Source organism: Podarcis liolepis (genome assembly GCF_965112155.1).
Source record: "Podarcis liolepis genome assembly, chromosome: 2".
Taxonomy (NCBI): domain Eukaryota; kingdom Metazoa; phylum Chordata; class Lepidosauria; order Squamata; family Lacertidae; genus Podarcis; species Podarcis liolepis.
Window position 1 is genome coordinate 94,874,010 of NC_139555.1, and position 70,263 is coordinate 94,944,272.

Below are 70,263 nucleotides of genomic sequence, written 5' to 3' on the forward strand. Positions count from 1 at the left end.
TCCCGCCAGAGCGGTAACTCTTTATCTACTTGCACTGCATGCTTTCGAACTGCTAGGTTGGCAGGAGCAGGGACCAAGCAATGGGAGGATTTGAACCCCCGACCTTCTGATCGGCAAGCCCTAGGCTCTGTGGTTTAGACCACAGCGCCACCCGTGTCCCTGTTAATACATGCACCCAATTCAATGTGGTGGGAAGAATCATGAGAATCAGACATTTGTGCATATTATTCATTAGATTTCTAGTCTTTCTGTCATCAAGTAACAATCCCAGGGTGGGTTACAGCATAAAAAGTTAAAACAATACAACCCCCAGTCAAATAAACAGCAAAAGCAGATAAAATGCCATATTTAAAAACCACTGTGCATGTATGCACATTCCAATCACCTGTTGATCATGTTGTTGTTGTTGTTTAGTCATTTAGTCGTGTCCGACTCTGCGTGACCCCATGGACCAGAGCATACCAGGCACTTCTGTCTTCCACTGCCTCCAGCAGTTTAGTCAAATTCATGCTGGTAGCTTCGAGAACACTGTCCAACCATCTCGTCCTCTGTCATCCCCTTCTCCTTGTGCCCTCCATCTTTCCCAACACCAGGGTCTTTTCTTTCCCAACATCAGGAGTCTTCTCTTCTCATGAGGTGGCCAAAGTATTGGAGCCTCAGCTTCACGACCTGTCCTTCCAGTGAGCACTCAGGGCTGATTTCCTTCAGAATGGATAGCACTCAGGGCTGATTGATCATATCACCTGTTGATCATATGCAGGTGCTATTTAGAAACATGGCCTACTAAAATTCCAGATGCATTTCCTGGAATGTTATATACTTGCTTTCAGACATGTAAGAAAAGAAAAGAAAAAAACAGCACCATCTTGACCAGCATAGCATTTGGGGGAAAAGGAAGCAACTTTTTTTATATACTTTATTTTTAAAAGTATCTCTCACATGCATTTGCTCTCCCCTCCAAGATAAGGAGCACTATGGAGAGAGAAAGGGGGCGGGGAGAGAGAACACACAAAGCTTTTTGCTTTAAATGCCTCCCTGTCTACCTTTCCTTTCCCCTTCAGCACTTCAAGAAGGTGTCCATGAACTAGGCCAGTGATAAATGGAATTTTCAACCCTTCCAAAATCCAATTCATAACTGTAGGAAGATTTAGTATCTTAGCAGTAAAAAAATTATTTCCAGTTGAGGAAGTGATTTGTTGGAAGTATTTTTAGAAATGCTTACAAGTGCCTTTGGAGTAGCTGACTTCCTAGCCACCCTTGCATTGTCTTCTGCAGCCCCATTTACAGTGGTACCTTGGTTTAAGAACAGCTTAGTTTATGAACAACTTGGATTAAGAAGACTGCAAACCCGGAAGTAGGTGTTTTGGTTTGTGAACTTTGCCTTGGAAGCAGAACATGTTCCACTTCCTGTTGTGTGTTCCATTTGTACATTGAGTCCCCCGCTGCTATGGGAAAGCACGCCTTGGTTTAAGAACGCTTTGGTTTAAGAATGGACTTCCGGAACGGATTAAGTTTGTAAACCCAGGTATCACTGTATATATATAAGCTGTTATGCTTGGAACTATGTTTGTGTGCGGTGTTCATTTTAGCTGTTTCCTGTCTTGATCAAATAAAACTTTCAAAGACCAATAACTGTTATGTATTCAGTCATCTGTGTTCACCTGAGCTTCAGTCTGGATTAAGGATTCTGAGCCCGTGTTCTGATTTGATACATGATATCCAATCACGTGGTATTATCAGGATTTGGGCTACTGGCATTGGCTCTTAAACTCTGAGTTACAATTCGCAGCCTGGGGGTTTAGACAGCCAATCATGCTGAGGGTAGGAGTGGCCCACGCCTTCAGAAACGTATATAAGCAGTTGCTTTGCCCTTGTTGTTCTGTTAGCTCAGTAAAGTCTCTTGCTGTTATCACCATATCTTGCCTCATAGAGACCCACATCGAGAGACTTCAATAACCAGTATGCATAAAGAATGTCCCAATAGAGGTGTACCCATTTTAGTAAATTCATATTTATTTATTTTTTGGTCATACTGCTAGTCCAGAACTGAAATGGATGCATGAGTTGGTGACATCTACGGATGTGTGGGTTGGCACAGTCTAGGGCAGGCATAGGCAAACTCGGCCCTCCAGACGTTTTGGGACTACAACTCCCATCATCCCTAGCTAACAGGACCAGTGGTCAGGGATGATGGGAGTTATAGTTCCAAAACATCTGGAGGGCCAAGTTTGCCTATGCCTAGTCTAGGGAGTGAGGGGAGCTTGACAGGGGTGGATTGTAAGTAAAGTTGTAGGCTGAGATGGTGTGCATTGCAAGCAGGGATGTGGCCCCTAGTACACGCATACAAACATACACATTGATTTGAAAGTGTGAGCGCATACTGCAGCCTGGTTATTATACACAGCAGGTGATGCTGTAAACTTCTGTTTGGGACGTACTGCTTCAGATTGCAGGAAAGGGCTCTGCTACCTCAAATACTCTTCCATACCAAAACATATTGAAATCCTGCACTTTCATACTGCAATGTCTGCTAAGTCTAGAACCATTCAATGTGGCATCTATTTGTCGTTGTTTGGGGATCTGTTTGTTTTTTGCATGGGGGAACATGTGTGTCCTTACCCTGAAGTGGCGCAGTTTTGACTTCCGGGTTGACGCGATCTGGAAATGGCGGATTCCCTCCGAGCTCCGGAGGGAATCGGCTCTACCGAGGATGGGTCTTAGCCGCGCCGGCGACGCGGGGACCCTTAAAAACCGCAGGCGCGGATGCCTGCGGACTGAAGACTCGGCGGGTGCCTTAAGCGCCCCCCCCTGATTCGCGAAGAGCCTTTTTAAAGGCTGCGGAGGGGATACGGGGGTGGCGTGGCACTGAGAGTCGATCGCTACCTCGGTGGAGCGAAGCCGCGAGCCATAACCAGAGAGCGCCAACTTCCTTCCTTGAAAATCTGGACTGAAAGAACTACCCGTGAGTAAGACGGATTGGGACTTTAAAAATTTCTACCCTGAATTAGAGACGACCGGGGGGTGTGCTAAAAGGAAGTCCGCACCCCCCCCCTTGCAGAAGATCTAAGCAACGACATAAGAGCTAAGCTGGAGAGCCTGCCCTTGGTGGGGTGAGTTAAAAAGGACATTAACTTTCAAGATTTCGCTAAGGGAAATTTTATGTTGGAGAGTGGAGTTTCAGAAGCCTTCTTTTTATTTTAAACTACCCCCCCTCCCGGGCTCGGGAACGTCCTGCCTTAGTGCTTGTGTTAGAGCCGCGGAGTTTGACAGCTGTCAAAGCTGACAAACGGGCAATTTAAAGCGGAAAAATTGTTGTTTAAGATCCCCCTGGACTAAGACACAATTGAATCAAAATTGTTGGAAACAAAGTAACAATAAGAAGTTAAAGGGTTGTTGAGTAAAAGATAAATAAGTAACCAGATTCCCCCTAGGGGGAATTCTGTGAAACTACAATGGATACAATGGCTGTGGATGGAAAGTTACTAGCTGAAATCGAAAGGATGTTTCAGTTGGTGGGAACCTTACAAGAGCAGAGTTTGGCTATGAATAAACAACTTGTGACTATGACCTTGGGAACAGGCAACTCTGCTGTTTGTGTTGAGGACTTGAATGAGAAAGAATCCACAGCTGAAGAGGAAACAATACTTTCAGAGGTGGAAGAGACTAAACAAGAAAAAGAGAAAGTAACTTTGGGAAGCAACATCCAAAAGCTGACATCTGTGGAATACAAGCAAGGAGATCTTGGGAACACATCTACCACAAGTCTGCGAAAGATGCAGAAGAAGAAGGAAGAGGCCCTGGGACAATATGGAATACAGGAATTTAAAATAAAGAGGCATGATTGGGGCCTTTGTTTGGACTTTGGTTCTGAGGATACAGGCTTGGTGGAAATTTTCCAGCAATTGATTACAAATCTCCTTGTGGGAAGAGAATATATTTGGATGCCTTTTCCAGACTCGACGACTGATATAAAGGGCTACCAACAAGAACGGCGGAGAGGGACTGAAAGGGACTTGAAAGCCTCGGACGTGAGGAACCCAGGCTGAGAATCTCGACTTTGGACTTTCATCGGGAAGGGACAAAAACCGGGGATGGGAGGGAGGGAAGAGGAGACTTTTAGAAACTCTTAAGATTTTTAGGTTTGGTTAATATGATTTTTAATTAAGACAAAATGAAAAATCGATGGAAGAGAACTTAAGTCCAACTTAGGAATATCAATTTTAATTACAAAAGAGGTAATAAGAAGAACAAGATGGTTAAGAGGAGAAATACCAATTTGCTGATATAATCTTGGGAATTGGGATGCACGAGGGGGGGTGGGGGGAAGTCAGGGAACAAGGTCATGAAACGAGGATTGGCTGAATTTATACATGTTTTGTTATGTGTCATTTTTTTTGTGTGTGTGTTTTGTTGTTATAAAAGTGGAAAACCCAATAAAAATTTTAAAAAAAAAATATGAAGTGGCGCAGTTTGGGCAAAGTTTTACCACCTGTGAAAGTGAGGTCTAGGATAGCAAATGATTAATATCATATATCAGCACATTTTTATTGAGCAGAACCAGCCTCTGGGTAGTGGGTGCTATAAGGAGACTACTCTTCATCTAACCAGCATGGACAGAGTTATGTGGAAAGCTGGATGAAAAAGTATGAGAGCTGGAATACGGGCTACAAAATTGGGGTATGTAACCTAACAGAGTGAGCAGGGGAGGGGGAAAGAGAGGAGACTTTTCAAAATTGCAGTGGAGTCACTGTTTCCTGTAATAGGTCATAACTCTGACAGTCTGTGATATCTTAAAATAGAAGCTAATCTTTCTAGAAATTAGTTCCCAAAGCTAATTTGTCCATCAAAGCTATGTCTCTGTAACAGCTGCAGAAAAGGGAGGTCATTGTCCCTTTGGTAATTGAAAGTATGTTTTGAGATTGAGCAATCTGCCCTATTGTTTTCCCCCTAGGAAATAGTAAAATGTCACTAATTAAGATTTTTATCTCCGGCATACCTCACAAAGAAATTGGCAGTTATGTCACTGGCCCAAACTTTAGACCTGGGAAGAATCCACCTGGGTACCAATTTATCTTGGTGCTGCTGGAATAAGCCAATGCAGACAGGTACGGATCATGGAGGGGGTGGGAGAAAATCATGGAGCTCACCTCCTCCTCTCCACTTTGCTTCACAACACTCCATAGACTTAAACAATTTTCTCCCTCCCTCATTTGCTTGCCTGGTATCAGATCCAGGCAGAGAAAACTGCAGAGAGCCTTGGGCTAAAGCACTTAATAGGTGAATGGGGCAAACATATATATGGTATGTTGGTGGTCACCCCAACCTGTCCTGCTTAGTCTGTAGCACCATGGCTATGTTCTGCCTCCACTCTCTCCCTCCAGTTGCTGGGAGAATTTTGTTGTGCACAGATTCTGCTTGTGGGCTTCCCATGGGCAACTGGTTGGCCCCTGTGTGAATAGGACCCTGGACTAGATTGGCTTTGGCCTGACCTATCAGGCTCTTCTTAACTCTGCATTGGATTATATCCAAAATGTGCTATGACAGAGAATCATACCCTATGCCATGAACCTTACGCTAGTCAGCCATCAGCCCAGGAGACAGCTCTGCAGAGGTGTACAGCAGCTAGGGATGGAAGAATTTCAGGGCAACGTTGTAAGCATCTGCTCATAATTCAATCCCATTTACGGTAGTTCACTGGGACTTAACTCCCGGTAAAGGGACCCCTGACCATTAGGTCAAGTCATCACCGACTCTGGGGTTGCGGCGCTCCTCTCACTTTACTGGCTGAGGGAGCTTCCGGGTCACGTGGCCAGCATGACTAAGCTGCTTCTGGCAGTGGCGTAGCGTGGGTTGTCAGCACCCGGGGCAAGGCAAGTAATTTGCGCCCCCTAACCCTGAGTGAGCCAGGTAGGGGCAGAGAGCTGCGAGTGCGAGCGCGAGCGCCCCCCCCAGATGTTGCGCCCGGTGCGGCCGGCCCCCCTGCACCCCCCACGCTATGCCATTTACCTTCCCGCCGGAGTGGTACCTATATATCTACTTGCACTTTGACGTGGTTTCGAACTGCTAAGTTGGAAGGAACTCTGAATATTTTACCAAAACATGCATTTTTGGAAATATGCATTGGGGGACAGCTTTTGCAAGGGTGGAGGGCTTGAGAAGGCTGCTCTAGAAGGCTGCTCTAGGAGGTTGAAGGTTTTTTTCCTCAGAAGAGCTTCTGGAAGGGGCTGAGGCAAATGTGAGAGAGCTCTGGGAAAACCAGATGGAGAGATTCAGAGGCAAATTCCACACAGGAAAGGCCATTTCCATTCAGGGTGGAGGAAGAGTTCAAGTTCCCCTCAGTGTTGCCGCACATAGACACCTACATGCTAATGAGCAAAAACCGAAAGTATAACAACATGCTTCTGAATAAGCGCAAAGCAGATTTTGCTCCTTGGGGAGGAGAGATGAAAGAGGCTGAGGGAGTAAAAAGGAGAACTGCAGCAGCTTTCTCTTTCCCCTCACACAGTGTTCATCCAGCAGCAGCTCCACAGTCAGACTGAAGCCCACCGTGGCAGCAGCAGCCCATCCCAAGACAGTGTTGCTGAAGAGACTGGACTGAAAGACGGCCACCTCCTCTTTTTTCCTCTGCCTGCTGAATAAATCCTAGCTCCCTTTTTAATGTTCTGATATATTACCCACTGGTTTTTTCCTCTGTCTGCCTTCAGGAAATATAGGGCCTCGCTGGCATACAGTTTAGGGCCCTGGCATTCCCTGCCCTCATTTTAGCCCAGGTACCATACTATAGGAACAGATTGCTGGAAGTGGTAGGGGTTACATGCCTGCCTTTCTTATCCTAGGAAAATGGAGAAGGTGCTTTATTATATGCATTCAAAACATGCATAAATGCTGCATAACTTCTTCTTTTTACCTTACTGGGGTATGGGGTTGCGGGGGGGCGGGTAACCAGCATAAAAACAGAACCCCACAACCAAGCATCATTCCAAAATTTACTGAAAAGTTTCTGGCGTTTGCCAACTCAACTCTGAACTTAACTCCACCTAAGAGACCAGACACAGGAGTTGGTGCAAAGGGAATGTTAATGCTCCATTTTGCCTTCTGTGACTTATCCTAAGAACCTAAGAGCAGCCCGTGCTGGATCAGACCAAAGGATATACCGTATTGTCTTCTCATCGTGTTTCCTATAGTGGCTGACCTGGGAAGTCCATGGGCAGGGCCTGCGATCAGAGGGGTGCCAACTTCCCCTCAGGATTGTGAGTTTATTTCCATTAAATTCACAGCTTGGACACTCTGGGTGAGTGTTTTCCTCAAGCTACCCCAAACAAAACCCCAAAATCCAATTTCCTGGTCAGTTGCTGACCAGCTCAACCCCTTTCTGTGCTTATGTTAAAGTTGGGTTATATTTTGCCCCAGTAAGTAAGAGATCTGAGTGTGCGGAGTGATTTGTCATTCTGATCTCATTTAACCCCAGTCAGCTCAGGCTAAGTGCGAAAGAACTGATTTTTACCAAAGCCAGTAATTGGATGTGGGCGTCACATGATTAAACTCAGCATTCTACACCCTCGGGCCCCCTTGCCCCCCTACCCAGACATGGTAACTGAATGACTTGCTAATTAAGCATTAAAAGTTTGTCTCAGCACAGCAGGCGCTCAGCAGCCCGCCCGCCCATCCAGAATAAAGATGCTAATTTCCTTTAAAGTAGGGTATATTCCATTCATATGATTTTAATATGCACCTGCACATACGTGCGTGCATGCATGCACATGATACCACTATTTTCTTTCAATAGAACAGTTGAAATGTTGAGTAAATATAACTATCCCCTTGTTATCTTGTTGAACAGTATATAGATTAATATGAACTCTAGCTGGAACTATTGATTCAGCGAATAATCCTGAAATGTGCTTTTCAATTACACTCAGAAATTGGTCTTTTGAATTTCCAAATTATGCAAGGCAAGGCAGATTCAATTTAATCTGCAAAGGGAGGAGATATTTGCAGTAGCTTGGCATGAGCAGTTCGTTTTATAGGAGTGTGGAGGGAGGGTGGTTTTTTTTAAAGGGGGGGGGTGTTGAAATGTTGCTCTTCTTGTATTGGCTGTTGCTGCCCTCCAGTGGCCAAGCAGTGCTTAGTTTTTCAATCAAATTAAGGTAGCCTTTTGCCTGCTGTGACTAGAATTGTGCCACTAGAAATTTCAGGTATTCCTCAATCTAAAAACTGGTGAATGTTTCCCTGGCATTTCACTTGAGCAGGAGGCACCCAAAGATCTGCCACAACCACCTCTTAGGTGCATGCAATTCTTATTGGTGGACCCATTCTAGTTCATGCCTTGTGTTCTAAAGTATGTATGTATGTATGTATGTATGTGCAAGACTTGTGCAAGGCCTGCTCTGAATCTATGCCCAGAGGAGGGGACCAGCGAGGAAGAATACCAGTGGCAGGAGGGGACTTATCAGAGAAAATTAGCAAATGCTTCTAATTCTAAATAAAATATAAATATTTTTTAAATCCCATACATGGGAACAGAAGACTCGTACATGATTGCCAGTGCTTTTCTGAGTTAAAAGCAGTTTACAGAATAAAAGTGCCAAAACAGTTCCTTAATTAAAACCAGTGATATTAAATAAGCACAGTTAAATTAGCTGGGAACATAATATAAACTAAATAAGATATAATTTTAAAAGTACAGTGGTACCTCGGTTTTCGAATGTAATCCGTTCCGGAAGACCGTTCGAGTTCTGAAATGTTCAAAAACCGAAAACTCAATACGGAATACATGTGGCATGTTCTACTTCTGAGGCCTATTTGAAAACCAAAGCATTTACTTCTGGGTTTATGGCGTTCAAAAACTGGAATGTTCATCAACAGTGACGTTTGAAACTGAGGTACCACTGTACCTCATTAAACTTAAAAGGTTTCTAAACCGAACTGTGGTGCACATGGCAATCTTTGTTTTCATTCATCCCTAGCTGCAGTGAAATATTTATTTTCCTGGAGTAAGCCTCACTGAAGTCAACAGGACTTTCATCTGAACATACCTGTGTAGGATTACACGGTTAATAACTATTACGCAGTCTAGTCCTTCTTGGAAGGAAGTGTCATAGTGTTCAGTTATCCGATCCTCGCATCTGCACAGACATGAAAAGACTCAGTAAATATTTTTGAGGAAAATTAAGTTTCTGCCATTTGTTTTAATATTTAGAAAGCAATTTTATTGCTAGTGTCATGGCTATGAAGGTTGGACTCCTAATTGTCCCAGTCTTGGTTGGTATCGCAGTGTTCATCAAAAGTCATTCAACCTTGTGTTTCCTGTTGCCCTATTATCATTTATTACACTCAAACTGTAACCCCAAGGAATTTGTGACCATATATGTGGCTCTCCTCCCCCACTTTATTCTTACAACAGCTCTGTGAGGTAAGTTAGGTTCTGAGACTAGCCCAAGGTAAGGCAGCAAACTTCCTGGCTCAGTGGGGATTTAAAAGTGGGTCTGCCCAGTTACCACCCACCACACCAGGTCCTCTGATATGATCCTAAGATCAAAGTTTCATAATTAATTAAATTTTAATTAAAAACTGCAACAATAAACCTGATAAGATAAAAATTAATGTATAATTAATCCCCATTACACAATCTTACACTGTCTTTGACACTTTCGTCTGCCTTTTTCCTCTTTATATTTCAAGAAAAATATAGAGTCGTTTACCTGAAGGTGGCGTGTTTTCCCCAGTCTACAATGTGTTGCAGGCGCCTATTCGAATGCATCACAAAAGAGCAAGACAGAAAAGTGTCTCCACATTACACTTTTACTGCGTAGTAGAGCAGGACAGAAAGAACCAGAAGATGTGGGTGCCAGGATTGATTTGACTCTTATTGGGATTCAGTAAGAGCTGTTCAACCATTGAACCAACCCCTTCAGAAGGTGGTAGACTCTCCCTTCCTTGGAAGTTTTCAAGCAGAGGTTGGGTGGCCATCTGTCATGTATGATCCAGCTGAGCCCCTCTGGGGTTTTGCTTGCGGGTACGCTTCACATTCAAACACTTTTCCTGCAAGTGGGCAAAGCAGAGCTTGCCGTGAGCTCCTTTGAATTTGCGCTGTCAATGGAGCGCACCTTCAAAGGGGCTCACTGACTGTAACGATTGACGCTGACAGCAAGCCCCTTCAGCCGCACTAGGAAGTTCCCAATGGGAAACTCTCTTGTGCAGCCCATCTCAGTGGAGCACCAGTTTGCAGATCAGCACCATCAGTAGGCACTGCTTGTAGAAGAACAACTGGGAGTTCACTTTTAGCAGCACATTTACTGGCCCAGCAACCAACATCACATACGACATCAGTAGCAAGGGAGGAGGGCATGGTTTGGGGAAATGACTGTGGGCCAAAGTGGAACACGCGCTGGGGTCAAATAGTTCTTGTGGATTGGAGGTTCACCACTGTGTTTTAAGAGGTATTCCTGTAACCATGAGAGGGCTTGACCTTGAACTTCCCAGTGCTTGTTTTAATTAGGAAAGGACACGCTCACCGCAGGGACGCCATTGCTCTCGATGGCCAAAACAGAGGTGTCACCTGCATTAGATATGGCACTTGATTCCAGGGAATAAGTAAAAAAATCAGGGAACCGAGGAATGCTTCATTGAGCACCTTGGAGGAAAGGCAGGATTTAAACAAATTAAGTATTGAATGGCATGCAGTACTACGGCTTAGCCCCAGAAATAAGAAATTATAATAGCTCACATGCATATTTTCCATGCCACTGAGTAATCCCGATCAGCTTGCACACATCTGGAATTAAGGTTAAGGGCTTTTAGATCAGGGGCATGATTAGGAAATGCTTAATTTGAGTTATACATGCCTTCTCAACAATGTAATAGTAGCTGTTACTGATTATATTGGTGTATAAGCTTATACAGCAGAATGTTTTCACTTGGTAACAGCAGTTTGAAACCATTATATGCATGTGCGAATAAGCTATCGAAGATCAAACATTGCAGACGGCGCTTTCATATCATCTGAGGTCACCTCAACCACAATACCTTAATTCTGTGCCACAGTCCCAGTCTGGATTGGAACACATATGCGTGCATGCACAAGAAAGAACGGGCCTTTTCTGTAGTAATCCTGCATCCATGGAATGCATTCCTCAGAGAGGTCTGCCCAATGCCCTGCTGCCAATATTGCAATTGTTTTGGGTGCTTTTAATCTATGTTTTTAATGTTTTAATGCATTTTTATGCAGGGGAGCTGACAGTGTGCATGACATGACATCATGACGTCACATCATGACGTCCGAAAGCATCTCTGAGGTCTCGCAAGGCCTTGGACATGACTTCCAGTGCTTTGCAAGGCAACAGAAGTGCTTTTAGGGGCCCTGTGGTGTGGGTGCTGAGCACCCACAACATTTTTTGTGGGTGCTCAGGCACCCAGAACTCTCTAAAGTTGGTGCCCCTGTTTTTATGTCTGCATTTTATTCATGTTTCAAATTGCTTCAGTTCTTTGTGTTGTGGGAAGCGAGTCATAACTTCAGTAAACCTAAACTGACTTGGAAAATGAAAAGACATCTCCACACCATCACATCTAGTTTGGCCCCGATACAGGCAACTCAGATGAGCAATCCTTCATTTTGTAAACAATTTTAATAATTACATTGTGCAGTCTCATGTCCTGTGGCAGTGAGTTTCATCAGTCAGTTGGATCGGTCTCAAGAAATACCCAATACTTAAAAACTGAAGACCTGCAATCTTACAGCTGTTCAGAATGTTGATCCAAATCAGGAAACATATGGTGAGCTGACCTAGATACAGCAAACTCAGCAGCTTACTTTAATACTTAATGGGGAAGAATGTTTGAGGCCTGACCACCTATATTCATGTTCCTAATTGTCATCTGAGTAACTATTAATCAAGTAGTTCTTTGCCTCAAATCTTTTCCCAGATTACATTTTATCAGGATGAATAAGCCAAAGGGTTTCTTTTACAAAGAAACTCTTCGAAGGGGGCTAATTGGTTAATCAAATTCATGCACTGTATCTCTACTTTTGGTCTTTGACTTTCAACTCACTAACTAATTTAGCTTTCTATTATGTCTGATGTAAAAATCTAAATATATTGCTTTAAGCTTCTCAGAGTTTGTGGCCACACCTCACTGGCAAGGGAGTCTCTGGCAAGGGATGGCTTGCGAAGTAAATCAGACGATGGCTGAAAAGAATGAATCAGTTTCTCCACTGGTTCTAAATTTAACTACCCAGCGTCTGTTAAAGATAATATTACATCAAATGAGTTGTGTCCTGCTGTACCACAAGACTCTTTCTGATGCATCCTCCGTAGACTTTCAGACTCATTAGCTGGCACAGGATTGGTTGACAGAGTTCCTCAGTAGCCATTATGGTCTATGGCAGAGCTAATGTTCCCCATGATTTTAAAACTAATACATATTCTACTGGAATACGGCCATGATGTATCTGACTTTCTGATGTTGCAGCAGATTATGGGAGTTAACTCTTCTCCTCTTGTCTGTGCTTTAACTAGGATGGGAGGGGGGCAGTAAACATTAATGGAAAAGGCAAATGGTGCCATGCCACATATCGTTTCAACATGTAAGCACTGGCAGTGGCGGAGCTGGGTGTTCTGGCACCCCAAGCCTACAGCAAACCGGGGAAAGAGGGAGAGCCGTAGCAGCTGCTTTGCTGCTTGCCGCTTTGCCACTCACTAGGCTTGGGGATTTCGTGGGAGGGGCAAATGTCACACCCCTTCAGGATAACACCCGGGGCGGCCCACACCCCCACACCCCTCTTCCTAAGCCCCTGAACACTGGGCTTAATATACTATTGAAGTCAATTTAATAGAACCAGTGGAGGTTATTTCATAATATTCAACACAGGTTATATAAGGCTTTCAGAAAACCTCATATCATGAAGATTTGCTGCAAAATAAATCTGGGTCAACATATATATTTCCCCCTTTAAAAATAGTGTGGATTGCCAGAAATCTGATGTCAGACATACTTTGAAACAAATGGAATGTGCACCAAAAATTAAGTCGACACACCCATTCTTTGTTTCTGCTGGCATTTATCTGGTCCAGAATCTGCTTTTTCTGCAGGAGGAAAGCAACTTTACCAACTACTCCTTCTGTGTCAGAAAACCCCCACATGTGAGCTAGAATAGGAACCTTTAGCTCTTTATGTAGCTGCAATGAATCATCACAACTGCAGTTTGGAGTATCTTCCAGGGCAATGAAGGATTTTCATGCTCTGAACTTGCCCTGCCCATTCAGGCTGGTGACAGGGCCCTGCTAGACAGAACAGACTATAAAAGGATTCCCCTGAGACTTTGTTTGAACAAGCAGAATCTTCTGAGCCTTGGTGTGTTTTTGGTGTCTTCAGCTCTGATTCTTGGCTTCATTCATCAGGTTTTGACCTCACTGGCACCACTTTCGCCTTGCAGTTCCTGGCTCTCAGAAAACCAAGGAGCTGAGCTAGCTCTACAATTGGAGAGATTGTGCTTATGAACAGTCATGTCTACAAAGTGAACACAAAAATATCAGTGTTATAACAATAACTGAACAACAAACCAACAACACCAGAACTGGCTTATGAATATAGAGAACAATTTTACCGGAATACGTAAATATATACCTTCATAAACCAACTAGACAATGAGCAAACTAAAGTGCCTGGAGATACTCATGAACATAGAATGTACCAGTTGTCAGGAGCTCATCCTACACTCGAGTAGGACCCTGGTAGAGACACATGCCCGGCTGGCATGTTCTCTCCCTCCTGGTCATTCGTTCGGGAGCTTCAAAAGCTTTCTTCAGCCCGAACATCACAGCAACCGATGCCAACAGACACCGGCACACTTAGGGATCCACAGATTGTTCGCAGTTTGCGTAACAGACCTCAGCAACTCAGCATTTTGGCTAATCTACTTTCTTTACATATAAACACACACGGAGCACTGCAACATGGCTCCCTCTCTCTCTAGCATCAGACAGCACAGAGAAAAAGAACAAAGGGCAATAGTCCCACTTCACAGAACACAGAAACACAAACATCCTGTCTCCGTCACTTCCCACTCTGTGGAGTCAAAACATACACCGTCATGTGATAGACAACAATCCTATGACTGCAATCACAGAGCAGGAATTCTAACACCAGTGTCTCTCTCGTTGCTGTACTGGTTATGTATGTGATAAATATGTCATAACACAGCTGGAACAAATAGTTGTCCACTGGAAGCACAAAGCAATAAATGTAGGAGTGGTTACCAAAAAGCATTCTTCAAGTGGTCGTTAGCTGGAAGCGCAAAGCCAAATGATCAATTGAAGCCAAATAGATGAGACCTGTTCTTCAGATATTATCCAGGTTTCACAGCAATCTTCATCAGTCCATGATGCTAATCACTCAATGAACCATGATTAGGGACATCCTAAGGAAAAATGGGACATTCCAGGATCAAATCAGAAACCAGGACGGCTTCTCTAAATCAGGGACGTCCCTGGAAAATAGGGACACTTGGAGGGTCTGTCTTCCTCTTGTTCCAGCCTCCTTAATTACTATTTTTAGAAGCATACTTGGGAGGGGTATAATTTAGCTAAAATTGGAAGGAGTCAGTGGGTGGGGCTTGTGGATGTCATTCAGGGACCCCCATAATTTCTGGTTCCCTATCCAAGCACCTTCTCATGCCAAGCAAATATATCATGATAGTTGAATCTTAAGAATATATTTTCAGGGACTGATGCCTGAAAAGTAACTGATTAGATTTCAAGTTCTTACTGTTTGGAGGGGTTTTTTAACTGCTTTGAAATTAAACAACATTAAATTGGATATTTTTTGCTTTTCTTTTGCTCATCATAATGATGGAAGTTATTTAATTAAAGCAATTTCAAGTTGGCACACTATACTTCTCAGGCCCAGAAAGATAGCTGCTTGCACATATATGGCAAAAGAATGGAATACTAGTTGCATTGTCAAGGAAGCAATTTCCCCAGAACACCTCTGCCCCTCTGACAATCTGGAAAAAGTATCATTGCTCAGGAGTGAAATGATGGCATTCTGTCTCTAATGCGTAATGCAGCCAAACCAGTTGTTAACTAATCTTCTAGCCATGTGTATGTGGTCCTTCTTTAGCAGGCCAATGACCATTTCTCCTCTGTTCTAATTTAATTTCAATACCTTAGTGACAAAAAAAAAATGTCCTACCACTTCTGGAATAAGCATTTTCGTGTATATCACTCTCTAAATGGGGAAAACAGCAGCAGTAAGTACAGAGGTTCAGGAAACTTTAGCAAACAGTAAAGCCTGTCAGTGGTGTATAATGTTACATGGAACTTTTAGCTTTCTACCATAGACTGATCTAATACTAGTCTACGAGAATCTGAAAGGAATCCTATCATTTTTAGCACGTGAAAAAGCATGCCAGTGATCTTCGGTAATCTCCAAAATCTTGTGCCGATTTTCCATGCCCGAGCCATACATTCTTGAGGTGGCTAGTGTTGGCAAAGAGACTCTGCCCCCCAAAAAAGTCTCCATGACAGCATTGGAACATGATGTTTCTGGCATGGAGAGACTACACACAATTAGAAAGATAAACATGAAAAGTGTCTATTGCCCTCCCATCTGAACCACTTGGTGTCATTTTCCAGCAGCTAGCATTTTACTGGGTAATGTGTAAACCTGCCCTAAAAGTAATGGCATCAGGAGTTTGAGAAAACAGGCCTCTCTTAATGATGTGGGATTGCTATGATCAATACCTGGGATTTGATCCCTCCACCATGTTATAATATTTATTTCAAAGTAGCCTTTGGAGGGGGCGCTTTCTGAACAGCATTGGAACAGAGGTGCTGAGGAAGCATACTTAACTCACTTTTTCTTCTCTAAATCAGCTTTCCACTAGCCTTTCCTTCTCCTGCAGATATCCCACAAAGCAGTGGAGGTTTAGGATCATGTTTTCCTTCTCCTAGAACATGGGTAGGCAAACTAAGGCCCATAGCTGGATCCGGCCCAATCGCCTTCTAAATCTGGCCTGCTAAACCGCCGCTGCTTTTTGGGATATCTGCAGGAGAAGGAAAGGCTAAGGCATGGGTAGGCAAACTAAGGCCCGGGGTCCGGATCCAATCGCCTTCTAAATCTAGCCTGCGGACGCTCCGGGAATCAGCATGTTTTTACATGAGTAGAATGTGTCCTTTTATTTAAAATGCATCTCTGGGTTATTTGTGGGACCTGCCTGGTGTTTTTACATGAGTAGAATATGTGCTTTTATTTAAAATGCATCTTTGTGGGGCATAGGAATTCATTCATTCCCCCCCCCCCAAAAAAAAATAGTCTGGCCTCCCACCAGGTCTGAGGGACAGTGGACTGGCCCCCTGCTGAAAAAGTTTGCTGACCCCTGTCCTAGAAGGACTACCTTCCCAGGCTGATAAGCCCCTTCACTTCCCTCTTCCCTCTGCCCTTCACTTCCCTCTACAGCAAGTGCAGAAACCACCTTCTTAACCAATGGACCCACTATTTCTCTCATCTGCTCAATCTGCTGGAGCCTGTCTTTGCCTGCAGGGGAACTCCCTAACTCACTGAGGGTTTGAGACCCATTGGCTATCCTCATCTGATTTAGTTGGGGCGTGGCCACTGCCGCATGCTGACAGCTTCTAGGAGTCACAGGTGAGAGCTGGGTGCCAGGTGGGGGCAAAAGAGGTACTACCCCTCCCCTAACATCCCATACACCACTGCATAGTTCTGTGAGCATACGCTACACACAATAATTCTGGGGTTTTATTTTCCTGTTTTGTATCCTGCAGTTTTCTACCTTTATTTATTTTTCCTTCTTCTTAACAAAAAAAAAGGAAAAAGGAAATGAAGGATAGCACAGAGAGAGGGGGACATCAAATACAAATCTTCTAAAATTAGCCACGTCTTTGTTACTGCTGATTAGCGAGAATGAAAGTGTATAAAGATAAGAAAGTCTTTTTGCTAAGCACTTCTGCTGGCCTTGCGTTTTAAAAGAAATGCTTAGTTGTAAGAAATCTTCTCATACATTAGAATAAATGTTTCCAGTTACTTAAAAACTCTTTTCTCTCGTGATTAATTGAAATGGACAGTGCCAAAGGTTTCTTCTTTGAAGTTGGAGATACGGGCGGCTTTATCTACATCAGATAATAAAGCACAGAGGGCCAGTCCCTAATTTGGAAAGAGATACTAGACGGAATCTATAGACAAGCCATGCTTTTTTTATGGAAGGAGAACAATTAACAGCAGTCAGGATTTGCCATTTTCCCTCTCTGCTTTGCAGGTTTCCCTTTGAAGATACCAGGACCAAAACTATCTAGATACACCTGTTATTTTTACAAAGGTGCCCGTCTCCCAAGGCAACCCTCAGGGAATATTCCAGGCTGCGTCTGAGGTAATCTTACTGCCCCCATGAGTTAGAAAAACAAAGGAGATTTGAGAGAAAAGGGAGAACAGTTCACGGAAGCCACCCACACATATATTTGCTAATGGGCCACTGTATTGCTTTCAACAAGGGAACACTGTTGCGTTTCTCCATCCATCTGGAAATCTATGGGAATTGAACTCACTTTCAGCAACAAGTGATGTGCCTAGGAATTGTTTGATCTGCTGACTGAACCCATCCATGTATGATGGATCAACTTCCTAACTCTCCCAAGTCACGATCAAAATCATGCTCCAGCTTTCAACAGTTGCTAACGCAAAGCAGGTGGAAATCAACGAAATAAAACACACCGGGCATCATGCCATTCAAAAAAAAAAGGAAAAGCAATCAAAGGGCAAACTGAAACTATTTGAAAAGATTTTCCACATCTCACGACAGAGACGATGGAAAAATTGCTTCGTCCATTTTCTTTTGGAATATGTATCCATAAATACTTCCACGTTTGCTTTTGAAGAGAGTTGAAGTTTGAAAAGGGGTGAGAAATGGTTGTTATGAGTAAAATGTGGATGGGAATCCTAATCTCATAAAAATTTATGGAAGCTTCAGCACATATTTCTGTGGCTGTGAACTATAACCTTCATTTGGACTGTGGTAGAACTTCACTCAATGAATGTAAAAAATGAAACTGCACAATTCAATCAAGAATGACTCTTTTAAAAAAAAAAAAAGCTTGGCACATTTTTATGACATGTCGATTGGTTCCAATGAAGTTTTCAAAGTTTTGGGAGATTTTTTTAGATTTTTAGAAATAGTGTGGTGTGTGTGTGTATAGCAAAAATAATGGAAGTTAATCTGCATAAAAGTAAACAAAAACTTTGGACTGCTCACTAGATTATTATTCTGGACACTATTAAAGCAACAGTTTATATAATGCAGTGTATTTTTTTAAGGAAATGTTTTAATGGCTGCAAGATTGCTAATAATAGCTGCCCCTGGAAAATAGTGGTCCTCTATTTCTTACATCGTGACTTTGAAGACTTTGAAATCTCATGGGAATTAAGATGCTTGGTTTAGTTGTCTGCCTCTACATATTACAGCCAGACCCTCTGGAAGATTTCAATATCACGTTTTTGAATGAACATAAAACAGCATGTAATGTGGAACTTCATATCTTGTTCTTTGCATGAATTCTCAAGACTAGAATCTTAATTATGAAAAATACATTATCTAGTCTGGGAAGGGAACTCATTTCCAATTTACAAATCCAAACACTTTAAGAAGAAATAGAAAGCAATGAGTGGGGCCAGGGGGACTTGTCTGTAATTTTTTTAAGCATAAATTAATACGTCATGTAACTCTGGATTCTTCTCCAGAGTGGATTTAAAATGCAGTATTTCTATCCTTTAATTTCTCTTCCACTGCCAACAAACTCTCCCCCTACAGCCCTAGATTTTGCAAACTGATTAGTCTTTTCAGTGCTGGACATTTTCATGGGAGAGGGACTTTTAAGCTGTTGCCCTTGTGTCTATGGAATGCTCTACCCAGTGAGACCTGTTTGACACGGATAATGGGTTAAAACTTGCCTCTGCACTCAGGCATTTGATGGCATGTGATGGTCTGTTTTTACAGATCATTAGTTTTTTATTTACTTTTAGGTAATTGCATATCCTGCTGGTTTTGATTTTGCTCATTGCAGGGTGTTTTTAGTATGACATGGATTCATTGTGGTGTACGTTTTGGTTTTAACTTCTGTACATTTATCAGGTTTACATTTCTTTCATATCTTTTACATTTCTGTAAGTTGCCGTGGGTTGTTTTGAGAAATGTGACTAAGACATTTAACAACAACAACTTAATTTCATGACCTGACTTAAAATTTTGGCATTTTGAGGTGGGGAAACAGGTAGCTGTTACATTCATGATGTTCCAGGCTTCGTTTTAAACCGTCACAGAATTAAGGGTGGTAGGGAGCAACCCAATAGCAAGATCCACCAGGATGAGCAGGTTAGGAACCAGTGGATCTTCAGCTGAGCCAAAAGGATCTTGGCGCAACTGGGCTACACTGCCTTCATTCCCTCAACCCATGCTCAGCTGGAGATATGCCTCCATCTGGTTCAGCTCGGGCCCAGAGCTGACCCTGGTGGCTCTTAAGCCAGTGTAATCCCTGGAGGAAAGAGCATTCCAGGGGTGTGGCAAAGAAGCAAGAGTCAGTCTGGACTCCAAGATCATTGAGCTCAGTCACATGACAGGGCAACCCAACATGGGTTGAAGATGAAGTAACACAAATATTATTTTAAAGGCTGGTTTTCAGCAAGCAGTAGCCTTGCTGTTTAATGGAGCTTGGATCTGGCATAACTTTACTTGCACAATCTTGCTTTATGCCAGTTTATTGTGTGTAGGATCAGCTAAGTCCTACTTAGAATAGTTAGTCATGTCTGTTGACTTAAACTGGGTCTTCTTCTTCTTCTTCGATCACTCGTAGCCGAGTAAGATTGTCTTCCATAAACAGGGTTTTAACAATGAGTCCGTAAGTGACTGTGGAGGCCAATTCTGGATCCACACGTCCTTCCACAGTGGGGACATTGGTTTCCGGGTGGGAGTTGATCATGCTGTGGATTTGCCAAGCGTGCCTTCCTCTTAGCACGTTTCTCCCTTGGGTCCTGAGTTTGAGTGTCTTCAAAGCACATGATACCTTTGGTAGAGGCTGTTCTCCAATTGGAGCACTCACAGGCAAGTGTTTCCCAAAACTGGATAAGACTAGCATTGATACCACCCTAAGATGTCATTCTTTTACAGTTGAAGGCTGACACCTACAAATTTCTAAAATAACAATGAGACTTGCAGTAGCTGGAGTACCTTGCAACATGTTTCATTTTTCAATTTCTTCAGCATCATGCCTTGCTTGAAGACACGTTTTTATGAGGTTAGTTATAATTTAATTCTCCTACTGGTTTCAATTATGTTAGCCTGAATTTAGGAGTGTCCATTTAATAAAGGTTAGCGTTTGTCAAGCGTGCATGCAGATGGGCTTACCAAGAGCTCAAATTGCCTTATTCAGGTCCAACAGAGCCTAGTTACCAAAGAGTGTAAAAATTTACTTGCATGAAATAAACCTCATTTGATGTTACATATTGATCCACTCGAAAAGAATGGAAAGATGATGTGGTGCATTCACCTAAAACATTTCTTCTGTGCACGAGAAGCACCTTTACTCTTTCATGCATACACTTCAACAGGTATTTGTCTTACTGCCAAAGAGCATTGCTTACTTTTACACTGCTCATACATCTTCTTTCCATGCCCAGCTTCCCAATATAAATCAACAGAGCAGCAATGAACACCCTGTGCTCTTAATGGACAAGCTATCCAGGTTTCAAGGCAGTGCCAAATTGAAGGTAGCTGCTTCTACTTTTCTTTCTAGTGAAGCAGGTAAGGTTTAGGGTGACAAGCTAGCCAGAAATAAATTTGATTCAGGTCTATGCACAGCTTTTGTAACTAATTCAGGTGGTTTTCAAAGCACAACTCTTGTCTCTTCTTTGTATTATGCAAAATATAACTAATATACTGGGAGTTTTTAAGAATCCACAACATGCTCAGAGGAAGAGTTGTAGCTCAGCTTTGCATGCAAAAGGTCAGGTAGGACCTGGAAAGTCTCTTGTCTGAAACTTGTGAACTGTCTAAAATTAGACTATATAGGCCAGGTGGACTCCATGTACCCACAAATGGTCTTCTGAAGCCACAACACCACCAATTTTTATTTTCTTGAAGCAACAAAACACCTAAGTATTCTATGAGGCAGTAGTGACCAGTAGAAGAAGTAATGGCAGAGAATCTTCATTTGGACATCTATTTCAGTGACCTGTTCAAACTGAATTTCATCTTTCTTCAAGACTGAGCTGCCAGCTATAATGTTATCACCCAGAAATGAAACCCACTTAGGCCTTTATGTAACATTGACTCCAACAGCTATAACTGTTGGCAGATGTCTGTGAGACACCTGCAGCGCACCAGGCCCACCTTTGGGGTCCCATTTGGAAGAACAGCTGCAAACACATCCACTTCCACATTGCTTACAATAAAGCACTTGACTCGTCCAAAATGTGTATGTTTAGATTAACCATAGTGTAGCCTGGGGCTCTGTTAAAACTAAACATTCAGCTGCTGATGAAGTGCAATTCGGTGTACTTCTTTCATCACACAGAATGCAGAGTGATGGAGAAGATTATCTGGCTGGAACCAATAGAAGCTTAATTGAAACCAAATATCTGAACTTTAGTAGAAACAATTATTATCAGGAAATTGTTGGGGCGAGCATAAGAAATACTCATGAGTGATGAGACTCACATGTTGAAACTGCTTTCTTCGCTTCCATGGAGGATTTCTAACCATGTTCTGGCTAGGAAATAAGTAATAAAAATTTACAAATGTTAACGAGCTCACTCTGAGAAGAACAAAATGTGCAGAGTCATCAAAATTTGAGGGTGGTAAGAGATGCTACCAGAGACTTAACACAGTTTGCTGTTGTTGTTGTTTAGTTGTTTAGTCGTGTCCGACTCTTCATGACCCCATGGACCAGAGCACGCCAGGCACTCCTGTCTTCCACTGCCTCCCGCAGTTTGGTCAGACTCATGTTTGTAGCTTCGAGAACACTGTCCAACCATCTCGTCCTCTGTCGTCCCCTTCTCCTTGTGCCCTCCATCTTTCCCAACATCAGGGTCTTTTCCAGGGAGTCTTCTCTCCCCTTCATGGATCACTGCCTTGCCGTGGCGAAGGGGCTTGAATAACTCAGAGAAGCTATGAGCTATGCCGTGCAGGGCCACCCAAGATGGACAGGTCATAGTGGAGAGTTTTGACCAAACGTGGTCCACCTGGAGCAGGAACCGGCAAGCCACTCCAGTATCCCTGCCAAAAAAACTCCATGGACAAAGGCAACAGGCATACAGTTTGCTGTATCTGTTTACAAATATACACAAAGAACGAATTACAGGAATAAGCCCTCTTTCACGAGGTGTGGTGGTGCTTGTACTGTATCTGATGAGATCACCCAACAGGAACGGTATTTCAAGGATGCTGTAGCCTCATCCAGCTACTACAAATTATAGCTTCCTTTCTGCATCTCTCTGTTCCCACCTAAGGATGTCCAGTATATGGGGCAGAAGGAGACGAGAGACCATTGAAAAAGCTGCAAGTGCCTTTACTCTATTGCTGGAGTGGAAGACAAAAACACAGGTAGACCTTAACTTCCTCCCCATCACTTCTGGGGCCACATGGGATGCTATTGTTGTGGTATCTAGGCAGCATGTTCAGGAGGTGGTTCAAGCCTGAAGGCCAAGATGGGGCATCCCAATACATTATCCTGACTGTGCATAGTGGTGGGGGCCATGGGAAAGACCCCACTGCTCTCTGTACATGCATTGTTTATAGTAGGATTGCCATACGCCTGGAATTTCACAGACATATCCAGAATACTGCAGCCGCAAGCAGAAATCGGCAAAATGTCCTGGAAAATTGCAAATATAGCTCCTGGTTATAAGACCACTCTCCTCAGTCACGTGATGGGTAAGATGCCAACCTATTCTGATTACAGGAAACAGGGCAGGGCACACAGACCACCTAGCCCAAGGAAATAGGCAGGATGAGTAGGAGGAAATCTATGTTAAGGAATATTTAGCATAGTGGTTGGTTAAGCAATATGCTAAGACATGTTATAAGCAGCACATCTTGTATTGTTCCTTAACATCTGAAGGACATTAACTATAGCTGCTTAAATAAAACTTGAAGAGTAGAAAACTTGAAATTACAGCTGAGCTTCACTGGGTGGGTGGAAGAGATGTTCTAAAGCTTCATGAATGCAAAACTTTCTACCACAAGATCCTGAGAAATAACGGCCTTTGGTTTTCTGCCCACCCCCCTTCTAAGCCAACAGCTGTTTAAATCACATTTTTGGGCACGGCTGTATTTACTTTATTAGATACTACATTCTTATCTCACAATGAATCATGTGAAAGCATTATCTGGAGATTTTCTTTTTGGAGGGGTTGGGGCGTGTTTCCCCCCCTTAAATCTCAGCATCAGTTTGTTGTGCTTGGAGTGACAGTGTTGGCAAAGATATTAAAGTTTTGACCTAGACATGTAAGAGAAAGCAGGAAATATCTGGTTTATTTCAGAACTCCACCCATATACAGGATTAAAACACACACAGACACACACACCATCTAGGAAATTAATGTAGAATTCTCAGGCAGCTGGAAATAGACATTTGCCCTAGAACGACACAGGACAGTATCACAGAATTCTGTCAAGGTACAACTTCTGTGATTTATAGAAATGTGTCAGCTTCATCTTTCCTCCAGCTTCAGTATGTTGCTTTTGGCTTCATTTAGGCAAAGAGAAGTTATGCAGCAGAACACAAACCCCAAGAATATAACCTGGCTGGTTTTTTGTTTTAGTCTATGTTATGTTTTCCTAGAAGTCTGCTACCACCTTCAGTGAGAGCCAAGGTGGTGTAGTGGTCAGAATGTCAGTCCAGAACAAGGGCACCTGGGTTCAAATCCCTCCTGAGCCCTGAAGATCACAAGATAACCTTGGGCCCAGTTATTAGAACACAAGGACATTAAGAAGAGCCTGTTGGATCAGGCCAATGGCTCATGTAGTCCAACGTCCTGTTCTCACACTGCCCAACCACATGCCTGTGGGAAACAGGGAAGCTGGATTTGAGCACAAGAGCAGTCTCTTCTCCTTTGGTTTCCAGCAACTGGTATTCATAAACATTGCTGTCTCCCAACTGTGGAGACAGAGCATAGACATCATGGCTAGTCACACACCCTAAACCTAATCTACTGAACAAGTTTGTTGTAATGATAAAATGGATGAGGAGGGGAGAACAATGGACTCCTTGAAGGAAGGGTGGGATAAAAATGTAAATAAGAATGCTGCGTACTGGCTATTGAGTCACACACTTCCATGAATGCTCTATTAACTTTTCTCTCCAAGCACAGGTTGAATTTGTGTGTGGTGTATCAGTCAACTGAATCGTTCATTATGAGCACTGAGAAGTTTAGTAACCAAAATCTAGGTTGGCCAATTTTTAAAGAAAAAAAAGAACAAAAAACACTGAAATAGTCCTTTTTCTTGCCAGACTGGTCTTTGAAGGAATGATTTCATGGGAGATGTTCTTCAACAAGTACATGTTTCTTCAGAAAGATGGCAAGTCAAAAATTAAGGGAGAGGAGAATTGTAGGGTGACAGTATTTTTGCATAAGAGATTTTCGAGCAAGTACTGAAATACTAAGGATGTAAATTTTTGACTAGGTGTGCTCTGAATGGATTTGGAGCAGAGAAATGTGAACCAGCAATTTTTCAGGAAAGAGGAATGTTCAGAGATATAAACAACTTTTTCTAAAGGCTCCAAGATTCTCCTATACTTGCATTAACTAAATCTTAGCCACAGGTGTTAAAGATCATAACTCACATTTTGCAGCACAGAAAATTTGGTGGAGCTAAGCCAAGGTCAGAAGAAAGATCCTCAGCGTATTTGGAACTCAAGCAAGGATGTCTTTGGGCCTGAAGGCAGCATCATATCAGTGCTAGGATAGAGAGAATTTGATTGCAGTCTTCCCACCAGTTTGGGTTCATACTTTCTCCTTCACTTTATCATTCCCAGACATGCAGTTCTGATATTATAATTGTTATTCACACCTGGGCACCACATATTTCTGTTGCCACTTCCTCTGTATATCCAGTCTTTTATATTCTCCCCTGCAGAAGGTGGTTAGGCCATGAATCTACAACTCTTTGAAGTTGGAAGTAGATTTATGCACACGCAGAAGGACGGTGTCATTGCCACATTTATCATGTAAGTGCATTGGAATGGCTATTGAAAGGAAATCTGTTCCATTGTTGATTCCTAATTGTGGTATCTCACTGGGGTAGCTAGGGTGGTAAGAGCATAGCCATGCACACAGGAAAACCTCATGTTAACTAATGTCAATCAAGCAAGAAAAGCTAGGGTGTTTACGGCACATTAGTCTACCATTTCATGGTCTCAAACGTCATATTTTCTAACTTAGATCAGTTTAGCTTAGTTACATCTGAAAGCCTTAAGGTAAAAGGATTTATTGACGTGGGTGTGGGTGTCATTGTTCAAACTTTCTGCATTAGTGTGATTATACTGCTTCTGTTACATGGTCACCAAAAAGGAGCTAAAAGACCAACATAAATTCTACTCGGTTCCCTTCAGTTCATGTTCAAAGACTTTAAGCATTCGGCACATATGATCTATGTACCAAGGTGATACTCCAACAGAGACAAATTACGTTGAGACATCTGAAAGTCATCATTTCAACGCACATGTACGCATTTTAAAAGGAAACCTACAAGAGGATCAAAAAAGGAGATTACGCCACATCTGTTTGGGTTTAAACTACATTGTCTACCGAGTTCAAAGTTGTTTCCTTTTGTCTTAGAAAAAAAAGGAAAGAAACCCTCCTACCCAGCTGCTTTTTATCTTAAGTTCCTCACTACTATCAAAGAAGTGTTTTCGGTGGTCATTCCATGTTATTTCAAAAACCTGAGCTAGTTAAGGAAAGAAGCTAGTGAGAAAATATGCCTTATTCATCAAAGCTTTGCCCTCTCCACCTTAACTTGGAATATACAGAGAAAAATTGGGAGAGGGGCTCTGTGAAGTCCTAATGGGAATTCTCTTATCTACCGCATGCTGTTATGCCATAAATTAAGGAGCCAAATCAAGCAAGGAGAACTCCCATGTGAGCCACATTTCAAAACAGGGTGCTCAGAGAGGCAGCAATGGATAAACTCCATCCTGGGTCTTAATTTATCTTGCACGAGTAATTGCTTGTGTTGTATTTGGGGAACAGAGCAAAAGGAAAGGGCACCTTTCTCCAGTTGGGGAACAGCTCGTGTGTTGCTCAGCTTCAGCCCTCTGAGAGCCAGTGTGGTGTAGTGGTTAAGAACAGTAGACTCGTAATCTGGGGAACCGAGTTCGCATCCCCGCTCCTCCACATGCAGCTGCTGGGTGACCTTGGGCTACTCACACTTCTCTGAAGTCTCTCAGCCTCACTCACCTCACAGAGTGTTTGTTGTGGGGGAGGAAGGGAAAAGGAGAGTGTTAGCCACTTTGAGACTCCTTCAGGTAGTGATAAAGCGGGATATCAAATCCAAACTCTTCTTCTATGGCTATCCCCCAGTTCATGAGCTTGGGCAGAAGTAGCACACACTTTTCAATTATTATTTCCCCTAGGATTTAAAGCAGAGCTGGGGCACCTTTGGCCCTCCAGATGTTTCTAAACTACACCTCCCATCAGCCCTAGCAAGCATGGCCAGTGGCCAGAGGTGATTGTAGGTATGGTTCAGAAACATCTGAAGGGCCAGCAGTTCCCCATAGCTGAGGTTATATATCTCTTTTTGGCTTTGTACTTAAAAGTACACAATGTTTATCTAATTGTCTGTTGTGCTCTGCCTGAACACACACACTCTATGGCTGTGAAGGCCTTACTGCACAATGGTGCTGGTTTCATTATGAAGCTGAATCACACAATCGAGCAAATAGGGTGGCTCTGGCAATCTCTATATGATGGCATTGCAAGATGGCCCAGGACATCCTCTGAATGAAGCAGTTTGAATCATGCTCCTGCTACCCAGGTAACAAGCACTGTGACTAGTGGTGGATACTGGCAACTGGAATTGAAAGAAAGAGTAGTAGGATAAGCCAGTGTTTCCCAACCACTGTTCCGCGGCACACTAGTGTGCCGCGAGATGTTGCCTGGTGTGCCGCGAGATGTTGCCTGGAGGGAGGCGGGCGAGGCGGGCGGCGAGAGGCGGGGCGGCGGCGGCGAGGAGAGGCCGCCCAGCGCGGGGCTCTCGCCGTCTGCCTGCCTGGCTGCCTGCGAGCTCGGCGGGCAGCGCCTCCGTCCGCAGCGCCCGCCTCGCAGCTCTCATTCCCTGCCCCTGCCAAAGCTCACCCAGCCAAGCCGCGCTCTCCTTCCTGCCTCGCTTTGCTGCCTCCTCCCCCCCACCCCCAAAGCTTGGAGGTTCCCCGGCAAGGGGGAGGGAAAAAAATTGAAACTTACACTTTCGTGCGTCCCTCCCGGCGTGACGCTGCGCGCTGACGTCACGGGGCTGTAATGGTGGTGTGCCTCGAGATTTTTTTCATCAAACAAGTGTGCCTTTGCCCAAAAAAGGTTGGGAAACACTGGGATAAGCAAGGGATTGATTGGATATACAGTGGTACCTCAGGTTACATACGCTTCAGGTTACATACACTTCAGGTTACATACTCCGCTAACCCAGAAATAGTGCTTCAGGTTAATAACTTTGCTTCAGGATGAGAACAAAAATCGTGCTCCAGCGGCGCAGCGGCAGCAGGAGGCCCCAATAGCTAAAGTGGTGCTTCAGGTTAAGAACAGTTTCAGGTTAAGTATGGACCTCCGGAACGAATTTAGTACTTAACCCGAGGTACCACTGTAACTTGCCTCATCTATTCAGCATTTTCATTTTTTTGTGTAGCAGGGCCATTGTTGGTAGTGTATGGAATCTCTTTGCACACACCCTTTCTCCCACCCCACCCCACCCTGTTTTTACAACTGGAAACCATTATTTGTTTGTGCCGCCCAACTTTGAGGGCCTTATCCAGACTGCATCCTCCCAGTGGCAGATCCCTTCTATGCTAACTGGTTGTTGCTACCTGCTCTACTTTAATTTTTTACATAATGCCATTGGCAAGGAGTGTTTGGGAGGCTTCTGTATTATAGAATTTTAAGGTGATCATTGAGAACCCTGGGAAAGTGAAGACAACTTCTAAAAAGAATGGTTCTCCAACATGAGGTCCAACATGTGACCCTCAAGGCCTTTTTTTTGGTGGCTGTTGGCAACATTTGATGCCTGCCGTAGTCCTGTGCTGCCAGCCACGGCAGAGCTCAGTGGAGGTAGTAGCCAGCCAACCAGCCAAGTTTCAGGGACTCTTGGCCTGGAGGCAGAGTCCATATGCAAGGCTCAGTCCAGTCCTAAGGGCAGGAGTATCTCAGTTCATGTAGTCAGACGATCCGGGGGTCAAGAAAGCAGAGGGTCCAAGGTCACAAGAAGCAAGAAGAAGCAAGATCTGGCCAGGCATGACAAATGTTCATTCCAGCAACTAACTGAGGCTGGAAACCCTGCTTAAGAAAGCTGGAACCAGCTGGTTCACATCAGGAACAAGAAGGCCGATCAGCAGCAGGTGGAGTCACTTTGCCTTCTGCTCCTTCAGGCTGATGCTCAGCAGGTGAAGCCATCTCCTGGCCCATGACAATCCCCCTCCAGCCTTCGTGCTGCTTTCCCCAAAAAAGTAAGTGGGTAAGTGAGGTGCTGGGTTTTGGGAAGGAGGCATAAGTTCTCTGACAGTGTCCTGGAGTCCTCCTTCCTCCTTTCCAAAGCCTCGTTAGTGCTTTCCCAGTTTTGGAAAGGAGGCTGATGAATTCTATGACCCTGCCAGAGCCCTACACCTCCTTCCCAAAGCCCCGCAACTTGCTTACCCAGCTTTCGGAAGGCAGTGCAAGGGCTGAGGGGGGCATCAAATTTTGGCCTCCCCCCAGCATGGCAAAGCAGGGTGTGTCCCATGGGTTCCATGTCAAAGTACTCATGTGGCCCACTTGGCACGAAAAGTTGGACCGCCCTATTCAAAAGCAATCACCACCAACTCACCACAGTAAGATACTACATTCTGCAACTTAATCGTAGGAATATATGCTATGGCTATACAAATGGTTTCAAAATGTATAAAATATTCATGGAGAAAAAATATAGCTCAGGATAAATATGAGAATTGTGTTAAAACTGAGTGGTGCCATAGTATGAATATTAAATATGAATATTTAAAAATAAAAAGTAAGCACCCAAAATACTTTTGTGTGTCCTGGATATGTGCTATGTCTATTCTAATATTTATTTTATTAAAAAAAATCAAAATTGCCCCTAAAATGCAAGAAGAATTGGCTCCCCAAACTCTCTGAATCATGTAACATTTGTTCCATTGCAAAGAACACTTTCCTCCCTGAACTTTCTCTTGTCGTAAGTCATTTTTTCCCTGCTTTCTTGGAAACCGCTTAGAAGGAAAGGCAAACTCCAAGTGGTTATCAATGAGCCACTACTTAAACAGTGCAGGGCTATACTCAAATAACCAATTTAGACATTATTGTTGGCAGGCACCCAGTCATCTACTAATAGTACCATGTGTTGGGTTGACTTAATAACTCTTGGGCTGGGTTTTCTTGTGGGATGTCTCTAAGTGGGGAAGATAGGATCCTGGAAACAAGATGATCACATAATTTTGTGTTCTTAAAGCTTGCTCAGATGAAGCTTCCTCCATAGTTGATGATTTTGCTCTGCAATGCATAATAAAAAGTAGAGGAATAAGTGATAGCAGCCATATAGTATATTTTCAGGAAGTTGGGGTTTTAGCAACAACTCCTCTTCTTGCCTTTGTTACCTGTGCCAATCCTGCTAGCTTCCATCTGCTTCTCAATTCAAAAATGTGGGGGAAACACACATTAAAACATAATAAATGACAGGATAGATACAGTATAGAAATGGATTGTGACTAATATTTTGTGTATACTGCTTCCAGAACCAATGCTGGGAGCGCACTGAACACAGAGCAAAGGGGAGCATGTACACAGCCTGAATTAAAAGTACGGGAGCTGAAAATTTGCTGGTTTGAAAAACAGTTTAGGAACAGTGGTCCTTGTGAAAAAGGATATTGAGTATGGAAGAAGGTAATGTTTGGGAGGATTCTTAGCACTGATAACTCAGCCTTTTGCTACCCCTGGTTCCGCCTCCTGTTAGCTGCTGGGTCCCCTGCTCCAGCTGCTCAAATGCACAGCAGCCCCCACGGTGTAAGTCAAACCCTCTTGGGACCATTTTACACAATTCTGAGATACATCGTTAGCTGTTTATTTTCTCTCTTGGTCGCCATATTTCAAGTGTCAAATGTGCTCATAACAAAGTTTGCTCCCTCGTTGGAAGAAATGGATTTAGCACCACAATCAACCCCAGTGGGCTGGGCATGAACAGTGTCCATCAGACCTTTGTCTGTGCCTATGATAGATAAGGGTTTTGCAAAGAACACACTTGATCTCAGCTGTGAAATAAGCTTAAGACAGCACAGAAAGAAAATATTGTGCCTAATATGACTATGCAAAGCAGCAAAACAAAAGAAAAAGATCACATATTCAAAATGTGAATCTCATATGTCTTTTTAAACCAAGGTCCAACTGTTGAGTGGTTGTTTTTCATATAGCGTATGACTATATCATTATGATAACATTCAGAACATCCATACACTGAAACCTTTTCCTCTCTCCTTTATGCTGAACTGAAATTCTGAAGACAAGCTTTTGGGAGAGACCCCACAGGTCTGTAAGATGATTGAGGTGGAAACAGAAAACGGCATAGGGATCCCTTTCCAGGTGCCTATTCTCCAAACGCTCTCCATAGGAATCAGTCTGTACCAAGCTATAACTAATGTTGGCTGTGGATCACAAATAGTTGAGCGGAGGATGGGGAAGTAATAGCCAAGACCCTGGCTCCACTCGGTTCTTCCAATTCTCCCTCCATAATTTGCAAGATGGATAGGCTTTGGCTGAGGCTTTTGAGGTTTTGGGACAAATGACAACACTCAACGTTGTTCAAGTGGTTTGTAATTCATGTTTGAAACTGGAGGAGGAAAGCCTTTAAGGCATCCTGGTCATAACTGCCAGTTCAGCAAATATTAAGGATTTGTTCACATTTAACTGTTTTTGTGCCTAGTACAAGACCCTCCAGAGGAATGAAATCTTGGCTTTGCAAACTCTAAATGCAGACTCTCCTGCTGCTCCTCTGCCACCTTCCTGGCCAGGCAAGCATATCAAATTCCCTAATCAATATGCATGTGACTAATCCTCAACAACTACTCTCTATCTTTGATACGAAAAAATAAAATAAAAATCCTATTCTGAGTTTGACTGGCCTGAACCCTGTGAAATAGTCCTTATGACCTTTGACAAAAAGCATCCACGTTTCTTAATTGTCATAGCAGTTTGCCGAATTTTGCAATTCATCTGCGGAGAACACATGTTCAATTGATGAGTGTGGGGGACATAGCAGCTTTTCACCATCAAATAGAGAAGGACAGAGACAGTAAGATGGAACTGGCGTGAAGCAATGCCCAATTTGCTTTCTGGGAGATCTTCCCCCTGCCTAATAGGACTTTCCATTGCCACACCATTGGTCCTCTCACCTCTATTCAGAAGCCTGATATTCCTCTCCATCATTCTGAAACCATATGACATCCTTCCCAGTACACAACTCCTCATCACCCTTATTTTCAAAGCTTTCAATGGCCTTCTTGCTTTCTCAAAAAACTCTACCCTCTCTTCCTAGCTGCTCTGTATCCCTTGAACTTCCTTCCATGACAACTGCGTGATGCTGCCCCTTCAAAACCCACCATTTCTGCAGAGCCTTTCACGTCACCCCTTGGTTCTTATTCCACACTGCAACTCGTATTGAGTATCAACAACTGAAACCATTGCCATTATCTCCATGTTCCTGTCATCTCTCTGTTGGCATCCCTCCTCGGATGAAGAAAGGACCTGTCTTTTTGTTTGTTACTGTGCATACATAACTGTATACATGGTTCTACATGATTATAACAACAGCAACAATGGTATGATACTAGTAATGGCTGCTCATTTTGTGGTTCAAAGAATGGTAAAAACCGAAGGACAGTGCCAAATGCTGTCAGAGGAAAAGTCTTCCTTTCCTTAGTTTGAATTTTTGCTCTGCCCATGAGGAGAGAAACGGCTACAATATCATCCCATGCTTCAGAAAACATATGGAAGCAAGGATTAAAGCTGTTCCAACCTATTAAATTTATGGAGCCGGAATCCTCTGGGAGATGTCATAAATTCACATCCTTTCTTGAGTGTGAAAGCTTGCCGAGGGACTTTTAGATTCACAGATAGGCGTATGAAAATAAATTTTTGCTGCCATCGCTGTGTTGAAATAGAGAAGAAGAAGATGATCCTGTTCACCCACCTCACCCCCTGAAATATACTCAGAGTCGCAAAGTAATTTCATGCTCTTTATTCAGCTCATAGTGGTGAGCAGGAATGAATGAATGTCCCCTCAAAGTATCTGCTTTATATACATTATTTACACAATGGGCTGCACATGATTGGCTAATTCCAGAATTCTACTGTAAGCCAATCAGCCTGTGGATTCACTTCTATCTGGAGCATAATTGGGTGGTTCCTGCCAACCAATCATAGTGCTGCATTGTTCTAGGACCAATCAGACTGCTGCATTCTGAATCCTATTGTTCTAGGACCAATCAGACTGCTGCAGTTTGGATCCTATTGTTCTAGGACCAATCAGACTGCTGCAGTTTGGATCCTATTCAACTCAGTACAAAACACCCCCCCCAAAAGAAAAAAAAATTAAAGGCTGAGGTTAATTTGAAAAAATGAAACAAAACCGTGTCAAGTTAAAAGGGCCTGATTCTGACATTGTAGCTTTATTTTTGTTGATGACATATAGGCGTATTTGAGAAGATTCAAAAATAGGTCAGCAGCGGGGGATTAGGATCTACACCAGTAGATGGATTAAAGGAAACCATCGAAAATATAAAAAGAAAGACTGAAGAAAATTAGTATGTTCAGTTCAAGGCCTCTTCCAACATTACAAGCCACATGTAGCCATCAGTGTTTATGTAAGCATGAGTATTCACAAGTGGTCAACCACAGCATAATTTGAGCCTCGCCTTGCCAGAATTTCTACCAGCTGCCACTGGACACTGTTCTTTTTGAACTACTGTTCTTCTAACCCAAAAAGATTTCCTTTGTGATACCGTGGGATACATTGGGATAAATAAATAGATAAGTGCAATAAATCACTGTAACACGGAAGCTACATGGTCTTATAAATAAAAGGACCATGAACAAAAAAATAGGATCCAATGCAACACCCTGGAAAATTTTCTGATTCTCGCCCTGGGTTTCGCTGGGGTTCCCTGTGGTGACATGTAAGACATTTCAAATCCTATTGCTATTGCAAACTTTTTATTCGCTATAGGCCTCCTACCACTGTCTGCAACCAGAAGGTGGCAGTATTACATCCACTATTAATGTACTTACACCACAGGCAAAGGGGAATGAGGAACAGATGTCAACAGAACATTCAGTCTTAATATTGACAAATTATGCATCAACTGCTCAATTAATCAGCCTAGGCGGCATTAGCACTGCGACATTGTCCTTTGGCTGCAGCACATTGTTGTTGTTTTAAGAATGTCTAATAATATTAGTCATGCAGTGCTGAGTTAGCCAAAACTGCAGCACTGATCAGAGCACAAACTGTACACAGCAAGGGTGAGTTCAGCCCACAAACGTTGTTGTTGTTGTTGTTTTACAATACCTGCACAATACACCTTCTAGTGAGAATATATGGCAAGAGCACCACCTCTTACACCACACAAGTTACCCTGGACCTGTTAATGATCCATCCCCTTTCTTGATATTGGCCATACCTGTGTCCAGATAAAATCTGAAGTGTATTGCGGAAGGCATGTTGCAGGTGGGCAGGGATATACAATAAAGAAATACTGAGCAATGTAATTTCAGCATTCTTTTGTTTGGGTTAGATAGCACAACAATTTGCTTAGGGTTTATCCACACTTAACCTTTCCTCTGCTCTTTCCAGGCACAGTCCGTGTCTCTGTGCCTGAGCACCTCTCTCTCTCTCTTGCTCTCGCTCTCTCTCTGGAGCTTTCCTCACGAAAACCCACTCTTTAAAGCTCCATCGGAGCAAACGTTAATCCACAGAAAACCCAAACTGACGTTTGCTTTAAAGAGCAGTTTTCCACAGGGAAAGTTCAAGGAAAAATGCTTGGACACGGAATATAAAAGTGCGGACCTCTGCGTAGAAAGAGCAGGGTAAAGGGGGAGTGTAGATAAGACCTAAATTCTAAATTTAAAGCTTTGATAGCTGATGGAGCCAGTGCTGCATTGACAAGGCCTTCCATAAACACCAAGTCTATAGCCTCCTGCAGCTAAATTGGAGCTGATTATTTGCTTGTTATACTTGTGTTTCCGGAGCTCTGCACTTTGTCAGACCTCCGTTTTTCTCTATTTGCAACTAGCATCTCATTTTGGATAACATATTCAAATTCTCTGGGAACGCAATAACCTCCTAGAGCCAGAACTGTTCAGATTAGGGGATGTTTGCATAAAATATTGTTTTAGTTTCCGTATTATCCTGGTGCACATTTGGGGAATTTTAACATGCCAAACTTAGAGGGCCCTGCATGCTGTGTAAACCACCAGCTTCTCAAAACATCCATCTGAACTGCATTAACTTTCTCTTCATGACCTCATTCTGGGTGTCCATGCATTTTATGTCAGTAAGTAGACGAAAGGGGGAAAGAAAGGATCAAATAATTATTCTCTGGGGGATTGTGCAAATGTTTCCCAGCATCAGCAGCTTAACAATAAATTTAGAGCGGATTAATAAATAGCAGCAGCAAGTGAGGTGTGGCATGAATTGATGACATCAGCAGCACAGACTGATGATGGGTCACTGCTAACCAGTCAGCTGCCATCTGCCTGCACAATACAGTTGCAGCGCCCCCTGACTCCAATAACACCACTGTGTATTATGTGGGGGCAAGAGGCCCACTCCCCTTTATGTGGTTTACAATCAGCTGTACTTCCCCACCATTCACCACCAATGCTCCCCACATCAGAAGCCTCTGAAAACAGAAAGCTAGTTTAAGAAGAAGAGGCCAGCTTATAGTCTTTGCCCTGAAGTGCATAGGTGTTTTTATGTGAGGGAGTAGTCAATCTTGCAATTGCTCATCTTTCCTCAGTCTTTCAATGTGCTGTCTTTCAAATGGTTTTATTGTTTTATTGGATCTCTTAGGGTTTTTTATTTATTTGAACTGAGATTTTCAGATGATGGGGGTTCACAGCATAAAAATAAAAAATAAAAACTCAAAATACGTAATAAAAACAAGAACAAAACAGACCAATAACCCTCCCCTCCCACAAACACATTTAAAAGAATATGGGTTTAGGCTTCTGCTTTAGTTATTTATCTGTAAGGTTTCTTACTTGTCTTTCACTGTACAATACAACAATACAAAGCAAGTTAGAGAAAAATGAAATAATTCCTTTTCTCCCTCTCTCATAACACAACGCAAGGTGCTTATGTTAACATATGAAGCCCTAAACAACTTGGATCCCAAGTCCATATAGATCTGACTGAATGTTAGATCAGAAAGAGAGGCTCTGCTGGTACTGCTGGTTACTGCTGAGGTCTGTGGTAAGGCTTTCTCAGTGGTGGCCCCCTGCTTAAGGAACTTCCTTCTTTTGGTGGCGCTTCTGACACCACCATTGTGCTCTTTTCACCAGTTAGCAACGACACACCTCTTTGCCTAGGCTTTCAAGAGCAGATGAGTTATTTTTGATAAGGTTTTCCCCTCCCCCGCCATTCTTCAATTTTTTGTCTTTTTTATATCATGGTTTCAAGTTATGTTTTAATGTTTCCAATATGTTTTATTCAGTACACATCCAGTGCTTAGTTTCTCAGCCCTGGAGTTGGAAACCGATTCCAGATCCAAAGATGACCCCTGCTGAGTACTAGCACCACCCTCTGCAGCAGAGATGTGAATATGGTTGCAGCCGTACGCAATTTCATCCCACAAATAAGTAGCAAGAGATCCAGTCCCTTCTTGGCATCTGCAGCATCAGCAGGGAGCAGAGGGAGAGGGGTTTTCCCCCCTCTCCTTAGCTGAGTAACCTGAGATCAGATGGTCTCATGTCTTTACTATGGATTTTGCTTAATACTAGAAAAACAATGTTTGCTGTGATCTTGCAAGTCATGCTCGGTCAACCACCTTTCATGCTCTAAATACATCAAGTTGCTACACTAAATGAAACCAAACAAATGCATTCAGGAAGATTAACAGGCCACAAAGAGGTGGGTCTGTTGTGCTTTCCTTTCCAAAGCATCCCAGAACGGTTTGTTGGAAACAGAAAGTGTACCGCACATGATCACATGTTAATGATTTAAGCCTGGGCTTGGTCAGTTATGTAACCAGTGCATTTTCTTCAGCAATTGTGCTTTCTCCGTTTTCCAAACCCAGATTAAATCTTGGATTTCACTGTGCTGCTGCAGTTCAATTTTCCATTGGTACAACGAGCAAATTCTTCTAAATATGCATGTGTGTGTTTTTTCCTTTCCTTCCACCACGGCATGGGTTTTTAAGGGTAGGCGTTAGAATGAAGATTAGTCCTCCAATCAGTGTGTGTCTTTAATGTGGAATGCCAGGAGCAGCAAGTTCAGTACATGCTGAGCTCCAGTTTAATCACATTAAGAGTCCCGCTTTCCTCCTTAAAATATATGGAAAACTTTCACCAACTTCAAAAGAACTACTGTATTTTTCGCCCTATAGGATGCACTTTTCCCCCTCCAAAAATGAAGGGGAAATGTGTGTGCGTCCTATGGGGCAAATGCAGGCTTTCGCTGAAGCCTGGAGAGTGAGAGGCATCAGTGCGCACCGACCCCTCTCGCTCTCCAGGCTTCAGGAAGCTATCCGCAAGCCTTGCGAGCGCGGGGGAGGTCCCGCGGGCTCGCAAGGCTTGCAGGCAGCAGCCTGCAGCCCGGAGCACAGAGTGCCCTCCGGAGGACGTCCCGTGCTTCGGGGGGTGTCCGCAAGCCTTGCACGCCCAGCGGGAGGTCCCGCCGGGCGCGCGAGGCTTGGGGTGGCAGCCTGCATCCCGAAGCACGGGGCGCCCTCCGGAGGACGCCCGTGCTTCGGGAAGGTGTCTGCAAGCCTCGCGCGCCCGGCGGTAGGTCCCGCCGGGCTCGCAAGGCTTGCAGGCAGTAGCCTGTTCTGGGGGCTGGGGTCGGGGGAAGCTCGGGCTCCCCCCGTGCCAGCCCCGTGCCTGGGGGGGAAATAAAAAAAATTTTCTTTATTCCCCCCCCCAAAAAAAACTAGGTGCGTCTTATGGGGGGCGGTGCGTCCTATGGGGCGAAAAATACGGTACTCCATAGTAAATGAATTCAGGAATATGCTGCACATGCCGCAACTAACGGCTGGAGCAGATACAGGCTAGAAAATCTTCTTGACCCTCTCTTAAATTGTAACTCATTGGATGCCTTGGAAAACAGCATTAGCTATTAACCTCGGTTTCTTGTCTGGGAAATCAGGACATTTACACATTATCAGCTTTTCAAGCAATGAGCACACACAGTTGCTCATTTGTTCCATAAGATTCGTTCACCTTCGACTGGTCATGAACCCAGTCCTCTAGAATTACAACTCTTTTGCTCTGTCTGGATTGATCTGGGGTCTTGAACTGGGGCAAATAATTCACTTTGCCACTGAATGTATTTTTTATTTTCTTTTATGGTTGGCATAAGAGTGTTAGTCTAACCATCTTATACAAATTGCATACATATATATCCTAGGTCTCCTGCAGCCAGCTTTCTGTCTGTGGGTGTTTCGCACAGCTCTAAATCTTAAATGAGGGGTTTTTTTTAGAAGGGATACATAATTTACATACAGTGCTGTTGCCCACCATCCAATCTCTGAGTCGTGAGAGATTCCAGGGGGTTCCAGGGTTCGTGTTTCCTTTTGGGAATGAGGCACAGCGGAGACTGTGGTGTCTTTATGACATATGGTTTATTTATACATATATACAACCTGAGCCTAAGATGGAGGGGTTCACAACATTAATACTCAAAAGGATCTTGTTGAGGGAGATGGTCCCACCCATTTGCCATCTTACACTGAGCCCATTAATTCCCCCTCACCCAGGCTATCACCTCTGCAGGAGGCTAGTCAGGCTATTCCAAGAATTAGAAGCCTTGATTAAATTCTAACACTTGTTGGATCCAGGGACTAGAGGGGTCTGGCACACAGCTTAACACTTCAAACTCATAACAATACTTTATGTATTTCTCAGATTGCTTGAACGCTGCAAAGCCAGTGTCTGTTGTTTGGAACAGCATCCCGCTTTGCAATCGTAGGAAGCCCTCCTTGACTTCTTGGGGCTGATTATTATTTTTATTACTACTAATACTATTGTTGTTATTATTATTATAGACAAGGCCCACCATCCAGTCTAGTCACCTCGCCTCCCTTCCATCCCTCCCTCCTTCCTTCCTGAGCCAGCTTGCTGCCCTTGAGATAAAGCAGCTAACAACATATGACTGCCCTGATTAAAAATTGAAAGGAAGCGGGGGGGGGGGGGAGAGAAGTCAAATGTGTGCGAGAGCCCAAATGGAAGCAGCACACAAGTTATGAAACACTTTGAGAAGTGTCATTTTACAACAGAACATGTGAGGTCTGTGGAGGTGGTGACATTCACACTCCCCTACCCCCACCCCACCCCACCGGCCACCTCAGGCAAAATTCCAGCCGGGAGGATTCGGAGACAAACCAACCACAGGAAAGAAAACTACAGTTCCAGATCTGCTGGAACCGCTGGCATTTCTGTGAGATTTCCACATGCCGTTTCCCTACCTTTTTTTGAAGGTGGAATTTTAATTTTGAAACACACACACATTTTATATAATGTCCTCTCACAGAACATTATGCTGGTGAACAACAACATGAAAGATCTTTAGAAGCAGTACAGAGCAATCATTAAAATGTCTGGCTACTCAAAAATATTTCATACAACTCCATAGGCCTTGGGATACTTCTGCAAAGGCTATACATATCTTCCATCACAGGGTAAAGTATCTAATTGTTTTGTATTATGAAGAGTTCTGCCTTTGATTCCTATAGTGCAGGTTGCACATTTTCTCATCCAGGAGTACACTACTTAAGGCAGGCAGTGTACTCAAAATGTCTGGTCTGTTTATTGTTTGCAATGAAGTCTTATAGATAGGGCACCTAAGAACTTAGGACATTGCCTTAAAGTGAGCATTAAATACATTAAAGCAAATTGCAGTCAAGATCATGGGGGCAGTGCTTTGTTTCTGGGGGTAGTCAAGGGTACACAGTACCGGCACTTTTTTTTTTCTAGAAGAAAAGCACTGGGACGGAGTCCTAAAAGTATCTCTTTTGGTAGTCAAAGGGCAAGGTAAAGAGATCTTGAGATATCTCCTACCTTGATTACCTATTGGACAACCCAAACAATTTGAATTTCTCACAGTATCAGTTGTGCAGATGTTTGCATTTCTTGGACAAGTTGTTTAAAGAATGAACTCATTAACAAGGCTATGATTTAAAACAGGCTTCTGCAACCTTGGCCCTCCAGATGTTTTGAGACTACAATTCCCATCATCCCTGACCACTGGTCCTGCTAGCTAGGGACCATGGGAGTTGTAGGCCAAAAACATCTGGAGGGCCAAGGTTGAGGAAGCCTGATTTAAAATAATAATTTGGCATGGTGTTGGTTTGGGAAGTTTGAACATTACACTTGGGTAATGCAAAGCTTTGCGTTTTCACTAGGGGGAGTCATGCTCAAGAACAGTGGATATTGGTCAGGCTCTATAGCCAGGGAGTCTTTACACTGCTCTGTGAGAGATGCCACAAAGCCCACCTTTGGTAATACAGTACGTGTAGATTAGGATCCCAAAATTAGACTACTGATGAAGGAAAGGTTGTGTCAAAAAAGAAGAAGTCTCACACCGAATAGGAATTAAGGAAAAGATCGCCATCAAGGTATTGGGAGATTATATTTATAGGCCTATTAGAACCTGCCACTGCAATGAGTGCGATAAGGCAATTCTGCTTCCAAGGTTCATAACATGAGGCAATTCCCATGAGCTGCCTCCACTGAATTGAAATTGGTAATCTGCTAATTGGCAACCTAAAATATCACCAGTTATCTCACTGATAAAAAAGCAAACTACTTCACACTTTGGGTATTCCAGTACTGAAGGCCAAATAACAACAAAGCATTCCCTTTTTCCAAGCATGTGGGGCAACCTCATATCAGCAGGTCACAGCTCTGAAGCTCCCTTCAAGTGTGAAAAAGAGGAAGATAAGAAATTATTTGTGTGGGCCTCTCAGAGCAGATGCGATGCAAGAAAAGGATCTGCAATCAGATTTGGATTGGAGCAGTAAAGCTGAGTTTCCTCCCAGGGCGCATTTCTGATCCAAATTTGCCCCTCCTTTGCTAAAGCTGCTATTAGTCCCAGTGGGAACAGCCATAATGCAGTAGGCAGGGAATCTCCAGTTTCCTTCCTGGCTGATATTAAACAGGCTCCCTTCCCGTGGAACCAATGACTTCCCTGTTGCAGTGGGCATTTTGAAATAGATTTCTGCTTCTATTATGAGTTTTAATTGCTCTGCCCTTTTAAGTTGCTGACAACACCTAGAACGGGCCAGCCCAATACATTTTGGTACTGCAAAATGGCGCTCCCCACCCCAGCCCCAGCTGGGAAGATGGGATAAGTGAAGATCAAGCGGGGGATACAGAATCAAGGGTTGGGGGAGACCAGCAAGGCCTCCTATTCTCCAAGACACTGCAGAGACGGCATGGGGAGGCGAGAGGCTGCCCAAGGAGTGTGCTGCAGCTTTTGCTACCACTATGGCAGTGGCACCAGGTGACGCATTCCTGGGAGGCCAGACCTGCTGCCCCTGTGGATCCTGCCGCCTGAGGAGGTCAACTCACCTTGCCTCATAGGTGGGCCGGCCCTGATGTTGGGGCACTGCAGGAACTGTTGCCACCCTCATGCCCTTGGGTGAAGGGTGGACTTCAGATCTCTTAAATGAAGTAAATGAAAGTAAAATGGCAGGTGGCTTGCCCATGATGGTACTGCTGCTGTCTACCGCTGCCTGCCTGCACCAGTTCGCCTGCCAGGAAGCAACCAGCAGATATTGGGGGCTGCAGAGGCATCATGAGCCCACCAGGTTGCATTTGGTTTCAGCCATGCCTTTCCCATAACCTTCCATGTAATCTTTTAAAATGAAGATGCCAATATGGAATATGGGACCTTCCACATGAAGCATGCGCTCTATGGCCTCTTCCCTAGTCATCTGAAAAATATATGATACATCTCCTCAGCTTCTTGTTCTGCATCAAACACAAATCTGCAGAATCTTCTCCTTTGAATATATTGGGTGGGGGATGTACAGGATGTCAGAGGTTGGGACCGGCCTCCCAGATCCCAATTCATGCAGAAGCTCTGGCTACAGTCCATTGGATCCTGTCCTCGATATATATTCTACATGTATTCATCATAAAGAAGCCTAGTGACATCCAGCCTATTGCTTCTTTGACTGTGTGCAGAGCAATATATTACTATTAAAGCACACTTTAAGGCATGCATGCCTTTAAAAGTGTAGTTGAACTCACAGTGGGATCCTTAGGCATTATTAACTTGAAGGTTTAAGAGACCTAAAAGCTACACTACATATGGAAAGTCACATTAATATGTCTCCTTATACGCTGTAACTTTATATTGTTTTATTATAGAAATGGCTATAAAAACAGATTTGTCTGGAATTATTGATTATTTTGTTCTGTGTCTGGTGGAGCACGGATTCTTACCATGCGCCCTTAAATGAAGCTTCGGGCTACGAATGAAAATATGTACATGCAATTATACTGTAAAAAGATACTACAGTGTCATGTGGGCATGTTATTGGTGCAATATAATAGCAGGCCAAAAGCAGCCAGCAGGGAATAAAACTTGCTGAGTTGGAAAAAAATGTATTATGTTAGGGAGGAAAGGGGTAAAGAAAAGGGGGGGGGGTGGACTCGACAGCTATACTGTAAAGCCCGTTCCGCCACTTAGCAGGGTTTATGAATTGTATTCTGGAGCTCTGCAAATGGCAGGCTTTTAAGTTGACAGAAAGACTAAGCATTTCTTAAAATAAAAAAACACGACTTCTATTGCTGCAGTTCAGTAACTTTTGTTTCTTTGTTAGCTAGTTAGTTTGTTTTGTTTTTAATAATGCGTTGCATACACTTAATATCTTTTTTTGGGGGTGGGGCAAGAGGATGGTGGAGGGAGCAAGGCCAGGACAGTGTAGATGTGTATACCATATAACACCGGTCCTGAAAGACCTACATTGGCTCCCAGTACATTTCCGAGCACAATTCAAAGTGTGGGGTTTAAAGCCCTAAACAGCCTTGGCCCAGTATACCTAAAGGAGCGTATCCACCCCCATCGTTCAGCCCAGACACTGAGGTCCAGCTCTGAGGGCTATCTGGTGGTTCCCTCCCTGCGAGAAGTGAGGTTACAGGAAACCAGGGAGAGGGCCTTCTCAGTAGTGGCACCCACTCTGTGGAACGCCCTCCCATCAGATGTCAGAGAACAACAACTACCAGACTTTTAGAAGACATCTGAAGGCAGCCCTGTTTAGGGAAGCTTTTAATGTTTGAAGTTTTATTATGTTTTTAATGTTCTGTTGAAAGCTGACTAGAGTGGCTGCGGAAACTCAGCCAGATGGGCGGGGTAGAAATAATAAATTGTTGTTGTTGTTGTTGTATAAGGCCAGCCCTAACATGAGGCAGAGTAAGGTAAGCACCTCAGGCAGCAGTTGGGAGGAGGCGGCACCAGAGACAGCCCTTTCTCCTGTGTCCCTGGCCATACCATTCTGTTGGAAGACAGACCTGCGAGTGCCACACAGCCCGTTCTGTACCCTCACTGCTTCCCAGCTTCCCAGAGGGCGAAACTATGCCACCGACAGTATTGGTATAAGAGTCAACTGCCAACCCCATCAGCTTCTGATGCCCTTTACCTCAGGCAGCAAAACGTCTTGGGCCAGCTCTGCGTACATACTCAGGGTGAAGGATGGATGGTGAGATCAGCCTCATCTGTTCTGCACTGGGCTGCATCCTATTCTTTTGTTCACCCACTTCTTCAAGTCAGAGAAGTTCCAGGGATGCAGTGCTTCCCCAGGTTTGGTGTCCTTTAGAAGGAGGTCCCTGGAGCCTTTAGGCATTTTGAAGTGTTTGCAGATATTTACACATGTACGGGGTGAATGTGGGTGGAGGCACCGTTTAAATACCCCAGCAGACTGAAGTACAGTGCTTCCACAATGGACAAGAAGCACCCCAAGCAGTGAAGGCTGGTCCTTTAGGGCAGGTGGGCCAATATCTTACCCATCTCAATCTGTCCTGAGCCAGCCCTCACCTGCCTGCAGTTTTACTTACAACCAGTCAGTACTTCTGTCAGTACTTACAATCCTGTCATTGACTCTGCCTTTCCACCTACTGTTGGCCTCCCTTCCCTTCCCAGTGGGCACCACTGTAAGATACTTACAGAGCCCTAACTCAGCTCCTGTGTCTTTCCCTGCCTATCCCAAACTGCAGTCTTTCTCTTGTTTTCTTTACATAGATGCCTGATTTACAACATCCTCAGCTTAGTGGGGCAGGAGGAGGTCCTTTTGCCCCTGTCCAGGTATTTCCTAGCCTCTGAGAAGGCCAGTTATTGAATCTACTGATCTCCTGAACTGCTTCAAGCAACTATCTCATTTCTGCATCATTTCTGCATCTAGATATCAAAGAAATCTAGACAAATTGGATACGTGATTGCATAGCATCCCATTAACAATAAGGTGATGTGGACAAACATAAATTTGATAATCAATACTTGCATAACGCAGGTCCTTTGGCAAGTTCACAATATAATCTAAGAAATGATCTAATCTTAGATGCATCTGACTGATCTTTCTAAGTCAGCTAGCCATCTAATGATACCATCTGTGTTGTGGATCTATATAAATTAAATTTCATTAACAAAAACAAAAGGAATGAATTTAATAATGCATACATTGTCGAAGAAAGCTTTGTCTATTATAAAACCTTTGGCAGGGACGATGGTGGAAACAATAATTAGCGAGTTAGCATGGCCCATTTAATAATCTCCTGCACTGTCTAAAAACAAGGAAAAGTGGCTGTGGGTAAATAATTGTAACAAGAAACATCTGCCTTTTATGTTTCATTTTGACGTCAGTGTGCCTTTATTAGCTTCCCAAGACAATTCAACATTTTATGAAGGAACCTGAATAAAATTTAGTATTGAATAGGTTTTGCAGGGGCAGGAATAAGAGTCCAGCAGTGATCAAAAGAGGATTTTGTTTCATTTCAATATAGATATCATAATAGATATATAAATTCTAGAGACCTTTTTGCCAAGAGGCCGTTTGCATGACTCTTGAAAGAGTAAAAGGACAAGAAAGGTGCCCAAGCATTATTCTCTCTTCTCGCAGTTTCAGTGCTGTTGATGCCTTTGCTGAGGCAGTTACAGATGTTATGGGTTAAGCCTTACATTGTGCCATTGTTTTGTGAGAGGAAGAAGACAGGGAAGACTAAGAAGGGGAAATGGGTTTTATTCATAAGCTGGAGGGTCACACAGACATCGTGTACATCTGACCGCTGGGAGAGAGATGTAATCTTGCAAGGCATTATTAGGGGGGGGAAATGCAGAAGAAAAATAACCTTTCCAAGTTACAGCTCAACCCTGCAGAAGAGAAAAAAAAATTTCTTCCTGACAGCTCCTTCTCATCAAGTCTCCTGTGCAATCTTGGGTAATCCTTTTTGTGGACAGACCCGCCTTGCCCAACCACTTGACCAGAGGAACGTCTCTGTTCCGCCTGTGCTAAGAGCACAGAATGTAAGAGCTCTGTTGAATCAGTCTCACAGAGTCCACTGACAGCATATATACCTGCTTAATTACATCTGTACAGTGGTACCTCTGGCTACAAAGTTAATTCATTCTGGAGGTCCGTTCTTAACCTGAAACCGTTCTTAACCTGAGGTACCACTTTAGCTAATGGGGCCTCCCGCTGCTGCTATCTCTGCAGCCGCCGCACGATTTCTGTTCTCATCCTGAGGTAAAGTTCTTAACCTGAGGTACTACTTCTGGGTTAGCGGAGTCTGTAATCCGAAGTGTTTGTAACCCAAGGTGTTTGTAACCCGAGGTACCACTGTATTAGGGAGTAAGTTCTACTTGGTTCCACTGGGCTTCCTCCCAGGGAAGTGTATATAAATTGTCCTGTTTTCCCCTGTGACCAACCACATGCTTCTTGCAAGCCCATGAAGGAAATAGCTCTAACAGTCCACCAACCAGTACCACCAAGTACAATGAAGATGCTCCACACCACAGGATTTAAGCCTCTGTGAAAAACTGTTTATGCTGAGCTTTGACCCAAAATGTTACCCCAGTCCTATGGTAATTGTCTAACATGCCTCCTCTTTTGCTTCTCTTGTACAGTGGTGCCTCGCAAGACGAAATTAATTCATTCTGTGAGTTTTTTCGTCTTGCGAATTTTTCATCCTGCGAAGCACGGTTTCCCATAGGAAACGGTTTTAAGAAAAAGGAAACAAACTTGCAAGACGTTTTCATCTTGCAAAGCAAGCCCATAGGGAAATTCGTCTTGCGGGCTTGCTTCGCAAGACGAAAACGTCTTGCAAGTTTGTTTCCTTTTTCTTAAAACCGTTTCCTATGGGAAACCGTGCTTCTCCATACCAGCAGAACATTTCCAGATCATGTGTCCTGTCATTCATGGAAGCAGCTTGCACTGATGTAGATAGTCCGTTTACATGATGGGAACAACATGCAAGCAAAACACTTGCAAATGTTACAAGTGTTCCATGAAGAATAATCAAAGAGAAGCATCTCTGGTGGTTTCAATGACAGGAAGGAAAGAGATGGAGAGGAAGGATTGGGGCTCTTTAAAAATAAAATGAAAAGTGCATAAGCTACAGTTTTAAAGAAGTTGATGGCATTCTACTTCAGCTGTCCATCCACTTAGGGTGTGCATGCATTACAACTTACTCCAAATGCAGTAAACTCCCCTTACTAGTTTTTGAAACTGTGTACATGTTAGCCCTGATCCCTATCAATCCTGTAGTTTCTTGAGAAATTCTGGTGGTCAGTAGCATAGTGTCAGGGGGCTCAGAGGGGTGGTGACCCTGAGCATAAAATTCTGAGAGGGACACAACCAGATGCCCCCAAAACAGGCTCCCTTATCGAGGCCACGTGGCAGAACTCCTGCTTCCTCCTGGAGCCACAAGGAGGGAAGCTGCACATGGACCAGGCCTTTGGGGTTGAGGCAGTGCCTCCTTCTCCTCATGGCCAGTGAAGGGATGTCCAAACACCCCACCTCTGGGCTGGTCAAGCCAAGCCAAGAAGGTGTGCAGTCATTGCCACCAGCTACGGCAGCACAGGCAGTCATGTACCTCGTGGAATTTATCCCAGCTGCACTGGCCACCAAGGGAACACACACTTGCCCATCCCTGGCACTGGCAACCCACGCTATGCCACTGCTGGTGTTTGATACATTTTTTTCACAAGCCAGCTTCAATCTGTCTAGAAAACATAAGTTTCATTCACTTAATATTTAAGACCAGTGTGTGCGTTTGAGACCACCGTTGCAGATGAGTGCAGGTGGTTAGATCACAGCTTCATGAACAGGAGTTCTCATCATGAATATCCTCTGGGCTGGCCTACTAACAGAGGATAAAATTCACTTGGCCTTTCCCATACTTCCAGCAACTGTCATTAGTAGAATTGTGCATTATAGAGACCATTAAAAGGGTTAAAATACTGTTTCACCCATAACTTTAATGAGGTGTGTTAATGTTAATGATGCTGTACATTTGTTCATATTTGTCTAAATGTACTTCTGTATATCTTCTGAAAATGTTTGTCCTGCCATTCCTCTGCAGTTTTGAACACACAGTAGTTTGCTTTTTTATCCCCTCCTTTATGCAGTATAACTTGCTAAAGCTGAGAGAGCAACTTATTTGGTTTTCCCCTATTTCATTTTTCACAGAGAGGAATCTAGGAGGATTAATGAGGTCACAATCCCCTCGTCATTCTCCCAAAGTAGGTAATCCATGTGGGCAACCAAGGCAAATTCTGTCTCAAAACTGGGCCACAACCCAGGTTGAAATGGATCAAGAAATTCAAAGAGTGTCTACAGCTGAACCATCTTCCTCTCAGTCATCTTGCCCAAGAAAAGTATATAGGTGATCTGGAGGTATTTGGCATAAACCTCTGGGCCCAGGGCATTCCCCCCACCCCAGAATGGCCACCCCACTGACCTTCTTCAAACTGGTGGGGACCCAGCCCATCCTGCAATGAAGTGTTCACAGAATCAGTCCTCAGGGAATGTGCAGGCGACCTTGGAACGGACAGCTCACGGAAGAACCCCGACCAAACCTAAGAGGAGGCGTGTAGTGGTGATAGGGGATTCCCTACTGAGGGGAACAGAAGCAGTGATCTGTGGGCCTGACAAGATGTCTCGGGAGGTGTGCTGTCTCCCCGGGGCTAAGATCCAAGATGTAACTGAACGACTGCAAGGAATCATAAAACCCACTAACAAATACCCCTTCCTCTTGGTTCATGTGGGAACCAATGACACTGCAAGCAATAGCCTCCAGAAGATCAAAAGAGACTACGAGGCTCTGGGCAGGAAATTGAAGCAATTAAATTCACAAATTGTCATCTCATCTGTCCTCCCAGTTGAATGACGTGGCCCAGGGAGAGAGGGAAAAATAGTGGAAGTGAACAGCTGGTTTCGCAAATGGTGTAAACAGGAACGGTTTGGATTCTTAGATCACGGACTGCAGTTTCTTGAAGATGGACTTCTGGCAAGCGATGGGCTGCACCTCACAACGGTTGGGAGAAATGTTTTTGCCAAAAATCTCAGAAACCTCATCAGGAGGGCTTTAAACTGACTAATGTGGGGGAGGGAGACAGTGCTCCTGAAGGTAGGAGTCTATCAGTTGATGAAGATGATCATCCAAATGTCATAGACCAAATGGAGCAAACAGCACGCAGACCTAGTGGTGGGAGGAAAAAATCCTTAAATAAGAGACACGGGGGAATGATTAATGGACTTCAATGTCTGTACACTAATGCGCAAAGCATGGGAAATAAACAAGATGAGCTTGAGCTCTTGGTACAGCAAACTAAATAAGACATAATAGGCATCACTGAAACCTGGTGGGATAAGTCCCATGATTGGAATGTAATAATGGGGGGATACAATCTATTTCAGAGAAACAGACCAGACAAGAAAGGAGGAGGAGTGGCATTATATGTCAGGGATGTGTATACCTGTGAAGAGATCCAAGATTTAGAACCTCAAAGCCAAAGTGAGAGCATTTGGGTCTAAATTAAGGGAGAGAAGAATAACAGAGACCTCATTGTGGGAGTTTACTATAGATCTCCAAGCCAAACGGAGGACATAGATGATGCCTTCCTGGAACAGATGGCCAAGCATGCAAAAGGAAGGGAGATAGTAGTAATGGAGGACTTCAAATGTTGGATGTCAAACTCAGCCAAGAGCATAAGGTCAGATTCCTCACTGGCCTTGCAGACAACTTCATTGTCCAGAAAGTGGGAGAAGCCACAAGAGGAACAGCCATTTTAGATCTGGTCCTAACCAATGTTGATGACCTGGTTAGTGGGGTAGAAGTGGAAGGATCATTAGGCGCGAGTGATCATGCTCTTCTGAAGTTTACTATACTGCAGAAAGGAGCAGCCAAGCATACTAGGACTCAATTTCTTGACTTTAAGAAAGCCGACTTCATAAAACTTAGGGAAGTGCTGGGTGAGATCCCATGGACAGTAATACTAAAAGGAAAGGGAGTTCATGATGGCTGGGAGTTTGTTAAGAGGGAGATAGTAAAAGCACAACTTCAGGCAATACCAATGAGACGGAAACATGGAAGGTGCCTAAAGAAGCCAGGGTGGCTATCTAAAGAACTTTTAACTGAGTTAAGATTAAAAAAGGATGTGTACAAAAAATGGAAAAGGGGGGAAACCACCAAAGAGAAATTCAAACAAATAGCCAGCACGTGTAGACACAAAGTCAGAAAAGCTAAAGCACAGAATGAACTCAGGCTGGCTAGAGAGGTTAAAAGCAACAAAAAAGGCTTTTATGGGTATGTCCGTAGCAAAAGGAAGAACAAAGAAACAGTGGGGTCACTCAGAGGAGAAGATGGTGAAATGCAAACAGGGGACACAGAAAGGGCTGAACTCCTCAATGCCTTCTTTGCCTCAGTCTTCTCCGATAAAGAAAACAATGCCCGACCTGAAGAATTTGGAGCAAATGATTCAGCAGAGGAAACACAGCCCAGAATAACTAAGGAGATAGTACAAGAATACTTGGCTAGTTTAGATGTATTCAAGTCTCCATCCAAGAGTATTAAAAGAGCTGGCAGATGCGATCTCAGAACCACTGGCAGTCATCTTTGAGAATTCCTGGAGAACAGGCGAAGTCCGGGCAGACTGGAGGAGGGCAAATGTTGTCCCTATTTTCAAAAAGGGGAAAAGAGAGGACCCAAATAATTATTGCCCAGTCAGTCTGACATCAATACCAGGGAAGATTCTGGAGCAGATCATTAAGCAAACAGTCTGTGAGCACCTAGAAAGGAATGCTGTGATCACCAATAGTCAGCATGGATTTCTGAAAAATAAGTCATGTCAGACTAACCTAATCTCGTTTTTTGACAGAATTACAAGCCTGGTAGATGAAGGGAACGCAGTGGATGTAGCCTACCTTGATTTCAGCAAGGCATTTGACAAGGTGCCCCATGATATTCTTGTAAAGAAGCTGGTAAAATGCGGTCTTCACTATGCTACCACTCAGTGGATTTGTAACTGGCTGACTGACCGAACCCAAAGGGTGCTCATCAATGGTTCCTCTTCATCCTGGAGAAGAGTGACTAGTGGGGTGCCACAGGGTTCTGTCTTGGGCCCGGTCTTATTCAACATCTTTATCAACGACTTGGATGATGGACTCAAGGGCATCCTGATCAAATTTGCAGATGACACCAAACTGGGAGGGGTGGCTAACACCCCAGAGGACAGGATCACACTTCAAAACGACCTTGACAGATTAGAGAACTGGGCCAAAACAAACAAGATGAACTTTAACAGGGAGAAATGCAAAGTATTGCACTTGGGCAAAAAAAATGAGAGGCACAAATACAAGATGGGTGACACCTGGCTTGAGAGCAGTACATGTGAAAAGGATCTAGGAGTCTTGGTGACCACAAACTTGACATGAGCCAACAGTGTGACGCGGCAGCTAAAAAAGCCAATGCAATTCTGGGCTGCATCAATAGGAGTATAGCATCTAGATCAAGGGAAGTAATAGTGCCACTGTATTCTGCTCTGGTCAGACCTCACCTGGAGTACTGTGTCCAGTTCTGGGCACCACAGTTCAAGAAGGACACTGACAAACTGGAACGTGTCCAGAGGAGGGCAACCAAAATGGTCAAAGGTCTGGAAACGATGCCTTATGAGGAACGGCTAAGGGAGATGGGCACGTTTAGCCTGGAGAAGAGGAGGTTAAGGGGTGATATGATAGCCATGTTCAAATATATAAAAGGATGTCATATAGAGGAGGGAGAAAGGTTTTTTTCTGCTGCTCCAGAGAAGCGGACACGGAGCAATGGATCCAAACTACAAGAAAGAAGATTCCACCTAAACATTAGGAAGAACTTCCTGACAGTAAGAGCTGTTCGACAGTGGAATTTGCTGTCAAGGAGTGTGGTGGAGTCTCCTTCTTTGGAGGTCTTTAAGCAGAGGCTTGACAACCATATGTCAGGAGTGCTCTGATGGTGTTTCCTGCTTGGCAGGGGGTTGGACTCGATGGCCCTTGTGGTCTATTCCAACTCTATGATTCTATGATTCTATGATTCTATGATTCTATGATTCTATGAATCCTGAACCCACCCAGCATTTGTGTCATCATCCCCTCTCTATCGTCACAACCACATGTGCAATAGGTTTGTCCAAGAGCCAGAGGTAGCGCGTTCAAGGTCATTTTGTGAGCTTCTTGTTCAAGTAGGAATTTTAAACTATATATTTCCAGTCCACACTCCACACTTTACTGTCTTTCTTTTAAGCAAGGTAGCCATTGTCCAAGTAAAGATCAACTCACATGCTATTCCCTACCCCTTCCCCACAAAATTCAAAATCCCTGTTCTTAAGGGTAGCAGCTTGGAAACAGCAATCTACCCTAGACTGGAGCCAAATCTACTACTCTTATTTCACATTAGGGATTTTGGTTATATTTGCTTTGTAAGTATTCTGAGCGCCAAAGTGAAGTTTAATTCTCCAAGCTGCAAATAACCTGCAGCTTGAAAATTAGCTGTGTCAGAGCAACACACGCTCATGTTGTCTTGCCCATTTATGATATAACTCGATGTGTGTCACTCCAGGTCAAGAGTCTATATTTAGTATCTGGGCAGCCAAACAGCAAGCTAACCTTTCATCCCCCCTGATCCAATTTCCATGTTATTGACTAGGGACATGTCTGTCAAAACACACCTCGTGAACATCCCTGAAATGCGTCCTCTCTCTTTAAGTATCCAAGTAGTAGCTATATTAGATATTCTGCATGACAAACTTAAGTAAATCCAGCAATGTGTTGAAATAAATGGCTGTCTGGCTTTCTCCCCCTCCGCTCAGTGGGAACTTTCTAGGTTCACACACACATCTTTTTTTGGCCTCCCAACATCAAGGCATCACTGCCCACCCCCACCTTGGAGTTTTATCATACTGCTGGGAAAGAGAAAGATACTTGCTTACCAAATGGCTGGCCGGTGACTCATGTGCTTGTTTGAAATCCACTGAGCATATGAATCTCCCTTATCTCGCCCTGTGTGTTTTGAATCCCCTCTAATGAAAACACTTAACCACTGCCTTTTTGCTGACCTCCCTCTGCACAGATTTCTGTAGGCCGTTTTCAGAAGACCGTGTGCGCTGGTCTTAACTGTGAAATCAAAGGGAAAATAAGAAGTTAAATTTACAGCAGGAGTATTTGGTCTTTCCTAAACAAATATTCTCCATTCAACATTAAGAATGGACCAACACGTCCTCCTCTTTAACAGCCTTCTCCCCCGGGTCCATTTATCAGTTGCAAGGACAGCAAGTCTATTTATTTTATGATACAATGGAGGGCAAATGTGAGACTTCAGGGATGCTTTGCCATGGTCTTTGGGGCATGGAAAACATTACTCAGTTGTTCACAGGGTCTTCCTACAGAGCTCATTAGCAATTTAATCCAACAAGGATTTAGGAGTCTGAATTAAGGTCACATTGTGTGTTACACTCTGGCCATAGAAATTTTAAAAAATCATGCTGGGCCAAAGTATTTCTGCCCAGCAATTTTTGAAGGTAGTGGTGGGGGTATCACCCCCCGCAAATGTTAAAAATTCGCAGGAGAAATTCAACAGGTGAAGCTTTCCCTTGCAAAGATAGACATTTTTAGCTGCTGAACCTCTGATTGGCACAGCTGTTAAGCTGGCAAGAGACCGCCATACAAATTGGCAAGCCTAATAAGGGGTTGTCTTACTCAGCTTTCCAAATATCATTTGTTAATGAGGATGTGTCCTACTTATCATCATAATTTTTTAGCAAGCCCCACCCCGTAAAGAAAATTAATAATTATGCTTCTGAACTTACATTTCTTCGGAAGTCCTGTCAGATCATCTAAGTGACAAAAAAATTCTCAGCGCCAAGAAGCCAGAGTTTCCAAGTGCCATGCTTGGTAGTTTTTTTGCTGCTTCCCCCAGACCTGGAAGGCCAGGGGTGGAGGGAGAGCAAGGATAAAAGGCATCCATAAACGTTTGGCAAAGTTCAAAGGAAGCAAAATATCATTCGGCTTGGAAAATGCAGGAAAAGCTCACTTCTTGGCTCCCTCACAATGCAGAATTGCAGAAGTCTTGTGCTCTGTAACCGCAGACATCTATTGCAGTTTTAAAGAGTAATCATGTAGCAAGACATGTCTCCTGCAGGTTTTTCAAGACTAGTCAGTTTTTCCGTGGCCAGATTTCCATAAGCTATCTGTCTAGTGTGGGACTATCAGCTCTCTTCTCCAGTTAGCCATAAGGAATGCAAGGAACTCATTCCGCCTGACCACAGTTCATAAAATGACCTCACAAAGTTAAAACAGACTAATAACAGAATGGAGTCATTTGATCTTGGGTTACAATGTGCTGCAACCACAAAGCAAAGTATCTCGATTTATTTCATTTTTTTTCATGTATACTATACATCGGATGTGCATTTTGGCCAAGGGAGGGGATGGTGGGACAGATTTGGGTTCCAAAGGGACAGGTTGCCAATCTTGCTGATTTATGGTGGCTTCAAATCCTAAGGTATACAAACTGGCACACCTTCCCCATAGGAGCCATACAAGGTGAAGGAGATGAGGAAAACCCTCTGTCAGAAAATCCAATAGGTTTGTTGATGTATCACCTTTAGTCCATGATGAAATATAAGGCAACATATATAATGTTCCCAGGATAGCTTCCATCTAGGCATTGACTGGACTCCGACCTGTTAGTTTCAGCAAGTTGCTATCACTCTATATGAAGTGGGCAGACACATGAATAGCTTGCGTGGCTTCCCCCTCTGTATCCTGCTTTGCCCCACAGTCCATGTCCATTTTGGTGCTGATGTCTCATCTCCTAAATGCCCTCTCCAGGGATGCTTGCCTTTTCAGCACCAGGTGAAAACCTTTTTGTTTACCCTGTTAGATGTTGTTTTATTGGGTGTGTGATTCCTTTGGTTCTTTGTTCTGGTTTTCTTTCAACTTCATTATTCATTGCTGTGGTTCACTTCTTCTGCTTTGTTATTTTTATTTTATCAATTTATTTGAATAATGGTGTGCGGCTCTTAGAACTCTCCCCCCCCCCCACACACACACATAAAATACACAAATTAGTGAAGGCACAGAATCCCAAACAGGGAGTTTTGGACAGTGTATATCTTGGCATCCAGCTCTATCCAGGATCTAATTAAGACTGAGGCTGAAGATGAGTGTGGGTATCATTCTACAGAGTCAATGCCAAGCGCTTTGATGAGCTGTTGATATGTTTTCTGAAAGCGTTTACTCCACTTTAACAAACCTAGCTCATGAGAAGGAAGATGCCCTTCTGTTGTTTCATTTGTGTTTGTTGTACAGTTGTGCCTCGGGTTACAGATGCTTCAGGTTATAGGCGCTTCAGGTTACAGACTCTGCTAACCCGGAAGTAGTACCTCGGGTTAAGAACTTTACCTCAGGATGAGAACAGAAATTACTCATTGGCGGCGCGGCGGCAGGCCCCATTAGTGGTGCCTCAGGTTAAGAACAGTTTCAGGTTAAGAACGGAACTCCAGAACGAATTAAGTTCTTAACCTAAGGTGCCACTGTACCTCCTTTCTTTCTTCTTTCTTCATAGGTGTTTGCTACAGTTCTCATTCTTCCATGAAATGAACAATTTTTAATAAGCTGCTCAGGATACTAATGTACAAAAAAAATCATGTAAGAAATTGTGGGGCGGTACAGCAATAAAGATGAAGAAGAAGAAAGACTCATTGGAAAGTTGGAAATGTGTTTGTAGCCCTTGTCCTCCCTAGTTGGGTTGAACTGTATATTGTGTATAGATAATAATTAAATAAAGTATTATTTTCTTAATTCCCTTTATAAATAAGTTTATTGTCCCCAAGACCCTCTGGTAGAATATTCCTATATCTTTCAATATCAAATGGTACAATGTGGAATAATATAGCAGATGAACGTTATGACGAAATGTAACCTATTTTATTTACTTATTTAAAACAAACTCGAGTTTGCTGTATGTGGCAATAGCTAAATCTTGTAGCACTAAAGGTGGACATAGGGGTTTTGTCTTTAAAATAACAAATTATTTTGTCCCGAAAGTAGTTCACAATCCTCTCCTTTTCTCAATTTTTATCAAAATGTCCCATCTTTGTTAATATTGCATTCATTGATATTTTCATTCTTTGCCACCTTACTTTTATGCTTTAGCAATTAATAATATTTGCATTTGACACGGTCATATTTGTTCACCTTTGGATGAGGGTTTCATTGCAGCATTCAGTTTTGATTTTCCAGTAGGAGAAGACTCAATGTCAGCAGGTTTAAGGACTGTATACTTCTTTCTGTAGCATAAAAATCCTAGGCTATATTATTTTCAAGAGAGTCCAAGCAACAATCATGGCCTTGACAGAACACACGCAAACATTTCCAGAATTCATACAAAGTATAAGAAAGGAACATTTTCCTATGATCCAGATCCTTAATTATATCAGCTAGGAAAGGGTATAGTTAAGTTTAAGACCTATATTTAGCAGAAAAATGACATTTTAAAATTGTTGTCTGGCTCCAGGAATAATACTGCAGTATTCTTCCCCATCCTTTATCCTTTTCTGCCCATTTTTTGAGTCCTATTGGCAGCAGCCATCTGGGAGCTCCCTTAAAAAGGTAAAGGACACCTGACAGTTAAGTCCAGTCGCAGACAACTCTGGGATTGCGGTGCTCGTCTCGCTTTACTGGCCGAGGGAGCCGGCGTTTGTCCACAGACAGTTTTTCCAAGTCATGTGGCCAGCGTGACTAAGCCACTTCTGGCAAAACCAGAGCAGCGCATGGAAACGCCATTTACCTTCCTGCCAGAGTGGTATCTATTTATCTACTTGCACTTTGACGTGCTTTCGAACTGCTAGGTTGGCAGGAGCTGGGACCGAGAAACGGGAGTTCACCCTGTCACAGGGATTTGAACTGCCAACCTTCCGATCGGCAAGCCCAAGGCTCAGTGGTTTAGACCACAGTGCTACCTGCATCCCTGGGAGCTCCCTTACATTGTGATAAATAGGAACTGCTCGTATATGCACTTGCAGAACTCCCATTCATATCAATGGGACATCTGTAGGAGACCTTCTGTGTGAGCTGCGCCCCGGGCATTTAAACTATATTATTTCCCCACTAAATCATGGAAGATGCTTGTGGTTTGGGTATTCTTAACCAATATCTTTTTCTCTACCAGAGGTCAAGGGATTGGGGGGGAATGAAACATGAAAATGGAGAATGCTTTATGGTATGTAGGTTCAAAGAAATGGACCTTTTCTTTCTTTCTTTCTTTCTTTCTTTCTTTCTTTCTTTCTTTCTTTCTTTCTTTCTTTCTTTCTTTTTCAAACCAGAGCTGAAAAGTTGTCTTGGGAATGCAGATTTATGAAAAGCGATAGCTCGCTTTTGTCTACTGGAACAATGTGCCTTTCTTTGCTACGTTTGCCCCATGACTGTTTAGCTGAGTCAGAAATTTTTCGGAGAACCCCCCCTTCTCCTCCTTCTCCCCTCTAAATTAATGAAAGGTTACCCTGATGCTGCAGTGCTCAGCAATGCGCTCTGCCAAGCCTACAGTCAAATAGGAAAATATTTAGATTTGAGATTCAATTTACATGGAAAGGGGAAAGGTCAGCAGAGCAGAGACAAAAATAATTAAACTTCCCTGTAAAAAAGGAATAAAGGAACCAAGGGTTCTCACTAAATAGGTCAGGAGAATGCTTGTACTATTACTAATTTACTTTTATCTCCATAGATCTAGCCCTGTCCAATAACACAAGAGCCAAAGCATGCCTGGAGGTAGTGACAAGGAGTTGCTTGGCTGCCACATGGAGATGTGGAGTGGGCTCCTCTCCCTAGCTGTGGCTCTCAACCAAAGGGATAATTTGGGTTCCCAAATGGGTGGGTCGAGAAATGTTGCTAAGCAAGTGGCTAGATCAAGTGGTCAGGAATGAGCCAGCTCCAGGCAAAGGTTTGCAGCCAACTGCAGAAAGCAGCCAGGAACAGAGAGGCTTAGATGTTAGTCAGGCAGGGGAGAGCCGGAAGCTGCAGACTTTGGCTCTTCCTGACCTTGACGGGCAAATTGATAAGGCAGTAACTGAGAGCAGGCTAGAACACAGCCAAAGCTCGCAGACGCGAATAGACTCAGAGACAGACTCTCACAACAGGAAGAGGTTGGAGCTGATCCACTAAGTCCGAAGAGTCAGCGAATGGGAGGGCTGCTAGACAGGAAGCAAAACACGAGATGTAAAGGTCGTAAGTTCAATATCTTCGGTCGACACCAGAAGGAATTTTCAGAAGGGTCATCTTGAGTAATGATGCCGGAGACTTTGTTAGACTTGTCCAGAGCTATCTGTTTGTTTTTTCAATAAATCCTCCTTTTTAATTACCCACGCTTACTGTGTTATCAGGCTGGGAACCTGAACTCCTGACACTTGGGAAAGGGCCATAATTCAGTGGTACAGCAACCACTTTGCATGCAAGGGATCCTAGGATTTCAATACTTGGCATCTCCAGGTAGGCTAGGAATGTCCCCTGCCTAAAATCCTGGAGAGCAACTGCTGGCCAGCATAGTTAGAACATCCAGTGGCCTCTGCATAAAGGAACTTTCTGTGTTGTCCTCTTGCTTTTCTCTACCGTTTTCGAATCCCTGTGACATGAAAGTGGCTGACGGGCAAACTGAGGACATTAGGAGCAAATTTGCATTGACCTGGCCGGGGGCTTATTTAACCATGTGGAAGGATGCGAGGATTTTCATTTGCCTCACTGAATATAGAAAGCGAGTGATTTCCCCCTCCATATGTTTGCCACAAGGAAAAGTTGTCCACATGCCATTTTATGGTGAGCAATGTCCCAGTTTGTACAGATCACTGCAGAAAATGATTGAGGTTCCCTTAAATGCAATGCTTTCTCTTAGCTCCAGCCTGTTCTTGTTTCTGGGCCACACAGAGGGGAATCTACTGCAGGGAATGGGTCGGCAGCAGCTATAAGAGCCAGAAATAAACAGCAGCTGAAATAATACCAAATAGATGGAGTTCATCCCACTTAATGTCTCCTCGCTACATGGAAGCTTCTATTCATACCCAGAAGAAACTGTTTTTGCCTGCATATTTTTTCCCCTGTGCAAATAGAGTTGCAAACCCTTTAAAAATGCTTTTCTTTGCATTACTGTGAGGTGGGTCAGTCCTAGAGATATACATCCATGTATTGTTGTTGTTTTAACTGATCGTATCTGTCTTTCACATGCCACAATAGCCAGTACCTTAGATATATGATTCATTTTCTTTAAGATGTCCAAACTTCAGTGAAAACTGGGGGAGGGGGGAGAAATTCATGTTTCAAAGGCCTATACAAAAGCTGTCAAGGCATAAGTTTTATTATCACAAAAGGACTCCTGGGCCATGTGCCCATAATGCATTCTTATTATAAAGGTATGACTGAAGAACTCTGTGTATTTGATGGAATGGGCTGCTTGAGCCACTGTTTCTCTTTGGAAAAGCGAACATCTCCCTGCTTTCTGGGGGAAATATAGGGGGGAATAAAGCAGTACACATAGGAGTGTTGATGCAATGGGGGGCAGGACTTGGAGTACACTTCTGACACCAGATGGCCCAGCCATTGGTGACAGGATTCTCACAAGGCACATGTGGACGCGGTGCTGTGCAATATGTACAGAGCACATACAGAGGGATCCCCATCACCCTGGTTCCTTGCAATGTGAGCCTCCCACCCACCCACAGCATGGTAATGAATGATATTTTAAATAACAAAACAGTTGTTAAATATTCTGTTCAGCCTGTTGCCTTACAGAAAGGCAAAATGTGGGTTGTTTGCTCACATCAAAGACTGATGAGCTGATGAACCTAATAAAAGGGTTGCTTGCAAATAAAAAAGAATGAATTTACATTTGAAACACTTTTATTTCTCTCGCTCTCCCTCTCTCTCTCTCCCTCTCTCTTTCTGAAAGTTGTAAATGGAGTGTAATCTGCCAGATGAGACAGTCAAGGATATCTCCTCACAGTGCAAGCTAATGTACTCAATCTGTTTTCCCTCCCAGGGTATGCATGGATGAATTCCACAGTAACATCTGATGATAAGATCAGACAGTAGTTCCTGAGACATGTTTAAATCATATATTTACAATGTTCCTTCTGGGTCCACTAAAGAGCAGGTCTATCTGCAATCCATATTTATTGGCAGCTTTTCGTTCCAATTAATGTTCATTTGGAGATAGTCAGTTCCTCCCTACCTCATGTTGTCAGAACCAGCTGTGGATGATTTTTGTTTCAAGGAGAGAGAACGTAAAAAGTTTGCTATTGGTTTTCAAACTGAAAAATTGAAAGAAAATTGCCTGGCTGTGCCAGAGCTTGGGGAGGCTTGACTGCCATTTTGTTTTTCTAGGAGGGCTCCTGTGCATATAAAAGCTGCTTCCCAGGCAGAAATTTGATGAGTGCAGCTTTTGCTGGCATGGCGTGCAATGAGATGAAAAGCCTTGTATGCTCAAATGCTCAAAACTGGGGACCACAACTCCCACCATAGTGCTCTAGAAAAACTATGGTGGGAGCCCCAGTGGTCTGGTAGCAGAGTCCTATGTCCCAGACACCACAAGATGTTCCATTGTACAATCTGTGGAAGAAAACAAGTGTGCAGTCCAACATACACACATGATGTTGACAGCTTAAGGGGGGTTCAGATGGTGTGTATATGCTGTTCCACCTGCCTCTGCTGACATAGAAGACAACTGGGGTGGGGAGGCTTTATCATAGCAAAGGAGTGGGAAACGATTACTGGTGGAGCAAGTGGGGAGTCCTGAAACCAAAGCCACATGGACTGCCCCTGCCAGGACCTGACCCTCAGGCCCCTCAACTGCACTAGCCTAGAGCTGGCTTAGCAAAATGGAAGAAGCACTCACACCTTCCACCCTGGCAGGCACAAGCTGACAGGGCTTGGGATGAGGCAGTAGACCTGCCACTCTGTCTCTCCTTTGTCCCACGTGAGTATTGAGGCCAAGGTAAGTCCTACTCAAAGTAGGCCTGTTGAAGTTAAGAGGCATGACTCACTTAGGTTCATTAATTTCAGTAGGTCTTCTTTGAGTTGAACTTAGTTGGCTACAACCCTGTGTTGCATCCCGTCTTCCAAGATGGACTGGAAATCGTGAATAATTGGAGCAGCCCAGCATGGGATTCTCCTGCTTCAGATGGCATGGGAGGCTTCTTGTTTAAAGGTTCTCTGACACCCACTGGTGAACCAGGTTCACCTCCCTGCTCCTCCACATGCAGCTGCTGGGTGACCTTGGGCCGGTCACACTTCTCTGAAGTCTCTCAGCCTCACTCACCTCACAGAGTGTTTGTTGTGGGGGAGGAAGGGAAAGGAGAATGTTAGCCGCTTTGAGGCTCCTTCGGGTAGTGATGAAACGGGATATCAAATCCAAAATCCAAACCCAATTCAGACTCTCCCTGTCTCGGAAACTCTATCACATCTGAGAGGTTAATAGGAAACGATTCTCATAATGCAGTAAGAAGTACCCTGTTTGTATTCTGTGTTTAAAAGACTGAACACTGAACTTGCCCCAGTGCCACTTCAATTGGATACAGTTCTTTAACTGCCTTTCTTATACTCTGTAGTACAAGCTTTTCCATACTTGGGGAAGGTTTCCATTTGCCTCTGAGCGAGTTTAAAAAAGGAAAAGAAAAGATCGTTTGTGTTTACAAAGCCTAAGTGGATTCTTTGGCATGAAAATATTGGATAACTGGAAGATTATATTATTTAAGATTATTGTTATCACACATTATAAATGTTGGGATTTCCCTGGAGACAAAGACTTAGAGCGTTTGAAGTTCTTTCCTCCTTTGGCCTCTCCTGATTGTCAGCTTCTTTGCTGAATTCAAACACTCTTTTATTCTTTACCTCCTATTTTATCTCTTTACAAGAAAATCTGGCATGCCATGAATCAAAGAGGAGATATTTATACCCACATTGTGAGAATGTTTACAGTATTCGGCAAATTCTGTCTGTGGTTTGGTCTTTGTATATTTTCAGAACAACCAACAGTTTTTCCAGTGACATTGCTGCCGAAGCTGGGAGGGTGGGGGTTGTCTTTATTTACAAAACTAAAAAGCTTGTATTTGGATCTTTACAACATGTTAGGTTTTTTTAAAAAAGAAAAAGAAAAAAAGATGAATGAATCAAAGCAACGCAGCAAAGAAATCTGCAATGCATTGCCATTTTAAGAATTAAAAATTCTCTCGCCTGCCAAAACCCCCCACATCTAATTGCTTTATTGAGGTTTAATTAAGCTGCTTCTTTTACCAATAAAATGTTTGCTACTTTATATTGTTATTGTTTTTGTAATACTTTTGCATGCAACATTAATGTGGTACTTACTGATTTTTCCATAGAGCTCCTGCTATCAGATTGCAAGGATATTGAATTGCATGACATGCAACCTTTAATAATTTTCATATGGAAACGTTTCTCTCAGCAACATTTCAGAAGTTTTTGTGCAAATTTTGGAAGACCAAAGTTTTGGTCAGATATCCAAAAGACTAAACATAAAAATAGCAAATCAGTATTAAGGGTCTTTATTGTCTTAGTGCACAATCAGGCAACAGATCTCTTCATGCAATTCATGAATGTGTGAACATGGGGGACCAGGAACACCTACTGATCCCACTTGTGGCCTCTGGATCATACGGTGTGGCTAGGACACAGAGAGCTGAATGTACACTGAAGCCGCTTTCACACCTTACGTTGTACATATGAAAGTCTGGGGCAGTGCTAGATTTACGTATAAGCTAAACAAGCTATAGCTTAGGACCCCACTCTCTTGGGGGCCCCAAAAAAGTTAAAGGAAAAAAACCTGGATGTACATTTCCAAAATATAAGATATTAAAAAAAACAAATAAAATAAAACCTACATACAGCAACAGTGTTTTGTGTTGTGTAGGCTCCTATGATGTAAGGAATGGCCCCCGCCTGCTAGCCTGCTCCCTAAAATATCACTGGTTTGCTCATTTCTATATATAGGGTGCCTACATTCTGCATGTGCAAATGGCTTTAGATACCTATTAGGTCCATAAATTACCATATAGCATATAGTCAACACACACAAAAAACAGTGACAATTTGTTGTTGACAAAGGACAGCTGGACATATAAAGGGTCCCCATTACCTTAGGGCCTCATCAAATCTAAATCCGGTGCTGGTCAGGGGTTGGACCAGCATATACCAGCTTCTTGCCTCATCACAGTCAGAGGTAATACTGCTTCTGAATATCAGTTGGTGGAAACTGCAAGAGAATAGAGTGCTCTTGTGCTTGGGTACTTCTTGAGGGTTTCCCATAGGCATCTGGTTGGCCACTGTGAGAACAGGATGCTGGACTAAGATGGGCCATTGGCCTTACCAAGAGGCTCTTCTTCTGTTCTTCTCAATCCAAAACTTGCATCTAAACATAAAAAGAATGGATGAAAGGAGCATCTCATAAAACTGTACAGGAAGGCACTTAAACCACCGCGTCGATAGTCTCAAGCTCTCCACGAGTCTTCCAACAATGACAACAAAAATGGGCATCTTTGCTAACATTTTTGTGAGAGAATAGCAGCTATCTTAAGTGGATCAAATGTTCACACCGTTGCTACTCTGTCCCAGACAATAGTCAGTTCTGGGTATTATCTTTTAAAACTGCTAAATTAGAGCCCTTTTAGTTAACCCTAATTATCTAAAATCTGAAGACCTCTTCACACACTATTTTTTACCTCTTTGCCAGGAAACGCTTTTCCCATACGTTTGGACAGTGGTGGTGTTGTTATGCAAGGCTTGTACGAAAGGAATGGTAGCTTCATGAGACATGAGCCTGGAGTGGAAAATACACTCATACATTATGAGGTATCATGGATGGCTTACCAGAGACACCAGACAACAAGCTAGACAAAGGCTTCATTACAATAACAGAACAGCGACAGGAAACTCCAGAATCCACCCAGATACACTGTACAAGGAAGTCCAGTGACATCTTGGCACTATCTGCACATGGCTATGCTTTCTTCACTATGGGAATTAATCCGACTGCTGCAAAGAGTAAAAACCGCAAGAAATCAGATGCTTTTCAATACTTAGCTAGTAATACTCATATTCCTCTTGGGGGAGTTGGTCCTTTTCTGAACCTTTTCCAACTCTGCAATATCCTTTCTGAACTGTTCACAGTATTCCAAGTGAGGGAACACCACAGATTTTTATAATGACATTATGTCATTGGCAATTCTATTTTCAGTTCCTTTCCTAATGACCCCTAAGATGGCATTTGCCTCCCCCCCCCCCCACAGCTGCCGCTCATGGCGTTTGCACAGGTTCTCATATAACATTTGCTTTCAGTACTTTTAGAAGCAGGGAAGGGGAACCTCGGGTCCAGGGGTCAAATGTGGCCCTCCAGTTTTCTCTGTCTGGCCCCCAAGACTCTCCCCAGGTCAGGTCACCGACTGGCTTTGCACCCTCCTTATGGGTTTTTGGCTGCTGTCATGTGTCCCTGAGCTCCAATGATGTCATTTGTTTGTCTAGATGGAGGATAAACAGGTGTGTGTCTCTGCATTTATACACTGTTGTTGTTGTTGTTGTTTAGTTATTTAGTCATGTCCGACTCTTTGTGACCCCATGGACCAGAGCACGCCAGGCACTCCTGTCTTCCACTGCCTCCCGCAGTTTGGTCAAACTCATGCTGGTAGCTTCAAGAACACTGTCCAACCATCTCGTCTTCTGTTGTCCCCTTCTCCTTGTGCCCTCCATCTTTCCCAACATCAGGGTCTTTTCCAGGGAGTCTTCTCTTCTCATGAGGTGGCCAAAAGTATTGGAGTCTCAGCTTCAGGATCTGTCCTTCCAGTGAGCACTCAGGGCTGATTTATACACTAGCCTACTTTATAAAGGAAAATTTTGCACTGGTGCCTCTGTCTGCCTTTGTCTTTGGCACCACCCACTGCTAGTATGTGGCCTCCAGAAGGTCACCCAGAAGGGAATGTGGCCCTTGGGTTCCCCACCCCTGTTTTTTTAAGATAAGCTGGATAGTCTAGTTTTAAAGGCTAGTTATCCAAATTAAAAATTGTACCGTTGTTTGTTCTCTTTCCTATTTTCTAAGGTCGATATGGTTAGCAAGGCACTTGATATGAATAATAAATGTTGCCACTCTACCTTTCACAGTCTTTCCCATATTGTTAATGAATATTTTAAAACACGTTAGATGTCCTTAGATGGCCCACTGCTGTCCTTGTAGCTTCTCAACAATTAACTTAACAGTTGATCAATGAGGATGTTCTGTTTTATAAGTGTAGACACAGAAAAGATTTTATATCTTTTTTACATATCCCACTACCTTTTTATTATAATGAAATGCAACCTTATTTTGATTTTAAATATTGCTTTTCGCTGATTATTCAGACAGATTTCCCTGCATATTTTTAAAAATTATTTAAAGTTTTGGTTTTCTTTCTGTAGGGATTCATTGGTGACTGCATTTCCTAGGATATACCAAAAAACACTTTTATGTGCTTATGCAGGGGCAAAACTAGGCTTTATTTCACCTGTGGTCAAAAGCTCCAGTTTCACACACCCCACAAACATTTCTGTACACACACACAAGCTGGGAGCCTCAATGGTGCCCCTCTGGAGGCTTCACCCGGGACAAAAAACCCAGCTAACCCCACCCCCCCATATCTACAGCTCTGATTTACGGTACTTCATTATGTGATTCATTAACTGTTACTATTGCTCCAGTTTCTGGAAAGCTGTAACTAGTGCTGTTCTGAAGTGTTGGTTAAAGTTTCCCACTGAATTTGTAGGAATTGGGGGTGGACAAAAAGTAAGATGAGAAAACAGTGCTACAGTATTGGGAAGGGCAGCAGAAAGCAGATAAGTTTCCAAAGTTGGCAGGAAGAGGATGCTTACGGGTAAAAGTAAACACAACAAAGAAATAATCCTGCATAAGAGTAAGACTGGGGTGTTATTGTACTGATGCTTCTGCATCAGATATTCTGATCATTCATTTATTTATTTCCTAAAATGTATACACCACTGGATTGTAAACAACAACAACCACTACCCTCAAAACCCCTCAAATTATGGTTATAAAATGAAATAAGAAATAAAAATAAAATGATAGTTCATGATGTTGTTGGCAACCATCTGTCTCGAGAGACAATGGAGTTCACCTCTGGGGGTGAAGTCAAACTGCTGTGTTAGCAGCACCAAAGTGACCTCCCAGGGGCACGGAGCTGGGCAGTGTGTGTGTGTGTGTGTGTGTGTGTGTGTGTGTGTGTAGGTCCTGGGCTGCCCAGATGACTAGACCCCCCTCTTGGCCTCACTAATGTGGCCCAAAGGAAAGCAGAGCAATGTGTTTGGTACCAGCTTGGCTGCAGGAGTTGCCAGAAGGAGGCGTACATGCAAAAATCGCCTTCTTGGCTGCTTGATCCGCTATTGGCCTCATCTGCTCAATCTGCTGGAGCCTCAGTCTTTGCATGCAGGAGTAGTATCTCTGGCGTGACACATGTCATGCTCCTTCCAGCATAGTTTGGTTCCCACTATGCACTCACCTCTCACTTTGTGGCTCCTAGAAGCTTGTCAGCATGCGACAGTGACCACACCCCAGGAATGGCTTTGACTGGCCGGCTAAACCAGGTGACGGTAGCCAATCAGTCTCAAACCCTCAGTGAGTTAGAGAATAATATTATAAAACAAAACAAACAAAAACTCAGAGGAAGGGCCAGTGCCTTGGCAATTCTGCATGCTAGCATGAATCCAGTTTCCTGAGGGATGTGGGGTGTGGCCAACATGATTCTCTTTTGCCCCATTAGCCTGGACATCTCACAGTACTCTTGTGGTCCATAAAGGGGCTGTGCCTCCATGAATACCTTTGGAAACTGCTGTACCTGTACCAGATGAATAGATAGGCTTCTTGGAGGAGTGGGGACCTCTAAGGGACTTTGTAAGACAGTGTTTTCTCAGTCGTTTCTGTTCCTGTAGTTATGGAGCTCCTGAAGTTCACCTAAAGTTCATCTTACATCAACGTTCCTGAAAGCCCATTTCTCCCTTTCACGTCCTCTGCGAATCTGATGAACAGCCTTTTCAGAGGAGGTCCTGGGATTCAAATCCCTGCTGCCAGAAAATCCAGAGACCTGAGATGTCAGCTTTTGTGCACTCTGTGATGGTCCAAAAATAAAGCAGCTCTGTTGGCAGCGCAAGAGAATTCCAAGCATCGTTGTGGCAACTATATTTATTTAAAGAGGAACTGTATAAGCAGAGACATATTGGGGCCAGGTGGCTATCGGCGAGAGCGAAGTCAAGGAGGAGCATTCTCTGACTTGAAACCCATTTCCCCACTAAGGAGGGGGCTCTTCAGTTCTACCCTGCAAATCTTAGCCTAACAGATTTATCTTTGTGATACATCTCCAAAGTGATAGAGGAGGAAAAGCTAGATTTATTCTAAATCAAAGCAAGCCACCACTTGCCAGGCCAAGTCACAGTCACCCTCTATATCCTCTGGCATTTGTGACAAAGAAAAGAGAGAGAGAAAGAGAAATTGTGAATGATTTTTGCAGACGGTTGCTACTAGATCAAAACGTAGGTGCGTTTTTGTTACGTTTTTTATTTGTCTGTCAGGCCTAATCCTACATCTCTTGCTCCCATGATTAGCTGCAGTTCTTCAGACTCTTTCCGTGAAAATGTCTGTTCAGGCATGCCTGTCTGACCTGCAGCTTTCACAAGGAAGGCATTTCCTGTTGAGGGATTGTACTCAAAGTAGACCCCTTAAACTTAATAGACATGACTGCGGCTCATCGATTTCAATGGGCCTATTCTGAGTAGAACCATCATTAGACACAACCCAATAGATTACATAGCATGCGATGAGAAGGACCTCTGCCTGAGAACCCAGAGAGCCACTGTCAATCACAACAAACAACCAATGGACAGAGGGGAAGATTATGTTCCGACCCTGAAGAAAGGGTTCATCTTGCCCAGCAGTTTCCATTTGCAATTAGCCCAAGGCTTTCAAACAGGGTATGGAGGCAACAGCATTCCCCAGCATCTGGAGCAAATTCAGAGGCAAACTACTCATAACGTGGAGACTCGGAGAACTTTTATTCCTTACTGCAAACAACACAACTTTGTGATGTCCTTCACCCAGCATTGCATTTCCTCCCCCCAAATGCACTTTCAAGGTGTACAAACTGAAACTATGGAAATAGTAAGCCAAGCATTCTTTAATCAACCCACAAGAATAAATCCACGTTGATTTTAGGAGAGCACATTCTTTTCCTGCGGCTCCGAGATGTTGAGGTATGTCAGCTCAGCAGTGGAAAGAAGTCGGTCCATTCCTTGGCTTTTACGCGGTAGGAGGCAAATAGACTTTGACAGCTTATTTCAACCTAATAACAAAACAGCGATAACTAAGGTGCTCCATCTGGCAGTATTGCTGATTCATGCAGAAGGTAGTCAGCTGTGGAGGAGTCTTCTCTCTTATACAAAAGACTGGGCTTTGCTCATTTCCAGAGGCTAGCTTATTTTTTTCTGGACATTATTACTAGGTAACAGTCAGAAATGCTGTGTGACAGTGCTGTCTAGCAATAAAACGAAAATGACTGCAGATATTATTGGGGATGTGTTGATTCAATGCGAGATCCAGGGCTGTAGAGGGCAGTAATACAAGCATAGTAGGAATTGTTGTGGGTGTGTAAATAGTGTTATTATACAGTTTAAGTCACTAGTTGGCACTGGTCTTTGCTGTATCAGGGTGGAGGCAGTCGTTTCCTGTTGCCGTTCTGTTCTCTGCTGTGGGAGTAAAGTTCTTGCCTACTTTCCTGACTCCAGGCTCCTCTAAGCCTTCCATGTCATAATGTCATGAATTTTGGAATTCAGAGTCTACGTTCAGAGAATTCTTTAGCAGGACTTTCATGACACTAGAAGCTTTCCCTGATAGTAGGGATTGCAGGCTCTGCCTTTCCTTGCTAAATCCAGACAAGACTGTAAGTGCCAACAACACAATAATGATAAATTGGTGGCTCAATAAACAGAGCTCAGCGTGCTACCGTTTTGCCCTGTTCTATAGCAAAGATGAAATTTGGAGCAGCAACAGTAAACCTTTGTTTGGGCCTTCTCGATAGCGGTGCCCTTCCTAAGAAACACCCTCCCTCCAGATGTCAAGGAGATAAAGAACTATACAACTTTTAGAAGACAACAGACGTCTGCCCTGTTTTGGGAAGTTTTTAATGCTTGATGTTTTACTATGTTTTTATATGTGCTGTAAGCCACCCAGAGTGGCTGGGGAAACCCAGCCAGATGGGCGGGGTATTATTATTATTATTATTATTATTATTATTATTATTATTATTATTACAGCAGCAACAGCAGTGGTCTACACAGTGGGCAGAAGCCACCCTCCCAACCCTAGTGCCACTGCTGTTTATTTGGATAGGGCTGAGACAGGGCAGCAGCAAGATTGGGGCAGTGCCATTACTGTATGAGGAGTGCCAGCACCAATCCAGCCCTGTTATCAGTGCAACCACACGGTCCTGGTTTTACAGCCCACCCTAAGTAATCAGCAGTGATGCTGCTGCTGTCCGGAGGGTGGCTTTGCAGTTCTGACCCACCACCCATTCCACTGTTGGTGTGCACATGACGTATCCCTTTATAGCAAAGGGCTCTGGGCTCCTGCGTGCATGGGGCTTTGGATGATCCATTTTTTAAAAAATAAATAAATAAATCTGGGCTATTTTTAACAACCCCTTCTGACTACTTTGGATGTGCTTGAGACTTGGTTAGCACAATGGCGACAGAACAAAGCAGAAACAAAACACACACACGCAAAACCTTTTAATATAATGTCAAACATGTGTCTCCCACTGCAGGTCAGCCAGATATGTAATATTTGGCACATCACATGGTATACAGATATTGTAATGAAATGATGAACACGGATGCTCCTGAAGCACGTTACGGGGCTAGCCAAGGAGTTGTTGTTTTTTTGCCAAGCTCTAAAGTCTGTAGCTTTGGACATGTTCTCTGTTCTAATTCAGTCACTTTATGGCTCCAGCCATAAAAGTGAACCAGGATCAGCACCAGCCCTATGGCCAAAGCATTCTAGGAGATTTTTCAGGCCAGCGCTTTGAAGTGGGAGGCACGCTTTGTTGCAGAGAGGGAGGCCATTTGTTTCTGGCAGTGTCTTGATGCTTCTGCAACACCTTCCTTTTCCAAACGTAGGATGTACACAAGAACTCCCATAAAGGGGAGCATGCTCAGCCTTAGAAAGATTGTACTGGAGTCTGGTCCATTAAGGCGAATGGGCACAGCCCCACCAAACTCAGTCTGTCTCTGCCTGCCTTCAGTGAACCCCACCTGCCTGCCTTCTTACTTGCACCTTTGTTTCCAATTAATTGAAACAAAGCATGTTTTCTGTCTTACTCGTAATCCTGTACTCAAAACAAACATGAAAAGTCAGTTGATCATTATGGTGTCGGAAGCCTGCAGCCAATAGAAGGAATGTTGCGCTCGTCACAATATATTGAGGCTCTACGAAAGGGAGTTATTCCAGAGCTGGAAAAGAGATATCCTGATGGTACTGGGATACTGCAGCAGGACCTAGCCCCCTGTCACACATCAAAAGTGGTGAAGAAATTCACGACAGAGCAGCAAATACTTGATTGGCCAGGGAATTCCCTGGCCGTAAATCCCATTGAGAATTTGTGGGCTATATTGAAAAGTCGCTTCCGTGCTGTAGACTGTACAACTATGGAGAAGCTCATTCAGGCACTGATTCAAGTGTGGTACAGGGATCCGAAAATCAACAATGACTGTTCGAAACTAGTAGCCTCAATGCCAAACCATGTTCAAATGCTGCTTAAAAATAGTGGAGGTCATATCTGTTACTAATGTACATATATGTGGGTTTTGTACAATAAACTACATTGTTTGTTTCAATTAATATGCACAATGGTGTACATCCAGCCCAGAAACTGGTTGTCAGCTTCCTCCTCCTTAATATCTATACAACACAACCGGGAGGAAGATGGGAGCAACCCAGAATGAGTTGCCTGTGCCTGTCATTGGCTCTGGCTCCCCCTACTGCTGGCCTCCCTGGCTTCCATTCTACCAGTCCCAATGAGCCTTCGCCACCACCGATTGACAAGCAGGTACCCACCCATGTGATTTCTTCTCCTCATTATTCACTGTAATGTAATCCTGCAAGCAACAGAACAAACAGTTCTATTGCACGTTTTGTCAGGCAATTAGAGGGTTTGTGGCACAAAGATCCAACTCAGCACAATTG

The 70,263-nt window shown here is 43.5% G+C and overlaps 1 long non-coding RNA gene across 2 annotated transcripts; it reads right to left on the bottom strand.

Annotated features, from left to right (window-relative positions):
- Nucleotides 1-13,650: 13,650 nt before the first annotated feature.
- LOC310702195 lies at nt 13,651-53,162 on the bottom strand. 2 transcript variants are annotated; one of them, XR_014523344.1, is made up of 3 exons: nt 52,799-53,162; nt 51,923-52,106; nt 13,651-14,416 (listed from the first exon to the last, which is right to left on the bottom strand). It is a non-coding gene; the product is annotated as an uncharacterized lncRNA (long non-coding RNA). The 2 variants fall into 2 exon arrangements; XR_014523345.1 differs by lacking the exon at nt 13,651-14,416 and adding an exon at nt 29,283-29,748.
- Between the last annotated feature and the right edge of the window lie 17,101 nt (nt 53,163-70,263).